This window comes from Ricinus communis, chromosome 10 (assembly GCF_019578655.1).
Source record: "Ricinus communis isolate WT05 ecotype wild-type chromosome 10, ASM1957865v1, whole genome shotgun sequence".
Lineage (NCBI taxonomy): Eukaryota > Viridiplantae > Streptophyta > Magnoliopsida > Malpighiales > Euphorbiaceae > Ricinus > Ricinus communis.
The window spans coordinates 18,644,215-18,714,403 of record NC_063265.1 but is presented as its reverse complement, the minus strand read 5'-3'; the positions used below and the strand labels follow the sequence as shown (position 1 = coordinate 18,714,403).

The following is a 70,189-nucleotide window of genomic DNA, read 5'->3' as shown; positions in this document are numbered from 1 at the left end:
AGTGAGGAAACCCTAACTATTTTTCACCTAGAAGTCTGTCCTACGGTGAAAGGGGGGGAAAGGTCTCCTTTTTAATTGTATTTAACGAGAAGGCCTTCTCTTACCATGACGAGAAGGCATTCTTTTCAGTTGTAAAGAACCTTGGCGAGCTTTTGACTGGCCTATGAGAGAAATGAACTTACGTACCGATTTTGCATACTTAAGAGAAGGAAAATGACACCACTCCATTGATAGAAAATGTGTAAAACCATTAAAACAGCAAAATTGAATTTCACTTGCACTCAACAACAGCTTCAGCAGCTCGCCTGGGCTTGTTTTTCCGCCTGCTCCCAATTTGTCGGAATCCAGTACTCATTGTTGAATTACTAGTACTCAATTTTGTTCCAACACCATTATCCTCTTTGACTGAATTTGTATTTTCTTTGGTATGTCCAGGCCTCTTCCTTTTCCGTCCATTCTCAGTGGGAGACTGACTTTTCACATCTTTACTAGGGATGGTATCTTTTGCATCCTTCCCATCTTCATTTAGCTCTGAAGCTGCTTCTTCTTCTTGTCCATTATCATCATCCACTGGTTTCATTGGCCTTCCTCTTCTTCTATAAGCAGGAACTTTTTCTTCTTTGTCACTGCCAGGGCCTTCATGTGAAGCAATAACAGCCTGCTTCTTCCCTTTACCTCTGCCTCTCACCATGATCTGAAGTTTGCTTGATGCAAATCTTAAACAACTAAAGGGTCCTGCAAATATGAGCAGAAAAGGCCTCACTAAACAATGTATTTAAACTCATAGTTCTAAGATCAAAAAAAAAAAACAAAAAGGAACAGCAAAGGTAGCCACGACCACAGAGAATAAGAAGATCAATATAGTAAGATCTATCCACCGATCACCTGAACCACTATGATCAGCTCTGATTGACGGCACATATTCCTCAACTTTGATGAATAAGAAGGTAGAAAAAATCATTACCCGTATTCCAATTTCATCTATTAAAGACACAACTTATACATTCAAAGAAAAGTTATCCAGTGTTTAATCAATTCAAAATTATTCTTCATAAAACCCCTGACTAGTCAAAATTATAAAAAATTTAATTCTTTCTCCTACCTTCTTCTTCCTTGGTAAGAGAATAAAATCTTTACTCAAAATTCTTCCTGAAAATACAAACCATAATGAGATATTAGAAAGAAGTTGTCTAAAATACTTGATAGGAGAAAAAAATAATTGAGCTTCACATCCCAGATCAGTCTAGCACTAAAATCCTAACCAAAATCATACTCAAACCATGGAACCAGAGAACAAAAAATCCTTGATGACTTCGCTTCAGATAATATTATGGGACTAAAATCAAGACTCGCAATTCCATGATAGGTTGTTAAAAAAAAAATCCTATTTAAAGGGAAAAAGCAAGCTTTGCATCTCTCATATGCTAAACATAGACAAACCTAACAAGATTCAAATGAAATACATATCAATTTTGCTACTTCATTTCAGCAACAAAGACAGCAAAAAACCACCACAAGAGTAAGAAGAATATACATTTCCATCAAGCATCACAGTTATATAGAGAAAAGAAAGAATCAAAGCTGACCTCATTACATATACCCAAGTGCTTAAATCATTACACTGAACCCGATTAGTATAAACTAATTTTTCCAATCAAGAAGCTACCAAAAATCCCAATAAGCAAATGGATTTCTTCTCTATCAATATTCAATAGTTTTCTAAAGGAAGCAAGCAAAGAACAACGAATGATCTGAATGAGAGTATAAACAAAACCCAGATCAGAACTGATGTGATTAAAGAGAAGTAGCAGCAAAATGATTGAGACTTTATAGAGTTCAATTTGGGAGCTTAGATATAGATGAAGTGAAGGCTGAGACAATTGATACAAACTGCACAAGAGAATAAAAGACAGAAAGAACGGTAAAATAAACAAATAAAAATGCGTTTCATTTTCTTTATCTTTTCATTCTTTTAGAAAAATTAAAAAAGTTAGTATATAAATTTGTTAAGATATGATAATAAAATATTTAAATTTTAAAAAATTATAATTTAGTGTATAAAATTAAAAATTATTATATTTAAATATAAAAGAAACTCCTCTCTCTAAAAAAAACATATTTGGTCATCTATATAAAAAAATTTAAATAATTAAAAAAATAATACATAAATTTATTAAAATTTAACAGTTATGTGTTTAAATTTTTTTAAATTATAACTCATTATGCGAACTTAGCAAATACTTGCAATTTAGTCAACCTATCACTATATAGAAACATCTAAAATAAATTGGTTATTATTTAAAATGATAGTCTTGACTATAATCTTAATTACTAATACATTTACTTATAATATATATAGTATTTATCTATCTTTATTATTTCTATTGTTTAAATGAAAGAGCTATCCTCCACGTAAATATTATTTTTTACTATGAAAATATAATAGAATTTGATTTGTTTACATCAGATTTTTTATATATATAAAGTGACTAGTATTATATACTCAAATATTAATATTTTATAAATTTACAAATTTAATTATAACTTTAAAGAATTTAAACACTTAATTATTAAATTTTAACAAGTTGGTATACTATTTTATAATTATCTTTAAAATAAGTTAATATAGATAATATTTAACATGTTGTTGACATGCTATATATACTAAATTGTAAGAATTTACTAGATTTATACACCAAATTGTAACTCTCAAAAGTTTTAGCACTTAATTATTAAATCTTACCAAGTTTAAGCACTATTTTTATAATTAATTTTTCTTAACTTTATAAAAAATTAAGTTGTATTAATAAAATATAATAAAATATTTAAAATATATTTAGATTATAAAATAAATTTTAATACGTATTAAATTATTATATTTATTCATTAAGAGTGGTCTTCATTCTTATTGTAAGAATTTTTTTAAAAGTCAAAATTGTCTTTTTTTCTTTTTTCCCTAATAATGACGAAAGGGTGATATATTAACTTAATTTTGTAAAATATTTTTCAAGAATTTAGCACCTGAGTTATATCTGTTTGAGAAATTTTACTTTTTCAATTTTTTTTATAAGATTATATTTGAAATGATAAGTCATTTCTATTATTTCTTAAATAAAACATGTTGTTTTAAAATTAACATAAAACATATTAAACAAAACAATTAACAATCACTAAATTCTTATTTTATTAATATCTTTAAATAAAAAGTTAACTTTAAATTTCTATAATTTAATAATATTAATAACAAATTATATTTATATTATTAAAATGAACTTTTTAAAAGTATTTATATCTTCAGCTAATTGAAAAATAATATTTAGGAATTAGAATTTATGATTTATATTTTTTATTAATAAAATATTTTTAACGTTGTGAGTAATAGTTCTGATTACTCTCCGCTCAAGAATTCTTGTTTAGATAAATTTCTGCTTATTTATGTGATAATATGAGACAAAAATTTAAAAAAATTATATAAAAAAAGACAAATAAAAGAAAATACAAAACATATTAATAAAAGTTTAAAATTTTAAAATAAAAATATCTAAAATTTTAAAATTATTATAAAAATATCATTTTATATGTCTTATTATTATTATTATTATTATTATTATTATTATTGATGAGAAGAAGAAAAAGAAATACATTAAAAAAACTAAACTTCTTGAGAGATTAAAGAATAAACAGTTTAGAGGAACATCGTCAACTAAAAAACAAACCGACAATGTTTCAAAACCTACGAGTACAATTTGCATCTATAGTAATTTTTGTATTTTGAAAATATAAAAATAAAAAGTAGAATTTGCCCCTAGTTATAAAGTAGCTTTGATTTTTCCATTTAGAAAAACCTCTTTTCTTTCTTTTATGAAAGTTCAATTTTATAAAACTAGAAGATTTTAACTTTTCCTTTGAACATAAAATTTCATGAAATATATAATTATTATGTAGAATCAAATATATTAGAATGTCTAAAAAAATCAAGGAATAACTGTTATCCGATATATTTTATTTTATTTTTTTAAGAAAAAGGTACTATTCTAACTCGAATTCGGAGAGTCAAATCTCCAAAAGGACCATAGAGAGGCTACACCCCCACTGAACCCTATTTAAATAGCAGATAACATGGAGAATTTAGAGGAGAATCGTGAATCCTTGGGTGAAAAAGTGGTCAGTTGTTGTCAAGATATGACTTCTTTGAGGAAAGTAGTTTTCGCTCCACTTACATGTGCTATCCTGTGTCACTAATTGGGAATGATCATCTTGAGCATGGTGATCAGATCACAATGCCCCAATCTGTTTTGGATCGTCTCTTGGATTTGCATGTCGACTTCCCAATGCTATTCGAAATCTGCAATGACTCCAAGGTATGTGTTTCACATTGCGGAGTGCATGAGTTCACTGCCAAAAGGGTTCGGTATTCTTGCCGAATTGGATGATGAAGAACTTGCACCTGCAGGAAGGTGAGCTCGTTGTCCTGAATAGTATCAGACTGGAAAAGGAACTTACGTAAAACTACAACCTCATTCTATGGATTTCATGGGAATTCTCAACCCCAAAGCTGCCCTGGTTTTGAGTTCCAAGTTATTTTGCCTTACCACTGGAGATACTATTATGATCAATCATAACTGTAAGGATTTTGTTATTGATATAGTCGAGACCAGGCCATCTTCTGCTGTTTGTGTTCTTGATACGGACTGTGAGGTTGATTTTGCACCTCCTCTGGATTATAAAGAGCCTGTAAAACCAGCTAAACAGATTAAAGAAAGGAAGAGGAGGAAGAGCCAAGGGAGGGAGAGGAACCGAAATCATTCCATTTACAGGAGTAGCTAGACATTTGGATGAGAAGCCTGGGGCAGAGTTGGCTTCATCTTCTGTTCAGAAAAATAAGCAAACTGTTGATACAGATACAAGCATGGCAACTGAGTCCCAGTTCAGATCAAGGAAACGTCCAGGAAAGGTGGTGTTTGGTTCCTCTGATGCTGAAAGCAAATCTAAAGAGCCAAAGAACAAGATTGCCAAAACTGAAACTCCAAAGAGAAAACAGTTTCAGCCATTTACAGGGAAGAAACATTCATTGGCAGGATGACTTTTTCATGTTTATTTGTGTCCTGAGACTTGTTATCGTAAAAGCATTAAGCAAATATTTATGCCACTGTTCAAGTGTCTAGTTATTATGGTGCATTAGCAAATGAACTTGCAACAATATTTAATTTTTAAAGCCCTCTAGCCTTCCATTAATTGCTTTATATTGTGTTCCTTAGATTATTTCCCCTTGCATGGTTCCAGTCCGACATACCCTCACCAGAAGGCTGCATAACTAGAACCGATTTACAAATACTGAGTGCCGAGTGCGAGTGCTGAGTGCTGAGTTGTTGCGTGATTGATAAGCTTGCATAAAAACAAAACACTGATATGTATGTCCAATAAATTAGGTAGACTTACCTGATTCATTAATCATAACTAATGATTATACTTGGATAAAAAGTGAGCCCCAAAAGCATAAAATCAAATCAGTACAGAACTGAGATCCAAACTTCCAAATAGAGAAATAGCGCAAGCTATTACCATAACATAATAAGAAATTAATTACTCAACTACCCCATGTACATAGAGAAGAGACATTCTACAGACTGGGGGAAAGTTCGATCCAGGTCCCATAAATGACAGAAAAATTATTAACATACTCTTGGATTGTAGCACAATGTAAGATATACTGGAGGTCTGACATGATACCTAGTTCTTTCTTAAACTAGGCACTTGCCTTCACTTAATTCCAACTCTAAAGCAATACAGGCCATGCAGAATTCACAGTGCCTTTTTTCGCAACACGGGTAATCATTAATGAACCAATTTTATTACTAATCTTACAAATATCCCCTTCTAGAAAAGAGAAATTAGAAACTGCAGTCATGTTTAATCATTCAATACCACTATATTCTTTTCATTGCAAGCAAGCTTGCCATCAAGCTAAAGCATTTGAGAAGTCTAATTGGAATAACACCCGTATCAAGTGACATAACAGGAAAATTAAATCATGAAAAGCAAAATCATGGCATACCTTACTCATCACTTAGCCATTACAGAACTATAGTACAAATATACAAGCACAGGATATAAAGCTGGCAACACCTGGAATAAAACCACAAGTAAAGAATTGGGCTATCATACTCAAACCGTCTACACTACTTTTAACACCCTCATCTAATGATACAAGAATACCTTCAATATGATTGCAAACTTTCAAGCAAGCCATCAAAAAGGAGAACACACCATCTGGAAAAGAATAGAATAACACAGATATCAGTGACTGACGAAAAAGAAAACTGAAGCAATATGATGAAATGTGGTAAAAGGAAGTTGAAGATCTTCAAGTACCTAAAATTAACGAATGAAATACAAATAAGTTGTCCAGATGTCAGCAATGAACTGCACAATTGTTCAGTCACATGGCGGTGAGCAATTAGTCAAGTTGAAGCTGTCTTTACATGCCTTGAATTGCAAATTTACTTTGAACTTCTAAATCCTATTTATTAGGACACAACCGACTATAAAACTCGGTGAAGTCAAGACGAAATAGGAGGAATTTCAAATCAACATGTTGCTGCACTGGCAACTGAGATAAGAATCCTTTAAGCAATGTTGTATATTCCTTTGCTACAGTATCCAGTTCATGCCCCATATTTTGAAGAAATTCCCCTGCACGTTGAGTTAAGGCCTTCCGGCCATCACTAATCCATGATCCAGGTTCTGAAGATTTATCAGTTGCCTGCCTTCTTGATTTTTTCTTGTCCTGAGAAGGTAAAGTGCTTGCCATGGTTCTGGAAAAGGCAGAGAGCAGGTGTGATTCAGAATATGCTCATTGAATTAAAATATTTACAACTAAACGATAAACGAGAAAGAGCAGCACAGTCCATAAAGATGAATGCTGATAACACAGTACAGTCTTCACCTTGCTTGCAATTCATGAATGCCTTCATATAGTCGATCTGCATGACTTCTGAAACGTAATATAAGGTCAAACAAGACAAAGAGCGACTTGTAAAGAAGCTGAGAACGTTCACCAAGAAGAGATTTCTCCACAATTGAATGAAGGTACTTCTCATGGGCTGCAAGTAAATCATCAAGATCTCTTGCAACTTCCATGTCATTTGAAAAATCAGACCATGATACCTCCAAGACTTCAAACATGATATAATATTGCAAGTTCGTAATAAAATGATTCATTTCATCCCAAAGAACCTGGCATCGCCTTAATGTTGAGAGCAACTGCAACTTGACTGCACCCTGCAGCTTAATAAATGCATGAGAAGTAATGCAATTTGGTTTCATTGTCTTCCAAGCACCAATAAGTGCATGCTCTACTCGTCTCAGCTTCCACAAAAAATTAAAAATTCTTAAATACCTTGCCATAACAGACTTTGTAAATACTGTATCTAATGGAACTCTAGCATCATATTCCAAAGAGAACACATCCCAGCCCCTATCTCCAGTGCCATGTGGCATCATCTTGACCCTCAACCTATCTAATATGTCAGGGTCATCATACTGAGCATTAGATGATCGAATTGCACTCTCCAGCAATCCAGCTAGCTTGAATGAGCTAATAGTATTAGCAGGCTCAGAAAGTTCAGGCCCGACAATATCCATCAGATACTGAACAAAATCACCTTGGCCCAGTAATAAATAACGCTTGATTGCAAGGCAATGCTCTTTGAACTTATACGTTTTATACATGACATCTAAGAGATGCTTATCTGTTCTCTTTGCTGCCTCAACAACCAGGGTTTCAAGTGCATCAGTTTCACCATATCCAAGACTTCCTCTTCTAGTTGTGGTTCCAGCAGCAGTAGCAGCCTCAGTTGCAGTATCAGCCCAGCCACGATCATCACAACAAACACGAAGAAAATTTATTGACTTTCCAGTCCTTAAGATACGCTGAGCAAGAGACGGTGAAATGAATGAAGGAAGCATCCCAGCATGAAGCCGATAACCCTCCCTCCAAAGTGACTCGGCTTTCACAGGCTGACCCACCACAAAAAACTCAGCAAAAAGGTCCTCCAACTCCCCTTCCAAAACCCAGCTCCTAACCATTTCAAAAAGTGGGGAACAAACGCGCTGAAGTAAATTCCTCATAAACTCATGAACAAGTGGATCACCATGCTGCGCATGCAAATGTATAGCCCCAGCCATTGCCCCACCCCTCAAAACTCTACACTTGTCAACCAGAACAGCCATTAACCTCATTTTCACCATTGGCTCTGCAAACCAAACCGACAATCTCCTCAATGAAAGATAATTACTTGAACTAGCCATCTCTGAGATCAACGGAATTGGATTCATAGACTGCGCTTCAAGCACAGCCAACAACTTATAATACTCTGAGAGCTCATCTTGCAATGCAGCACAAAATGCTTGCCCTACAGTGCCCACATCTTCAGCTGGAAACCGATCCATACTCTCTGAGATATACCCTTTAACCTTCCTAAACAACCACCCCAACTCACATAACTTCCTAACCATAAGCCTAGTAGCTGTAGGAACCTTAACATTATCCATTAAAACATAACCATCAATATTTGCATCAAACTTAACATATCTCCCATCAATACCTTGACAAGCATACAACACATCTCTCACCAAAACCTCCTCAGTCACTTCACTTTCTTCTTTAACTAAATTAACATACTCCTTAAAGGCAAACTCACGCAAATTCTCAGGATCTTTTGCGACCAATAAAACTCCATTATTCCAATCCTTATCTCCTCTCTTCAAATTACAATTAACCCGCGAATCATTACTCGAGTCGGGGCTATTTAGAGCTAAATAAGGCAATAAATGAGTGGAGTTTGTGCCATTTTTAGCAAGTTTTTCATCTTCAGATATAATTTTAAGCAAATAAAGAACTGCCCATTTGTTATTGACGCTACCAGGACCATTTTTGGATGCGAATTTGTTATAAAGATCAGCGAAAGTAAGTGCCTGTGAGGATTTACCTTGAGTAGCGAGACGACGTTTGATAGATTCAGCAATTGCAGCAGAATCAGGTGAAATTGAAGGAGTTAATCTGCTGGAAAGGATACGAACTGCATAGCGAAGAGCATTCTGGAAATCAGTTGAGTTAGGGTTTGAATTAGGGGTTTTAAAGTTAGGGTTTTGAGAGAGCAAGCGATGCACTAGCTCTTTAACTAGATCTATGATTTTTTGCTGATCTTCTTCTTCCATTTTCTTTTCCCTCTTTTTGGAGAGATAGTGAAAAGTGGGACAGAGAAAGAGAGAGAAAGTAAGTATGAGGGTTTTGATTAGAGAGAGAGAGAGAGAGAGAGAGGGGGATGGATAGAAAGGTTTTTGATTTTATATGGGCGGGGAAATGGAAACTTCTTTTTTTCTTTTTCAAATTGGGTTTGTTGAAGAGGAAATCGGAGTTCTTATAAGGTTTTTTCTGAAAAAGAAAAATATGAAATACATTGATTTTCAATAAATGGGTACAAAATCAGCAGTAGAGAGGTCCATCTAAATTCAGCGATTTTGTTCCTTGATGGAGTTATTTACATAAAGACAGTATTGTGATTCAAGTGGAGTTGCTAATCTTTTCTGCTGTTATTTTACTTTTTTTAATGTGCTTTTGATATTTTATAAATGAAATCAAAAGTAAACATGGTCAAAATTCATCATTCTACTCCATTGTTAGACTATACTAATTAATAAAAATTAGAGATAAAGTATAATAAAAAAAATATGATATATTTTTAGTATTGTAAAATGTATATGGTTTTAAATTATGATAAAAAAAATTTCATTATTAAAAAGCATCGATTTATGAGGATTTAACACATTCATTCTAATTTACTTTCATTATTTTATTATTCATATTTAATAACATGAGTTTGGAGCTTAATAGTTCTTAATTATATTATCTGACTATTAATTCACGGAAAAAAGTTATTGATTCGATGAGATCGATTAAGTTCTAAACTCTTATTATTAAATAATGTAAATATGATAACGATGCTTGATGATATTAAAGATAACTAATTTTTTGCCAATTAATATATTTTAATGTTAAAATATTTTTTGTTATAATTTTTAATAACATATTACTTTTTGTCTCAACATAATTACATCCTAAAAGTTGTCAAAAAATAAAACTAAATAGTACCTTTTTTGTACTATTTTTAAAAACTATACTAAGTATGACCGCAATTGATTAAATAGTTTTAAATGCGATATATATATTTTAGGATAAATCTTTTAAACTAAAAGTAGAAAACATGCATAAGTTTATTAATATTTAGCAAAAATATAATTAAAATTTTAAAAATTATAAGAGTATAATTATATTTCTAAAATTAAAAAAATTATATCCTTGATTTTTGTACAATTAAAAATTATGATTTTTTTTATTAGAGAATTTATGGCCTTGTTTGATATAAATAGTCTATTATTTAGGAAGTATATTTCTCAAAAAAAAAATATATATATATATATATATATATATATATATTTTATTTATCTAATCTCCTGAGTAAGTTATTCTTCTATTTCACTTTCATAAAATTTGTTTGATCATATAACTCAAACAAAATTAAGTGCTATTTTTTTTTTTTTTTTACTTCTCTCATACGTATATCTCCTTGTGATTGTGCTATTACATATTTAATTTTATAGTTTACATAAGTTCTAATTGAAACTGATCGATTCACAATTCTCTAATCTTCATAGTAATTGTTGGGAAACTGTTACCTATTGGTTAGGCAAAATAATAATAATAATAATAGAGGCGATTTAATAAAGAATGTGTTAAATCGAGAGTGTTATTATAATTAAAAAAAAATCTGAAAACTTATATTGTTTTGTTTATTATTTAAGATTACATTTTTTTCTAATTTTTAATTTTTATAGTGTTAAAGTAAAGAGTACAATTTAATTATTTTTTTCTCATATTTACGATCTTAATTGATTTTTGTTATTTTTTTGCTGAAAATAACCATGAAACAACTAGAAAATAACAACATTGTAAGTTAGGAAAATAAAATAAAAAAAATCCTATACCATGTAATTATAGGATAATAAGCCTGTAACAGATAAACACTAGAAAACTTTCTAAAAAAAAAGAATCAATTTAGGAGAACATTAGTTAGAAAAAGCCTAAAATGGTTGAACCCTTTAGACTTTATAGGCCCATGTAAATGAAATCCAAAACTCTACAGAGGCCCATATATAGAAGCATCAACAGCCCACCTTTTCTGTTATTTTTCTTTTTACGAAATTACATAAAATACAATATTTTTCTAAAAGTATTATTTTTATTTATAAAATATTTTAATTATACTGTCTTTTATTTTTATTATATAATTTTTACTGTATTTATTTTCTGTAGGTTATATATGACTGAGGTTTTTTTTTTTTTCTTTTTTTAACTCTTTTTCGTCGTAATTTTTCTTCTAATTCTATTCACGACTACTATTTCTTTTTTTTGCTCATTGTTATCTAATTATGTCAATCCATATTACATTTCACTATTTATGAACTCTCATTGGAAGTTTCATCTCCGTTCATTATCACTACTCTCATGGAATTTCCTGCTCTTCATTATTTGTTCATTTTTAAATTTTATAATAAAAGAATTAGGAGATCATATATCATCTTTCTCATTTTTTATTATTATAAATTTATTTGTATTTATTTGTTGTTAATTAAGAATTTGTGCTTTTTTTCATACGGAACTTGAATTTACAGCCTGAATTCTTAGGATACTACCTTGCTGAACTAAGCTTATTGGATTACAACTGTGTTAAGTTTTTACCTTACTTCATCTGTCATATTTCTTGCACGATTCATGATTTAACCAAAGATACATCCTGGGTAAGTGTCAAATTTCAGATGGCATTAGTTTGTTCATATTGGTGCTTGTCAATTTGAATTGTTGGGGATTTGTTACTGTCAACTTGAATGGAGTTTGGTAATACAAGTAGCAGCCAACTGTGCTTTAGATATCTTCTTTTACAATTATCCTGAACCTACAATGACTATCATAAATTGAAGCTTAAATTACTTGATGCATGTTGCTGAATTATTCTTGTGATATATTGCTCTTTCATGTCTTAAGAAGAGATGAGTTCTTGAATCACTTGGTGCACTGGAACCTAAAAAGAGCATCTTGGAAGATGATTTTAAGGAGCAAGAAGAGAATGTTCGAATTGATGTTCTTGACAATGGGGTTGATCGATGATGGAAAGTACTACTGCCATGGAAGAAGTCCCACAAGGAAAAAGGATAGGGATAAAAGATGTGATAGCCATAGATACATGAGTCGGGACTACAATAATTGCAATGGACATTAATCTTGAAAAAGAAAATAATTTTCTTTTTTCTTAAAGAATTGGAAAAATTCCTTGAGCATAAAATATATATTTTTATTTATTTTGTTAAATACAATCTAATAACATTTACTAATTAAATTATATTAAAATAATATAAAATAATATTATTAGATTAATTAAATATATTAAAATAAATATCAAAATTATATAAAGTAAATATAATAAATTAAATTAATGAAATACCATACACAAATAAATATATAAAAGGTATACTAAATATATACTAACTGGATACCAGTGTACTAACATATATTATTTTTTTATTGTACATTTAAAAACACAATTAACATATATATAAAATAAATCATATATCAATTATATATTAAATATATAAAAAAAATATACAAAAATTTATAGAATATATACTATATATGTAATTTTTGTTTTTATATTTTTAAGGATATAAAATTAATAAGTATATTATATAAAAAATAAGTTAATTTTTCTTTGCTATTAATGGGTATTTCTTAGTTCTTTCCTAGTCGGGTTATATTTTAATACAATTGATATATATTAAATTATTATACAAAAACTACTTGCAAATCACATTACAGTTAATTTTTCTTCTAAAGTGAGTAATTTGGTTGCTGACTGCCTACCTAAACTTGGACACTGTTTTCCAAAATGTAACTTGGCTAAAGGACGGTCCTAATTGCATCCAATCTACTGTGGTGGTCCAGGTTGTAATTTTATTTTCTTGGAATGAAGTCCAGTTTATTAAAAATATAACTACTTGTATTTAGAGAACATAAATTACTATCTAAATTAATTAATTATATAGTAATGTTTTACAAGGAAATTTATTATTGTTTTTTAAAGCAAACAATTTAGGATTTTTCAAGCATCTCAATTTTGGATTTTGCTAAAATATTTTTTCGACGTATAATTTATATATTTTATGTTTTCTTATTAATATAAATTGTCAATGAATTTAAATATAAGTAAAATTTATAGGAGATAAAATTTTATGGATGAATTTTATAATTATCAAATATCACTAATTAAATTTTAAAAATATCTAATATATAAAAATAATATATTTAATTAATTAATAATTAAATATTATATATAATTGAAAGAATTTAATATTTAATTATATTAATAAATTATTAAAATTAAATTAATACGAAATTTTATAGAGGGTGGAACCTCTTCAAGCCAAATATGCTCCGTGTCCACATGTTGAGCATAGTGAGCTAAGCATGTGCCACAGAATTTGCCCACTGTCCACAGTTCCTTCCATAGCCCACCATAAAGCCAAGGCTTCTGCAACAGTCACGCTAACACTCATACTCACCCTTTTAGCTCCCGCCAGAAGAACCTGTCCAAGATCGTCTCGGACAATGAAGCTAAAGCCCACAGTACCATCTCGATACAATGTTGCGTCTATCCCCGCAAACAAACCAAGCCGAAGTGAATTTTAACAAATTCGGATAGATTTAATCTGGCCAAAACTCGAGCTCAGGCTATTTCAAAATTATTAAACTCGCAAGTAGTTAAAACTTAGATTCATAAATAGCTCATTTATTATATTAAACAAACTAAATTTGAATTCAGTTTGTTAAATAGTCATATAATAAAAAAGTCCAAACTTATTAAGTATTTTGAATATTGATTATAGTTATAATTATTAAATAATTATTATAATTATTATTATTATATATAAATATAAATGTATATTATATAGATAGTTATATATTTATATTATATATATAAAATTTTAAATTTAAAAATAAAATTATTTTGAACTCGAATTCGAGTCCTTAAATTAGTCTATAGACGAGCTTACTCATGGGTCCCATCACAAATTTATTTGTGAGTTTCCTAAACAAACCAAGCTCGAGCTCATGAGTAAGCTCGCGATGATTCAAGTCTATAAACAAGCTTGTAAACGAATATGCTTATGAGCTAGATCACGAGCTTATTTACAAGCTTCCTAAACGATCAAAGCTCGAGTTCAAGCTCATGAGTAGACTCGCGAGCCAATGAACGAATAGGTTTGCGACCTAACGAACCAAATTCTATTAAGTTCAAGTTCGGTTCGATAAAGTTATCGAGTTTGAAACTAAATTTGAGTTCAGATGGATTAACTTAACGAATAATCTCGAATGAGCTCGTTATCGAGCTGAGCTCTGATTAACTCGTGAAACGTTTAGTTCATTTACAGTCATATGTATATATGTATTGAGTTTATAAGTATCTCATTGTGGCACTTGCCATGCAGTTAAATGTTGTTCCACCAAGTTAGGTTCCTAATGATTATAATTTATTAATATTTAGTTATTAGTGTATAAAATATAGTGTAAATTGAGATTATTAATATTAAAGAAGAATCATTGTCACCTTTTTTTCTCATGTTTTTTTTCTTTATTAAAGTTTTATCTTTTGGCCCACCATTGATTACTTTTAAATCGACGATGGTTCTTTTTTCTTCTTATTTTATATTAGTTTAAATAAATATTAGTGTTTGTTTGAAGAGTTTTGTAGTTCTCTATTATGGGTGTATTAGTTCTCATTTTATAGGAGTTTTACAACTTTCTATTGTGGCAATATTAAATTCATCCTCTATAAAAGAGAAAAAAAAGTTCAATTCAATACTTAAACAATTAGGTTCGTTAAAAAATACTTATAGACTTAAGACCACTAAATGGAGCGTTCTTTCTGCATAATTATAATCTATTGCTTCGTCAACATGATTAATAATTATTAGGAGTAATTTTCTTTACATATATTTCTTAATTTTTTTTAATTTTTATCTTTTATATGAAGGTGTACTTATTAATCTTCATTAATAGAATATACAAAAAAAATAATAATTATTAAGAAATGTAAGAAATAAATTTTCCAAATAAAAATTTATCTTGATATCATAAAATGATCAACTGTCATGTATAACTCTAAGGTCGATTAAATCACATATAAATTGTTAAATTAAAATTTATAAATTTACAACTAGAAAATCCACTAAAATTCACCTCTCAAAACCATTTAAATTTATTGATAGATAATAAAACACTCAAATTTCAGATTCCAAAGTTTGTGACATAGTCTCAATGTATGTATATATAGTTGAGAAATAAGAGGGTGAATTAGGTTGCAACAATTATAATGTTTAGTTGATATCTTATTGGGTAAGAATCGGTCCACTTTGCTGCCGGCAACATTATTCCTTTCTTTGCTACTTCCCACTACTCAGTTTTTGTTGATGAACCAATCATGTCTATAAAGTGTAGGAAGGGCTTTACAGATTCTTTGAGTTTACAAAAGGAGACAAAATCTACAAACCAAACCCTCTCCCCCCACAAAAAAGAAAAAAACTAAAATTTTAATATTTACATATTTTATGTCCAATCAGAGACTAAAATTTTAATTTTTGCTGTTATATAAAATTTAAGAATTATAAATATTTGATTTTGAATTCTAGTTGATTTATTTATTTATAAATTATTTTTGAGAACATTTCAAGTCCAGTAATTACTTGTTTTAGGAAGTGTGGGGTGGACCGACAGAGTATGGTAAGCGGTGGCTTTCAATTGCTAACCGACTCATTGTTCACACAATAATTGATATCTTTCGTCAAAGTATTTTGGGATAAGATTATTATGTTATTGTTTTTTAGTCTATAAACACTTATTAAGTTTGTTTTATAATATATTTATATTTCTTTAAACTAGTTTACTCATAAATAATTGGGGCATAATTTTACTTTATGATTCTTATTTATTTTGAAAATAATTACATAGCTAATTTTGAATCTGACACTTAATGATTATTTATTTATTTTTTTTTTAATATAAGAGAAATAAAATTAGAAAACAGACGTGGCAAATTATATTATGGACCCAGATACGCATAGCAGCGTGTATCTAGACTATTTAACACATGCGGTGAAATTGGCAAGTTTTATTTTGTAACATTTTTTTTTTTTGATTTAAGACCAACGCATGTACATAGTGAAGGATAATCTTTTAAATATTTTTTATTTGTTTGCTTTCTGAATTGTATTTAGTTTTATTTTTTATTTTTTTAGTATTATATAATTTTATGAACAATAAAATAATCATGTCCCAAGCTAGTTAATTATGAATTTCATAATATAGTTTTACATTTGATATTTAGAAAATTAATAATTTTATTAAGCATTAATCTTTAAAATTGAATTTATTTTACATTAAATATTAATTATATATTATTTGAAAAATTAAAAATTTTAATAATATTTAATAGATTTTAATTTCTTATTATTTATTATAAAATACAACATTAAAAATAAAAAATGCTTATATATAATTTTTTTTTTCTAATAATTGTCATTTTTAGCAATAAATCTACTTTTCAAGTTATGAATGTATTAGATTCTATGAACCTCAAATGTATATTTAATGAATTTATAGTTTGTTGATGACGAACCTGTTATTATTTAACTTGTATTAATTTATTTTTTACACAAGCAGAATATTTATTATTTATAAAGTGTATATTCATCTATTATTAATGTCGAGTTCAATAAACATAAACTTCATATTCATTATTTATAAAGTGTATATTCATCTGTTATTAGTTCAGGTTCATTAAATGTAAACTTCAAATTTATTACTTATAAAGTATTTATTCATCTATTATTAGCATTAGATTTATAAAACACAACTTTTAGGTTCATGTATATTCATCTATTATTAGCGATAGATTTATTAAACATAAACTTCAGATTCATTACCTATAAAGTATATTTTCATCTATTATTAATTCAGGTTCATTAAACATAAACTTCTGATTCATTGTTTACAAAGTGTATATTCATATATTAGTGTCAGATTTATTAAACTAAATTTTAGGTTCATTACATATAAAGTGTATATTCATTTGTTATCAGTATCAGATTCATTAAACATAAATTAAATATTTATTAATTTTTACTAATGAATCTATCTTAACATATGAATATATTTTTATTTAATTTATGAATTTCTAGACTATTATCTATACATCTCTGGTACACATATGATGAACCTATAATTTATAACATAGGAATCTCTAAGTCATTTTATAAATTTAAATTATAATAGTGATGTTTGAATTAAATTAAGAAATGACAAAAATGATAAAAATAAAATGATTTATATTATTAGAAATATAAAATCACTTTTCTCTATATTTATTTTTAATTAGGTTGATTAAAATTCTTTTAATTTTAATATATAGTATTCTTATACTAGTATATTATTAAAAAATAAATTTATGTGAAAAAAACTATAAAATATAATAAAATATAAAAATTGAAATAAAAAAATAATAATACAATTATTAGTAGTATTCAATATAAAATAAGAAGTTAAAATGTAGTAGAAGAGTTATTTTAGAATATAACAATTTATGCTTCTTGCAATAAATTTAAATTTGTGGTGTTAATTTGTTTATATCCTTTAATTAATTAGACATTTAATCATATTACAAGCCTAACTTTATACTTACAAAAATGTTTAACTTAATTGATTATTAACACAAATATGTGTTTGGTTTTGAATTCGTGATGCATCATGTGCCAGATCCAGAATGTAACAATCCGAATGAAGTAAAGTAGTTAATTTACCTTGTAATGTTAAGTAGTGTATGTTTGGTAGCTCAACCTATTTATGATTTTCATCCCTTTAAAATATTTATAAAAGTGAAAAATTGCTTATTTTTTATTTTCCATTTATTAAACTTAATTATTAATTCAAGGATATAAATGGTGCATCACTCAAGAGTTTAAACCCTTTTATAATTTCATTTTCCTAGAAAGGAAATATTTCGAAATAATAATTTAAATCTTTCTCAATATGCCTACCTTGTTTTGTGGGTAGAGGACACATCTAGTATCTAAGAATAAGACAAAAATGATTTGACTATTATTATATGCAACAATTAGGTTGAATATGGATAATGGATAGGCAAAAACAACTTTCATTTATATTATATAGAAGATATCAAAATAATACCTACTTATACAATTTTAATTTCGCCTACTTCATAACGACCAATTTTGAAAATCCAATGTCTAATTTATAGGATATGAAGAATTAAATATTAATCATAAGTTATTTATATGTAGTTAATAAATAATAAACAAAATGAAATGGTCATGGAGGTGGTCCATGCAAATATGATTGGTGCAAGTGCAATGGACTATTGTTTCTCAAATCATTCATTCACCTAAACTTCACCATATTTTATGATCCAAGAAATTAGATTGAACAACCCACTCAATCGCCATTGTAATAGAAATGTTATGATTATGGGCTTTCAGAGATAATCAAATTCAAGCACCAAGACTTTTCATAGTTTAGACATCAACATTTTATGGTCATATTTCAATGAATTTTTTAATCTTCATGCCTAAGTTTATGGTTTTCATAATTTATTCTCATCCCTATCTTTTCTCTCTTGTAATGGAAGATCAATGTTCAAAGTATTTCAAATCAAACTCAATGTTATAATGGTTCTAATTTTTTTGTTAAAGTACTAATCAAGTTTGAACTTGATGAGTCATGTCATCGATTTAAATGAATTATCTTTAATTCTTTGACTCTTCCTAATTTTGACCAAGTTAGCTAATTGTTATTTTTTGCCAGTACCGATGACTTGAAATAATCTGAACCATTTCTTATGTTCAAGATTAGATTATATGTTTTTGTTCTTAATCCTAAAAGGCCGTAATAATAAATACATAAGATTCTAATTTTGTATTTTTTTTATTTGCATATTAAAATAAAATATTGAAGATTATATATAGATTAATTAAAATTTCAAATTGTAATATCAGATAGCGAATATATTAAAAAAATTTAAATTATATTTTATATTTTGTAACAAAATTATTCAATCTTTAATGTTATGATCTATTTTTCTTGATGAATATATATATAAATAGACTGGTATAACCATTTTTTTTTCTCAATTTAGTCTACTCAATCGATTTAATCACATCTAATTATATCTTTTAATCTTATAAAATATTTATATAAATGAAAATTTAATTATCTTTTTATTTTAAAATTAAATTAGTAGTTCAGGGATATAAATGGTGCATCACTTGGAAGTTTTAAACCCTTGTATTACTTCATTTGACTAGAATACATTCGGAATAATAATTTAAATCTTTCTCAAATCAAGTTTCAACTTGATGAGTCATGTCACCAATTTAATAAATTATATAATTATTTGACTGTTGCTAATTTTGACTAAGTTAGCTAATTGATATTTTGCTAGTATAAATTTTGACCACCGATGACTTGAAGTAAATTTCTCAAATTTGAGATTAGATTGATATATTTTTGATTCTGAAAGCATGCAGTTACATCACATTAATATGATCATAAATACATATACATATGTTAATTTGAATAAATATTTTATTTTAAATCTCTTTTATTTGTACATTCAAAAAACCAACCATCAAATAATTGCCATCTATTACTAAAATATAATTTCGCCTCTTATAAACAAAATTTAAAATTTGAATTTGTTAAGTACTTACATATTAAAATCCATTTAAAACTTGAAAATGATGGAATTGAAATAAATTTTACGCCCGTAATTAACTCCAAATTTTATTATTATTTTGAGTTTATTTATTTTAAATTTGTAATAAAAATTAATTTGTCATTTAAAAACTTTAATATGCTTATATTAATAATATTTCCAAAATTGAAGAGATGAATGAACCGATCAAGTAATATTTACCGGGTCAACCGGTTGGACTGCTAGTCATATCAAAATCTGTTTAACAAAAATTGATTATATTTTATCTAAAAATACAATAAAAATTAATTAAATACTAATGGTCATTATAGTATACTAATAGCAATAATCAAATTTTAATGGCATCTAAACGAGTCCAAACACTAAAACTCAAATAACAAATCTAAGTAAATGTATATTAATAAAATTGTTATTTTTTTAATTATCATTTCTACAAGTAAACAATAATTAACAAAATAAATAACTTCTAACAAAATAAACTATAAATAACAAATTTAAAAGAGTTATTACTTTTGTTTTAAATGTAAGTTGTGATAGACAAATCCAAGACCATCCAATCTTTAGTGTTATGTATCTTTTTAATAATTTTTTCTATAAATATATATAATTTTTCAATTTAATTAGTTCCTATTAATTTTTATTACATATTAACTTTTGGTTAAATTGAGTAATGGCATATAAAAGACGTTAAATCTCAATTAAATTGGATGTGAATGTGTCTACTTGATTTCCAAATCAAATGAAAGAACTAAACTATATATTTTAAAAATAAAGAAAAAGAAAAATATAAAGTTAACATGAGCCAGCAATCACTGAAGACAAGACCCAGATCACCGTAATCACTTGGACATTTTGAAACAATTTATAATTATACTCTTGTTGAAAATTAAATGAATTAAATGCAACATGATTCTTATGGTTATTTTAATCATTCATATTTTTTAAGAATAAAATTATATTTTATATTTTATTCTTTAACATTTTGAATGAATAAATTTTAGTTATTCATTTATTAACCTTTACGATTAAAAAGTTAACTTTAAGAATTTAAAGAACGAAAATAGAAATTAAAATATATATTATTTTGATAAAAACTAAAGTGTGTTGAAAACAAAATAGTAAAGGACAAATTCGTTCAATTGTCAGATGAAACGGACGTAAGTGTTAATTATGTGAAAAATCAGGGACGTTTTTGTAATAGTTTGCTATTAGAAAAAAAGGAAATTCAAACGTTGCGTGCGGGCAGAGGTACTGGTCCACTTAGTTACAAGAACCAAACCCATACCATTTATCTTTTCCTAATAAACGACAACGAAAGTGATATGTTTATTTTATCTATTTATATAATTCTTCACTTTCATTATTTTCAAAATATAGAAAACCCAAACCAAAACCCATTTTTCTGGATTGTGAAGTAGCGTATTGAGAGAAACACACAGCAAAATTAACACCACCGTTACCTTTTTCTCCTCGATTTCCATTTCCGGGTAATGTGGAGTTTGTCTTTCAATTTATTTTTTAATTATTATTATAATTTTTTTTTTATTGTTTCCTTTTGTTAGTATTTGAATTTAACTGTCGTCGTTGGATTTGATTGTTTTGATTGATTTCCATGTGAAGACATAACCTGCTTTGATAATCTCGAACTGTGTATTTTTTTTTTTTTGTGTTTTGTTTCCTTCATTGGTTTTATCTATGGGTTTTGTTTTAAATTGTTAATGTCGCTTGTTTTTCTGATTGGATTGCTTTGGTGATTACCGAGTCGATTGTGGAAAAGGTTTGAAATTTTAAGAACTTGCTTTACGTATGCAAGATGGGCTTGTTTTGTTGCCCTGTTTTGTTGTCTTATATTACAGTTGCTTTTGTTGGACATTGTGAATTCTAAAGGTTGTTTTGGCACAATCCAAGTTTAAATTTCTCCCATATAATATTGTTGCTTAGATGAAATTTGAATATGGATTTTGTTTCCTTCTGTCATCCTTGTCTCATATTTTGATTCTATTGCTATCTAGTACAAATTTTTTTAGCATAAAGTTAGAAATTTCAAGTGCTTCTGTTTTTCTTTTTTCGAAGAAAATCTCATGTGCTTCTTTTCTTTTTTAAACCTTGTTTGCTTTATTGGTTTCTGCATATGGTGAAAGTGATTTCCTGCTAACTAATTGATTTTTGTCATTTTCAATTGCTCAAGGATAGATATGGTTATATGAGTGAATATGGGCTCACTTTGTTGCAGAAATTTTCATCTGATGTTTTTGCATATATATTGTTGTCATCTGAATTATTGTGCATATATTGCTTTTATCTTCTGCATGAACAGTTCCATTCGTTATGTTCTTTTCCTTCTGTAGTTCATTTAATTTATCCATAAATGTTTGGTAATATGTTATCTAATAGGCACTGCTGACATAAAAAATATTGCTCCATTGAAGTCTTTAGTTTAGAAAATGGAGATGGCGCTCAGCATGTTGTGCTTAGTGATTTCCTCCACCAACTGAAGCCCATTGTGTTCACATGTCAACGAACTGTTGATCTTCCGGAATTAGTGCCAGCTGTGAATACAGTCATTGAAGTAGACTTATTGCCCAATTTGGGGTAGCAATGGCTCCTGGGGGTAGTGCTTGCAAAGAGGTTCTTGAATCTCATCCAGCAATTTCAGATTATGAAATTGGAACAGCAAAAACAGAGAATAGTAGTACAGTAACAAAAGGTTTAGGTGGAAAGCAAGGACTTTATTCGAACAACGGTGTGCATGAGCTCCTTGAGTGCCCTGTCTGCACAAATTTAATGTATCCTCCAATTCACCAGGTCTGTTCTTAATTTCATTACTTTACTCGTCAAGGCAGGTTCATTTTTAAAATTTGCTTTCTTGGAAAATAGTGGACTGATATATGCCTGACTTGGCTACTCTGTTTAATAGTATTATTGTCTGTTCAGGAATCGGGATAATTAACCTCTTTCGCTGTCCATAAACCTAGCTACTTGCTACTGCTTACTTTAGTTAATAAGATCTAATTCAATTTACCATCTCAAACCTAGAAACTTAAGTTTTTTTTTTCCTTTATTTTTCTATATATATTTTAAGCATTGTTGAATATATAAATCAAATGCACTAACACTCCCTTATTACTGTTGGACTTTGTTTATTATAGTGCCCAAATGGACATACATTATGCTCAAACTGCAAGAGTAGAGTGCATAATTGTTGCCCTACTTGTCGCTATGATCTCGGAAATATAAGGTGTTTAGCTTTGGAGAAAGTTGCAGAATCACTAGAACTGCCCTGTAAGTACCAGGACTTGGGATGTCATGATATTTTCCCATATTACAGCAAACTCAAGCATGAGCAACACTGTCGGTTCCGTCCATACAGTTGCCCTTATGCTGGCTCTGAGTGCTCCATCACAGGTGACATCCCAACACTAGTTGCCCATCTCAAGGATGACCACAAGGTTGACATGCATGATGGGTGTACCTTCAATCATCGCTATGTCAAATCAAATCCACATGAAGTTGAAAATGCCACATGGATGCTAACTGTAAGTCCTCTTGTAATTCGATAGATAGTAGAATTGGTTTATAAAAGGATGTTACCTTGCATAAGTATGCTCTCATTTGTAGATGGGCATACATCCATAAGTACACAAACAGAGACTCGAGCATAACTTTATAGATGCTCGGCTTATTTTAATTGCATCGCATGATGCATGGTCATGCTGGAGGTTGTGGAGGGTGGGGCGTTTAATAATGGACTAAATTCGGGCATGTAAGTTTTTACACTAGATTTTAATAGATTTCAAATGTTCCTTGCTGGGCTTTTTAATTCTTTTCTGTGGTTCTTGTGCTTTCAGTTTTATAATGTTAGAATTCTGGTGTTATGGATGCTTTTAAAAGTTTAAGCGCACTGTTGTAAGAACTGCATCGACACCATTACTTTAAATAGTTGCATGATAAACTTTAATACTGTAGTAAGCTTTTCTTGCTTTTCTGGGAATCTATTTCCAAGTTCCAATTGGCTGAGCTTTATACCTTTGCTATTTGTGCTGGGCGATTTATTACCTTTGTATCTAAACTTTTGAATCGTGTGGTCCTGTATAGGTTTTCAACTGTTTTGGAAGACAGTTCTGCTTGCATTTTGAGGCTTTCCAGATAGGTATGGCACCAGTGTATATGGCCTTCTTACGTTTTATGGGTGATGATAATGAAGCAAAGAAATTTAGCTACAGCTTAGAAGTTGGTGGGAATGGCCGCAAGCTAATATGGCAGGGAATTCCCAGGAGCATTCGTGACAGTCACAGGAAAGTTCGTGATAGCCAGGATGGGCTGATTATTCAGAGGAGTTTGGCTCTTTATTTTTCTGGCGGGGATAGGCAAGAGCTTAAATTGAGGATTACAGGCCGTATATGGAAAGAAGAATGAGATGTGGATTGGTGATGTCCAGTTCATTGTACAGTTTGCAAAATTTATGAAATGCAGGAGTTTCTCCATGTAGCAGGATGAAGCTCCCAGCTATCCTGATTGGTTTTGCTGTTCGGTTTACATGGTGTTTATGATTGGGCTAGGTTCTTCTTCAGTCTATTGTGAGCTCAGAACTCCATGGAGCAGATTCCAGTCGGGAGTGTAGGAATTGGAAATCCAGTGTTAATTCAATGGCTGGGAAATCCAAACATACAGCAAAATGAATGTGCTGTTAATCATCTTGTTGAACCTATTGATGTTCTCTTACTGTTTCTGTTTTATGTACCATATGCCCTGATTGAATTGAGAAGAAATAAAGATCAAGTCTCTCTGTGCACGCCTATCTGCTAGCATTTGCATTGACATCACTCATTATGTTAGAAAGTCAGCATCCATTCTCAACTGTTGTTTTTCCTTCTTTTTTTCCTCCTTGCTCTTTCTTACCAAACTGACTTGTGGTCATGTTTTCCTGTGAGGCTGCAGCTATGGGGCAGATCTAAGTATGTAACGGAGTTAACCAGAAATGTTATCTGGGTAGGTTTCATTTTTAAAAAGATCAACATGATCATTAGCAACGTAATGACAAAAGGATCAACTACTTCAAAGTTTCTTTTTAACATTCGTACATTAATGTTAAAAGTTTCCCTCTCTAGGCAGATGCTGTTTTGGTTAGGTTATTGAGATGCTAATCCCTTTGGTTAGGCCGCATAATATGCCAGCTTATAATGATCCATTTTGACAATCTAGGCATCATCTGGTGAAATTAGACTTGTAACAGTGAATTCTTTATCAGAATTTCTGGGTGTTTTGTCATATCTGTGGATCTACACCCGGTAAACTGGGGACCTACTATATCAATCAAACAGGTGTGGAGTAGGTGTTTTTCGAAAATGATAATATGACAATCAACTAATCAAAACCAAAAAAAAGTCAACAATCAAAATCAACTGGTCAAGTGATTTTTAAATATTAATATTTTAAATTTAAGTACTCACCTTGAAAGGCTATAAATAGGAAAGTTACTGTATGCAATACAAATAATCAAAGATGCTATTCTATAAACAAACTCTCTCTCAAATTCATGAATATATATAATACAGAAGGAAAATTCTGTGGGTATATATATATATATATATATAAAATCTTATCGACCATACTTTTTAACGGTTGGATGATATTTACGAGTCAATTTTTATGTATATATTAGGCCAGAAGTCTATGATCTAATATTTATAGTTAAATCACCATGCATTATGATTGAAATCCATGGACCATCCAATTAACCAACAGCATGACCTTTGATTCTAGCTTGATCAAATAAAATGTACACCGTTTGCTGTAAATAAATGATTAAAAAAGTGAGAGTGCATGGGACGTGATGCAGAAGGCAAACGTGAAAGCACGTATAAGTAGGTTAGTTTTAGCGGTTAAACTCTTCTAAACCGATTTTCCCGCTAACAAAGAAAACATCTGCCTCTGTTCCTAAACAGAGAAACTTAATTCAGACGATAACAACACCAACAAACCCTCTTTCTTCCTCTGTTTCTTGCCTCCTTTTATATATCTCCTATGTTATCATTTTCCTGCTCTTTTCTGTTCCCACATTTTTCGCCATCATTTGAATCTGCCAATTCAATATTTCTGTCATTTCCTCTATTGGGTTGGTCAGATCTCAAAGCTTTTAGGTAAGTATGTGTATATGTGTGTGTGTATATATATATATTTCACTTCTTTAATGGTTAGCAGATCAACAATGTTTTGGCTCATGGGTTTCTTGAAATGTAACTGACAATTTATTTTCTTTACCAAAATTCAGGGAATGATAATGATAAGCATGTATGCGGTTCTGATTATGAAAGGAAAAATTTAAGAGTCTTATCAGAATATTTTGCTTGATAGATTTGTTCATTATATGGCTTGGTTTTTGGATTGCAGGACATTTTCAAGTCAAATATACCATTTTGACAGATTGATCAAGAGCTGATATGTTGTGTTGTGGAGGTGCAGAGGAGGAACTTGACGGCCCGCCTGCTAATCAATATACAGCTCCACCTAAAGGAGGCAATAACTATGCTGGCGGTAAGCGAGTTTTTTCTCTATTCTTTCTTTCGTTTTCAATTCTGTTACAATGTTCTTAATTTCTCGGAATCTATTAACGTTTATGAAACTGCTTATAATAGAGGACTCTATCCACCAGGGAAATCATTTTAAGATGACAGAATTTTCAAAAGTTGGAACGTTCATTTGTGCTGAAATTAGGAGATGCACCTATTGTCAGGCTAGGTCTGCCAGAGAGACTGCATGTGCAAAATATATATTGCCTATACCAAAAGTTGCTTAAGTTTCTTTTGCGTGTTATAGGCGGCGAGAGAGCAGAGCCAAGGAGTAATAATCCTGCCAAAAGTGGAACTCCGCAAAAGGTCTTACCAATAGAAGTTCCAGCATTATCATTGGACGAGTTAAACAGATTAACAGGTAACTTTGGCACCAAGGCTTTGATTGGAGAAGGTTCATATGGTCGTGTTTTCTATGCCAAGTTAAATAACGGTGAGGAGGCTGCAATAAAGAAGCTAGATACCAGCACTTCACAGGAACCAGATTCTGATTTTGCAGCTCAGGTTAGAAATTTGGCACAACAAATTCTTTCCCATAATCCAATATGTTTGTGCTCAAAAGTATACAATTCCTCATTGTTGCTGTGCTCTGTGCAGTTATCAGTGGTTTCTAGGCTTAAGCACGAGCACTTTGTGGAGTTGATCGGATATTGTTTGGAGGCAAACAATCGAATCCTAATTTATCAGTTTGCAACAATGGGTTCTTTGCACGATGTACTGCATGGTAATCTTGTTAAAAATGCTGTTCTCTAATTGCAATGATAAAGGAGGCAGCCTCCCACATTGAGTCACTTTATATTTTCTGATGCAGGAAGGAAAGGAGTGCAAGGGGCTGAACCAGGCCCTGCACTTAGCTGGAACCAAAGAGTTATAGTTGCCTATGGTGCAGCGAAAGGGCTCGAGTATCTGCACGAAAAAGTTCAGCCTTCAGTAGTTCATCGCGATGTTAGATCGAGCAATGTACTACTTTTTGATGATTTCACGTCTAAAATCGCAGATTTTAACTTGTCAAGTGCGTCTTCTGATACTGCAGCTAGGCTGCATTCAACAAGAGTCTTAGGAACATTTGGCTATCATGCTCCAGAGTAAGCCTTATGTCTCTATCTAATACTGCAATAGATCCTCTCCTTTAGGATGTTTGGAAAGTCTAAAAATGCAATAATTCAATTCAACTGAATTCTCCAACTCTCATGTTTGGAAAGCTCATGATAGAATTCAAGTCCTTCTGTTAAAGAAAAGGGTATTCCGAAATAATGAAATTATGTAAAGAAATGAAATGATTTCGCAAGAATTCAATTCACACGAGTTCTTGCAATAGGATCTATTCCAAAAAATGGTTGTCTTCTTTTAGTTTCTTGTTGTCTAATTTGTTTTCCAATTCTCGGTTTCTTTACAGGTATGCCATGACAGGACAGATAACTCAGAAAAGTGATGTATACAGTTTTGGAGTGGTTCTTCTAGAGCTCTTGACAGGAAGAAAGCCAGTAGACCATACAATGCCTAAGGGACAACAAAGTCTTGTTACTTGGGTGCGTTTTCTTTGTCCTTTCTTTAGCCTTGATTGCCTTCTTTTATATTCATTTTATGCATCTAACATTAGTGTTATTGATTACTACAGGCAACTCCAAGATTGAGTGAGGACAAGGTGAAGCAATGTGTGGATCCTAAACTAAACAATGACTACCCACCAAAGGCAGTTGCCAAGGTTCTTACCCTGACCTTTCTTTCATTTTCTTAGGCCTAGTTTGACACAGCTGTGCACATATTCCAAGAAGCAAAAACTATAGCAATTCAGAATAGCCTTTTCTTTTTTTATTCCCCTAACTTTCTCAATGAATTGCCATTTTGTTGTGTCAGTTTTTATAACCTTGTAGGAGAGATTGTTGATGTACCATGAACATTTCATAAATCTTAGTTGAAAGCAGTTTAATTCTTGTTCTTATTTCTGTGTTGTTAATCGAATGTATCAGTTAGCAGCAGTGGCAGCACTCTGTGTTCAATATGAGGCAGATTTCAGGCCAAACATGACAATTGTTGTAAAGGCACTGCAGCCACTTCTCAACTCAAAACCAGCAGGGCCAGAGTCTCACACATAATTCAACATAGATTTCAGACTCATTGTAATATGCAGCTTTCTCCGTGACCATTTTCAGTCCCCCTTTTCATCCTTCTGCAACAGCATCTGTCAAGGTCTCAGGATACTAATCAGAGAAGAACCATAATCATATCTACCTTTATACAGAAACTCAGGAACTACACTGTTAGTATGCTTGATAGATTGTATATTAGCTGTTTGGAAAACAAGAATATGCCTTGTGTATCACTTCAAAACTGTAGTCTTTTGTTTGTTCTTGTCTTTAAGCATGTGAGAAATGTTATGGGGATGTCTGTTGCTCGTGCAGGTTGTGTTGCAGTATAATTCTTCCGCTCGTCCTCTCCAACCCCAATTTCATTTATTTGTTTCTGAACGTTTCTTTAGGAAAATCGTTGTTCGGATTAGACATTCCGATTGTTGATATAAAAATGCTATATAATATTTTGAACATTTCTTGAATGAATAACTCAAAAGAAAATCACAAGTAGAATTTCTTTTTTGTTACAATCACAAGTAGTATTTAATCTAACATCAATTCACAATAGATATTACTACTAAACGCATTATATGATTCAAAACCCAAATTCTTGTATATTAATCACAATTATAGAGAGAGATTCTCTTCTTCCTTGTATATTGTGTATTCTATAGAAGGGGAAATAAACTTTATTTACTAATCATATTATGTCCATGTATTGGTAACTGCATTACACTAGATATTGAAGAAGTTTGTAGTGCAAGTATCCAAGTATATAATCATATACTTGGAGATTGGGAGTGGTATATGGACACTGATTCAGTTCCTTTCTTCACAAACCAGAAACCCATACCCAAAGGCAAAACAGGAGTGTCAATTTCATGTCGGCCAATGCTCTCTGTGCAATTGGATCAATCATCACAATCCATCCTCACTTCCCTAAAAACAACTACCACTCCCTCGCTTTGAACTGCCTCTTGAATTCCTGTTCCTCCCTTTCCCACCTTAAACTTACCCATGCTCTAAGTATTACAACTGGGTTTCACAACAGCCTCCTCCTCTCCACAAAGCTTATAACTTCGGCTTCCGCTTTATCATCATCGATGGACTATGCTCGAAAGCTGTTCGACAAAATGCCCCAGAGAGATGTCTTTCTTTGGAATACTTTAATTAGGGGATATGCTGATCTGGGTCCTTATCAGGAGGCTGTAATGCTTTATAAAACCATGCATCACGATGGGTTCTTACCAGATAATTATACTTTCCCTTTCGTGGTTCGATCCTGCGCAGTGATATCGGCTTTAAAGGAGGGGAAAGAAGTGTATTGTAATGTTATTAAAAATGGGTTTGATTTGGATGTGTTTGCACAGTGCTTTAGTCTCTACGTATGCTCAAGGTGGGGAGACTTTGAGAAAGGAGATTGTTTTGGTGAAGTGGTTGTAAGGAATATTGTTTCTTGGACTGCAGTTACTGCAGGTTACGTGCAAAATGGGCTTTTCAAGTAGGGGTTGACGATTTTTAGAGATATGGTGAGATCAGGAACTCAACCAAATGCAATTACATTAGTGAGCGTCCTTCCTGCATGTAATGGTTTGGACTTCCTAAATTTAGGGAAATTGATTCATGCCTATGGGACTAAGGTTGGAGTAGATTCTGATGTCTCATTAAGGAACTCTTTTATTGCATTATATGGGAAATGTGGGGATCTTAACACAGTTATTTAATGAGATGGCTTAAGAGCTTGGCCTCATGGAATGCAATGATGGCAGCATATGAAGGGAACAATGCCAGAAGAGATGCGATAAAGCTCTTCCTTAGAATGCTTTGTAAGAAGGTGGAATATGAGTATATAACAATAGTTAGTGTTATTTCAGCTTGTATTAGTTTAGGTGCACTTGATACTGGAAAATGGTTGCTTGAGCTTATCGCACAAAAAGGCATTGAAACCAGTGTTCCCATTATGAATGCTCTTATTAACATGTATTTAAAATGTGGATGCATAGAATTGGCCAAGGATATTTTTGAGAGGTTACCTCATAGAACCAGGATCCAAGAAGGCAAAACGGCTGTAGTTTCCAATTATTGCAGTCAATCAGGATCTAAAGAAGTTCTAGAAGCTGTCATTGCTGGAACAAATGAGGTGGCAGGAAAGAAGGAAGAATTATCCAAGGGAAAAGATTCCTTTTCCATAGCAGAATTAGTTATTTACTATAGCTGTATTTTGTCTTCTAGCTTAACAAATTAGTAGTTGTTTTATTGTCCTTTAGCTTGCTTTCTAGAAGTATTCCCTAAATGATTAGGCTAATATATAGCCAATGATTGTATGAATGGAATTCTCATGACAATATTGAAATCAATACAATTTTCTCTCGATTTTCTGTTCTGTTATCTTGTCTTACTCTCACTCCCTCTCCTATTCTTCTTCTTCCTGATCACAACATACATTGCTGCTTCCTTCTTCTTACTCTTAATTCTTCACTTCTCAATCCTTAATTCCTCTATGTGTTTGTTTAATCCTTCCATCTAAATCCCGAAACCTTGTCATTCTAGCTCATCACCCTGGATCCTGACAGTCTTGGACTTTAATGATTGAGGCTTGTGCATACCATGGTAATATAGATGATGCTCTCAAGCTACTCTGGAAGATGAAAGGAGAGGGAATTAAACCAAATAGTGTCTCACTTTCACCACTGTTTTGACTGCTTGCGGGCATTCTGGTCTAGTTGAAGAAGGGAGAAAGCTCTTTGAGAGCATGACAAAAAATTACTCAATTGTGCCTTGTGTAGAATAATGTGCTTGCATGGTAGATCTCCTTGGTATAGCTGGTTGCTTGATAGAGGCATATGAATTCTTTCAAAACATGCCAATTGCACCAGATTCAGGCATTTGGGGAGCTTTGCTTGGGGCTTGTAGAATACATAGCAATGTTGAACTAGCTGAACTTGTAACAAAGGAGTTGCTTCAGTTGGATCCTCAATCTGTAATTCCTGTGGCCTCATGTCGTATATATATGCGGAAGTTGGTAGACGGCTAGGTTAAGAAACTTGATGGAGGAAAGAGAGTTGAAAAAACTTCCTGGCTAAAGCTTGGTTGAGGCTAATCAAAGATTTCATACATTTCTAGCAGGTTTGAGATCCAAACCCTCTCGGGCTTCTCAATGAACAGATTTTATATTCACTTTGAGTAAGGACCGCCTTTGCAAGGTAATTTTTTCCTTGTACCCTAAGCATGCAACACTTCCGGGCAATTATTATGATACTTACAGAGCAGTTGAGTATGCCTTCATTCTTATTTGATATTCCATAACTTGATGATGTGTGAAATATGCAGCTGTGGAATCGGACTACCTACTGTGTTGGAAATATGCATGGTATTTTAGGGAATGGAAAAAGAATGAAATGAGGGTCGAATTGTTGATTGAATACGAGAGATGGAATGACTGTGATGCACTACAATCTGAGTGTACTCATGCCAGCATATACGGGCACATATAAGAACTAAATTCTAATCAGTCAGGTTTCAGTTGATTCAGAAGCGAAACATCTCCACTTCCACTTTATGAGCACAGAATTGGCATGTTCATCACCATATGAAGTATTTACGCCTTTCTTGTAGACATGTTGATTTTATTTCTCGGGAATTGAAAGAATAATTTAGCACTTGATGAAGTGTACGATACTGCAGATATTCTGTAATAGTTACTATCACACGGATTGTGTAAAATGAAAGTTATCTGAGATGGTTTCCAGAAAAATTCATATCAACTTTAGGCAGCACTAACACTCCAACGGACTTCAAACACCTGTTACAACTAAATTATGCAGTCTGAATGCTCTGAGTTTTTTCTTTGTTTGATCCCTTATTCTTGATTGGATGAAGCTCAAGAATCACGTTTTCCTTTAAGACTGAAAAGCGTACTTTGCATCACTTCCTAATGCAGCACCACATTTCACTTTAATTATGCAGAACAATGCCTTGCTGAAGCTAGGTCACGAGTTCAAGGAGTGGAAATGAAAAAGCCACACTGCAAAAATTGCAAGGGGGAAGCTACATGCATAAGCACATGTCCTCTCCTTGTTCCGCACTATCCAGATAGCACTTTCTTTATCCAGAATAGTGCTTTGGCGCAAACATGACCTGTTTTTCAAAATTTTAGATTTCAGTTATTGCCAGTGCACTTGAACCCTGAGAAACTCACTGAAGGAGATGAAAGTTCCAAATTTCAAGCCAGCGAAGATGGAGATTCCATTAGGACATTGTAGTTTAGAAAAATAAAAAATAAAAAGCCAACTCGCTAAGGATGTGTATCAGTAATTTTCACAAGCTCGTTAATATTTGTATTATGCCTACTGAAATATATCCAAATTCTTGTTTCAAAATGAACATTCGGATGAATAGATTATTAGTCATAAATTACTAATGGAAGATCATGTCACGCTAATCGGCCTTGTTAATGATAAACAACTAATGAGAAAGCAAAAATAAAAAATAAAGAGAAAATGTAGCCGTAATGAAAAATAATTTAATTGTAATATGAAAGGGACAAAAATATAACGTCGCCTGAGAGATTCGAACTCTCGCGGGGAAACCCCATGTACTTAGCAGGCACACGCCTTAACCACTCGGCCAAAGCGACGATTTTGTCTAATTATCAAACGTTTTTATACAACTTTCAGTGCTTCCACAGGAAATGAGTCCTGCCCCATTCCCAAAATATAACTATATAATCATGTAAAAGATATTAGACATGGCATGCTTTGATTTAAGAAAAAAAAGGAAAAGAAAGAAGTTTACTGCAGAATATTACCAAATAATTACTATCAAATTTAACCAGATTATATTCATCTTTTTTTTCTTTTACATCTTTCCTGCATAGAACCCTTTACAAATTCATTTGGAAATTAACAGGCTTAGAGCAAGTATTTTATAAAATTAAAACATGACTATAATAATACATATATATCATATAAATTTTTGTATCATTTCTCTTACTTCTTCAACCACAAGCCAGCCCTTATGCCCTCCAACTATTTCTGCTTTCATCTCTCCATCTTTCCATAGCTGCAACACAAATTACAATTCAGTTCACATTTTTTCTGTTCCTTCAATCATTTCTATTATCGTTTCAACCAGATACTTGGGAGGGCCAAAATACCTGAATTGTGGGCATTTTCTGGAGAAGGAAGAGACCAAAGAAAGAAATCATCAGAAAAAAAATTAATGATCATAACAAGGGAGTGACTAAAAGAGGGTAAAGAATCAAACATACTGATATGTTTCCACGCTTGACTAGAGATTGAGATACCTTGTTCACATCCACACTGTAAATCTTGATCCTACATGCATTTTGCAAGGAAAAGAAAGAAAGAAGGGTTTAATAATATACATTATTGTTTAATCTTTGCTCTAATGTAAAAGAATATCAGTACCTAGAACAAGGATCAGCATAAAAGAAATTTAATTACTAATTAAGTTGTTGAATTTATATTTTTCATAATTTTATTTAATTATTTTAAAATTTTAAAATAAATACCTATAATTTTAATTTATTTTAAAACTAATTTTCGTTAATATTTTTTACAATTTTTCAATGACAAAAATGATGGTACTAATATAAAAATTAGGAAATCGGTAAAAATATATTAAGTTTAGATATAAAATGTGTGAACACATGGACATATATGGAATTTTTAATAGTTATATTATTAAATTTAAAATAAATAATTTATATTAATTTATAATTATTATTATTTTAGTGAGTATATTAGACTTTTTTTACATCATTTTATTTCAAATTATTTTAAGAAATTATCGGAAAATATTATTAAAAATATAAGTAACGATTTTAAAATTTAAAATAATTAAATAAAATTACTAAAAAAATATAAAATATAAGATTTAATTAATAGTTAAGCCTAAAAATATAACGAAAATAATTTTTAGGTGATGTGAACAGTAAAAATCTTAAGATATTTTTAGTTAGATATTTTGATGAGACCAAAGCTACTACTTGTTAACCCCACCAACGTACATGCAAGCAAAAAAAGGTCAAAGAAAAAAGAAAAAAGAAAAAAGAAAAAGCTTTGTCAAAGAAAAGGAAAAGGAAAAGGAAGAGAGAGGGAGAGCGAGAGAGGGAAGGGTTACTTGGTATCAAATTCAGAAGCCAATTTCTCCAACTTGGGCTTCAAGTAGATACATTTCCGGCACCAAGCAGCCATCCTATCAATAACACAGAAACCCATGAAAATTCAGATCATCATTTTGTTAGTTAATTAGTTTACCAGAGAACAGATGTTAAAAAGAAGAAGAAGAACAAGAAGAAGAAAGGGTTTTGCCATAAGCATATATATAAATTTGTTACCAGTCAATGAGAACAGGTTGAGAGAGCTCTTGAGCTTTGAGAAGAATCTGATCAAGCTGATCAGAATCATTGATGGGTTCCATCTCAATGGAAGTGGGTCTTGTCATATCTGGCCAAAAAGCTTCTACTCTCAAATCTCTCTTTGAAATCTTTTTGAAGCTTCTAGTCTTTTTACAATCAAACAAATTGTAACACCCTGAATTTCTTTGTTGCAATAGCAAGCAACAGCTGCCACTACTACTCCATAACTGATGCTGCTGCTGCTGGTCTCTTTGGTTATACACTTCTCTGTACAATATGTGAGAGTTTGCTGCCAAACTTGACATTCTTGACTTGTACAAGGAGTAAAGAAATCAAGAAATCGAAAGGACTGAAAATCTTTAGGTTGTTAAATAAGAGGAGGGGTATCCAAGAAAATCATGCTTTGATTGATAAACACTAATGGATTTGACAACTTTCAAGATATGAACATTTTTTTGTCGAGCAAATTTTAAGTTTTGGGATAAGAAGGTGAAGGCTGTGTTGCATCCTTTTTGTTTCCATATCCATAAGTTCCCCCCTAACTTTAACCCTTATGCTATTAAGCTCCTTAAGTGAAGCTATATGCTATTAAGCCCCTAAAATATTCAAAATTGTTATTCTAGGTCCTTTTAAATAGATTTTTTTCAGGAATCTTTTAAATAGACTTAACTACACTTATGTTAAACGCATATGTATTTTTGGACAAGAAAAGATATACATAATAAAATAAAGGCTAACAAAATCCATATTAAAAAGGTAGCATGATAACTTTTTATTAAGTAGGTAAAGTTCAAAAAAACTACTTTGTCTTTTGAAGCTTTTTTATTTGAGAAATGGAGATATTTTTTTGTATCAAATGAGTATCATGTTTTTTATTTTCTTAGCATTTTTAGGTACATATTTATATTTTTATTACTATTTACATAATCTTGCATGTATTTAATATGAATTATTACTAAATTATGATTTTATAAGCAATGCATCAAAAAATTTAAAAATATTTTAAAATTTTATTTTTAAAGATTATTTCTTAAAATTGATCAAAATTAAAAATATATATATGTTTTAACAATTTTTATGATCATAAAATATCTAATTAGATACTAAATTAATTACAATATGTTTATTTTATCAAATATTTATATTTTTATTAATATTTACAATCTAAAAAAATGAAAAAAAATATTGAATGTACCTAAAAAATACTAAAGAAATGAAACACATATTACTCTTTTGATATGAAAAATACATTTATCATTCAAGTGTAAAAGTGTCAAATCACATGATTATTTTTTGAACTTTACCTAAAAAAAAGTAACACCACTTCACTAAAATGAAACTTTATGGCATATGCATCTAGCCATTGACACATAAAATTAAAGATCCAAACAAAATTGTATCACAAACTAAAATGTTTATTATAACTACAAAATAGCATAATAGTCAGTCTTGGGTTCTCAATTTTCTTTCTTTTGGTGAAATTAAGAACTTATTCCTTTTGGTAGTGATTTGTTTACATTTGAGAAAATTTAATGAATAATTCATATATATTTTAAATTTTTGATTAATCAAGTTTAGTATTCGGTTGGTTAATAATTGGAAAAATCTTCAGAAATTCCTGATGTTTATATATTTGCTTAGTTGCATTGCATGATGGTTTAATTAAGAGTTAATAGCACTAAATCATATACTTTAGGAGTTGAATAATATAGACTTTCATTTGAGGGACTCAGATAGCACAAAGTAGCAAAATTTAGGGGTGGGGGGCAGTTTGACTTATTAGTTTAACTTATCATTTTTTTATTTAATTAAAATGAAAGGTATTGTTGGCTGCCAAGGAATGGAGGGGAAAAGAAAGCTTATCCGGAAGGTGAGTTGGGAAATGCAAGGAAGAATGGTAGGCGGGGACCACTAACACTTGTGCTGTATGTTGGAAGTTTTAGGCTCTAAATTTACCAAAAAGAGAGAAGGGCTCCTGTCTTTGCTCTCTGGATCAACCAAAATTATTAATGCAACACTCACAAACTCGTTTACTATGAGTTTTCTTTTTATTGTTTTTCTTTCTTTACTATCTCGATTATGAGTTATTAAATGACACTACAAAAATAGCTGAAAATTAATATAATTAGTCAGATACTTCCAATTATATATATGTGTTATATGCAAAAGAAGACTATGGACAACTCAGCCTAAAATGGTCCAAAACTATGACAAGGTTTTATGCTACTCCGCATTGCAAATTGCCCATGGCAAGTGGAAGTTTTTGTCAACATGAAACAAAAGAAACAAAAAGAAAAAGCCTGGAGCCTTGCCATCAAAGAAAACCAGAAAAGGTGGTATGTACATTTTATAGACATTTCTGAGTTTGACGTTTGCTAGGTAACCAACCAAATATATACATGCCAAGCCAAGCTTCATTTCAGAACTGAAAAAGGAAACAAAAAGCAAAGCCAGAAAGTAGAAACCTTCTCTTCTTTTCTTCAAGTGTTATACCCCCAGAATGTCAGTACTAGTAGTAGTAGTAGTCCCTAGCTGAAAATCAGTCTATTTAACTATATTTGTATATTTCCATTAGCATTAGCAAGCAAAGGCATTGTTCGGCTGAGTATACTGCTTATCCTCCTTATCCTTGTTTTCTTCTTACCAACTCCACAACCTTTTCTACCATAACACTCGTCAGATTCCCCAATGAATGCATTTGGTGATGCAGATGGATGTTTTCCGCCTCTGATTGGGTCGTCACACCAGCCAGACCCTTTAACTTTCTGATTTCTTTTGCATCTCCATCCCAACCCATTTCTCCCGCTACACCTCAAAGAACCCATTTTCATTTCATCATCAACCTCATTATATTTATATTCTCTCTCTTTTTCATGCTTGATCTTGCTTGCGCTCCTTCTGAATATAGCCTTTGTCTTGGCCTTCTTGTTTTTGTGTTCGGATTCTTGGGTTATGAATCTTTCCAGGCTTAGTCTTCTTTTCTTTACAGGAAACGCTTTCTCTTCCTCGCACCACCGTCCTATTATAGAAAATAGGTACATCGCAGGCCGCCATTATGGTAAGTTTCACGCCAAACCATATACATATATGCATTAAACAATATTATCAGTGTACAAACCATGGCGAGATAAGGAAGAGGAAGCGGAGCTCGCAGCTGATGTTTTCGTACTGATAGAGCTACTGCATTTGTCGCCATGCAGACTAGTACTATTACCAGTACAAAAATCAATTAGAAGCAACCCCAAGAAAACAGCATCAAACCCAATTTTGAACATGAAAAAAGGCTTGTGTTAATAAATTTCAAAGAATAAACAGAAAAACAGAAACCTCTTTTCTTCCGTGCTACTCCCAGTCCCTTCTTCTGAGCTGGCGATAACTGTGTTCTAATAATTAAAATCATCCAAGAAAAAACGACCCAGTAATATCAGCTGCTAATCTCGAGAAATGTTTCAAGAAACCAATTAAAGGAAAACGTGTATGCACCTGGTTAGAGCAAACAGAAACATTGACTCTGCTGATCATGATGGGTGGCGAGTGTTGCAAGATCTGAAGCCATGGAGGAGGTGATTGAGCCGCTGATGAAACATCAGTCGGTGCTGCTAGTGAATGATTATCGCAGTGAGCTTTAGTATTGCTCCACACTTTTCTTATCCTCATTCCACTTTTCTTTATAGTTTCTTACAAGATCGGATAGCTAAATAAAACCCTGAATCCGCCACCTCTATAATATTCTCTCCACTTTCTTGCTCTGGCAGCGCAATGGCGTCCGCTGTTTGTGTTTTGTGTGAGCGGTGGGTTGTGGCTAATTTTTGTCTTGGGTCAGTGCTGGCACCACAAGTACGGTGACACGAGCCACAATGGGCACAAAGGGCGCGTGTACGGTTTTTTTCTTTTTTCTTTTTCCTTTTTCCTTTTGTGCGTATAGAACATAAAGCACGCTGAATAAGACGCGTGATATTGACACCCCATTTGCATTGGCTATCTTTCTTGGCACAAAAGTTTGCTCTGTACGTAATACCCAAACTAGCGGCGGTTTCTTTTTGCCACGGCTACCATAAGAGCGGAAGAAAAAGAAAAGGAAAAGAGGTATTTTATTGATGTAGATAATGCTTAGGATAGCGCTCCATAACGGTACCATACTGAACTCAGGCTGGCAGTGAGATGGAAGAGTGAGTGACATGCAAAAAGCAAAAGCTCAGCCCAATGTTTCACTAAAAAAAAATGTCCCATTTGAGGTCCCGATTAGATTCTATTCTTCCGGTCTTCCCACACCCAACCAAATAATCTGGGCTTGAAATTCAATGGTTTCTCCATATGGGATTTTTCCGATCTAGGCCGATGCCTATTGACCCTGGACGGGCTTTTTCTTAGGTCTATAGCATCAATCGATTACCATGTTGGGCTTTACACAAATGCCTAAAAATTTTATCTCACAACTCTAAAATATAACAAAATTACACTGAAACCAAGAATATTTACTTTTATAATTTGAAGTTAAAGAAACGGGTTTCTCTTTCTCGTTAATTCAAATTCATCCAAAAATTACAATATACAACTCTTATGCTAAAGATAGGATTAAAATTCACTTTGGCGTCCGGTCTTTATGGTCATATTCAGTTCAGTAGGTCTGTTTGTTTGTTATTTTTTAGGCCAATTTTAGCTTAAAACCTTACTTCTTTTTGGCTCAAATCAACGAGTGAGTCTCACCCTCTATAAATTAGTTGCTAAAAAACAATAAATGAATAACTTTGAAATATTTATATAAAAAGATAAAATTATTTATCTAAAATATATTTTAGTTATTAAGTTGAATTAGAAAAATAGTTATTGTTTAAAATTACTTTTTAAGTTATTTCTAAATCATAAAATAGTTTTTTTTTTAAGAATTAGTAAATTACTTTTTATCTCATTTGAATTTATTTTCTAAAATTTTTCAAGAAAAAGTGGATCTTATCCTATGATATAATGACTAAACTGAGTTAAAATAGTAAAATTCTAGACTAAACTGGTCCAAAAGGTTTAAAATGGCCAAGTTAAGTATGAGCTTAAAGTTTGGGAGCCGAATTGCACCTTCTTTCCTAAAGATATTGTCCACAACTTCATTAATACGACAGATTGAAAGGATTATATATATATATATATATATTGCTAAACATGATTGGAGAAGAAGCAACTTCATTACCAGACGTATTAAGACTGTCAAAATTGCTCTTCACCGGGAAACATGCTTTAATCAATTGTGTTAAAGCAACGTCTTCGACTAATTATTAGTAATTAATAATTTCATTTTCTTTTCAACTTTTGTACTGATGGATTCTAGTATCAATTAATAAATCAAAATATTGTATGCTATTTTTCTTTTGTAAAGAAAAATAATTGGATTAATACACTAAATTATTAAATATTTGACATACATTTATTACTTTTAAATAATATCATGTGTAAATCGTTCAATGTTATAGTATAAAAAATTAATATAATTGTTATTTTTTGCTAAAAAATAATAATCCAGTTATGAGCTGGCAATATAATTTTTGTAACTTGTGGTATGTATATTTTTTTAGACATATTTTTATATAATGGCTCAAAATTGATTTGTCATTCCATAATGTTAAATAACAATTTTACTATATAATTCTTCATGAATTACTAAAGTCACCATATGAAATTAAGTTGTTTAAAAAGCTCATGCTATCTTTTATTTATTTATTTTGGTTTTCTTTTTTTCTTTTTTAATCTTTTTATCTTCCGAAAGACTTAATGCCCCTGATTCGCATGCTAATTGTCACGGGCTTGGTATCTCTACCAATAAACCGTGCAGCACTAGCTACTTTATCACACAGATAAGTAAGCTAATAAGCCTTACTCATTGAATACTAGGCAAAATGCTAGCTAAGATTGCAAGAAGAACAATAGAGAATTAAAGACAACTTTAAGAGCTTTTGTCAAGAGAGCTTGCTTCCTCTTTTACTTTATGTTTTTATTTGATGATTATAAATAAAATCTCTAACCTATATATAGGCCTCCACTTCCTCAATGGACGGTGAGGATTCATTTGATCTAATGGCTAAAATTAAGTATCTATAATGTTCTATATAATTCCATACTTATCTACATATTCTATATGCTTCCATATTATTCTAGATAATTCTAGAATGTTTTAGAATCCTTTCTTTCTTTCTTTTTTAGAGACTTCTTGGACCTTTGAACTTTAATGTAAAAAGGAAAAACTTACGAGCTCAAACACATTGCATACAAATGTAGGTGACTATTATGCAATGAATTGAAATACTACTTTAGTTTCTTAACAAAGCTAATAGCCAAGAGATACCCACGCTTACCCATCCTTATGATTTAGTTGGCCATACAAAGAACCAAAATTATAAATATTGTTCGGTATGGGAAAAGCATGAGGGAAATTATTTCATGATCCAATAAATTATTAACTGCAACTAGTACCTTATAAATATTATTTGTATGTGTTGTAAAGATCATTATCCAATAAATAATATTATAATTGATATTACTTAATTTCCCTAGTCTTTTCTCTCTCGTGATTTCTTCAACTCTTCTACTTATCTCTCTTTCCTCTTACTTTCTCTTCTATTTTCTCGCTATCCAAACATTAATTATGATCCAAGACCCAATTAATATTTTTTGAGAAATAGATGGTTTAGATGTGTTTGATTTATATCATGAAAATAAATCTCAAAACGTTATATTCTCTATGATAAGTAATTCTATATGTAAAAAAAAAAAAAAAAAAAGGAGAGGCCCCATTTAGGCAAGTACTTCCTCAGGAACATTCAGTCATGGTTGCTTTTACAATTTATAACTTTTCCTATGCAGGCCGGTGCTTTTTCTCTCTTTCAGAGCATCCAAAAGGTATTATCATAACCATTCTCTACTGTTGGTTTATTTATAGATGGCTTGCAGTGGCATCTCTTTTATGTTTACTATTCTTAACAAACAAAATTGTGTATTAAATATTTAATATTTTTAGTCATTGGTATATAATCCGGTTCAAAAAGAAAATATCTTGCATTTGAACTTATAGGATTAGCCTAACTGATGATAAACTGATCTTTGTTGAGCCAGGCTCATGCCTAATGGCTGGACCACTTGTGTCCCTAAATGGGTCTCGAATCTTTCTCTCTACAAATTGTAGTTTTTAAAAAGAAAAAAAAATAAAAATCCCTTCCTCAATGAACTGACAGTTCTAAGCCTGGAAAGAATGATCATGTGACCCTTGTATTCTTTTGATCATGTGACCCATCTGTTCTTCAAGTCCATAATAAAAGCTGGAGTGGACTTATAATAGATCAACAATACATGGAATCAGGCCTACCCTTAAACAGAGAAGATTATTTGATTAAATGACGCACATGAAAACTACTGTAATGTCAAAAAGAAAAAAGGAGAAAAATTAATAAATAAAGTTAACTATTAACAGATTGGATATTTAAGTCTAATTGAATAGCTCAACTCCATTGGTACTGTTTGACTTGATACAAGCTGCTAATTAATCAACAATTAAGATGTAACCTTTTCCAATTAAGGAAATGCAAATTGATTCTTCCTTGCACGTTTGTAAATTCTTGGTCATTGTATATACAAGAGAATACAGTGAAGATGAGCACTGAATTCTTAAATAGCCTCTATAAGAATCTAATTGGGAGTTTTTAATCTTAATGGTTTCAAATTAAGAAGGAGTGAATTTTAATTGAGCCACTAACGTTGTTATCCGGGATCAGTTCAGTTTTTTTCTAAATTTATAAATTTTTTAATCTAAAATTTTATATATCTAGTACGAATTAATTCTATAAAAAATTAATTAAAATTTTATAATAATTTATAAAAATTATTTTATAATTTTATTATAATTAATATAATTAAAAATAAATAATTATTACCACTATTATTTTTACTGAAATTGTTGTTACTTCTAATGCCTTGAGCACCACCACAATTGTCTTTTTCATCATCATTATTAAAAGAAAAATAATAAAAATACTAAAAAATAGTAATATTTATTTTTTATTGTATTTTATTTAAATATCTATTATATCTTTTAATTTAAATAATTTAATTTAATATAATTTTTTTTATTTATCTACTCTCTTTTTAGAGAGTATATAACTTACTCTCTCATTTCAATTATAATATCTGTAGATTTAAAAATAATTAAATTGAATCCAAGTAATAAACTCTGATTATATTGAGCTAAAATTCTATTATCTATCTTTTATTTATCTTTGAAAATTTGTTGATGTGCATAAAGTTAGCTTTAATTCATATATAAAGTAATTTAAATGTAGACCTACTCTATTGGTTCAAAAGTAACTTACCAATTAATATATTAAATATATTTATAAGAAAAATAACAAAAAAAAAAGTATTTTTAATTAACAACCAACAAGATATCCTCTTTAAAGGAAATTTATTTTCTTTTTTTTTAGACAGGAAAATGATCAAAGATGACATGATGAAAAAAGGAAAAGAACTTATGGGCATAAATAGGTGCAAGTTGTATTGTAGCTGTAGTTGTAGTTGTAGCAAGGCCAATAGTTTTGAATAAAACAATGGTGTGTGGGCCTTAGTTACGTGTCACACTGTGAAGTTTAAATTCAAAATTTTTTGCTAATGCGAAATTTTCCGAAACAAAACTAACGTCACATACGGCATTGTCGGTGGACAGAAATGGTTGCTATATTGAGTTGGATGGGACTTTTTAAATGGACCTCACTCGTCTGTTTTCCCTCATAATGCATGGAAACTCAACTTTTCGACCAAATAATTATCAACCTTTCTGACAATTATCATTTGCAATGGAATGTTAAACGATTTTTTATAATTTAATTAAAACTAAATTTAAATTTTAAATATTCAGTTGTATTAAAATTTTTAAAATTATATTTATTTATAAAAAATATATATTTAATGCGTTCTAAATTGTTTAAATTATAGAAAATTTTAAATTTATTTCATAAGGTGCTATCGATATCATTATAATAAAAAAAATTAAATAAATATGACAGATTCAAAAACCTATCTCAAATTTTGATAGAGACTACAAAGAAAACAAACATAATTTTATAAATGTAGACCTACTCTATTTGTGCAGCTAATAACTCGAAAATAAAACAAATAATTATTTTAGGTTTAGACTCTGTGGTTCAAATGCTATTAGACGTTAAACTACTATTTTTTGTTTATTTCTTTTTCTCATCACGTTTTGATTTGAAATTAAGTAAAAATAAATAAAAATATTGTTAAAACCACAAATAGAAAACATGAAATACTTATTAGTTTTTTAATAAGTAACAAAGCAAAGCAAAGTAAAGTGTCACTGAATCGATTCTTATACTATGTTTGGTTTAAATACATAAAAGAATTCATTTTATTTATAAAAAAAATATGAGAGAAGATAAAATAAGAATAATAAAGTTGAAAAAGATATTTCGGTGTTATGAAATATATTGACTTATTAAAATATTATTATTTAAGTACATAAAATTATTTTTTTTATTTTAAAAATTTATTAATATTATATGTTTAAAGGATAATATTTATACAATAGTGAGAATGTTCATTCGGTCCTTTCTTTCTTTTTTCTGTTATGATAGTTCATATTATGCCAATAGTTTTAATTGATAATTTCAAATTGGAATTAATATTAAAATTAAAAATAAAAAAAATAAATACTAGATTTAATAACAGAATGTAAAATATAAAAAAGAATTAATTATTAGTTTATATAAAAAGGATGAGTATATTTTATTTCTTTTAGCTATTTTAAACAGCTAAATAAAAATATTAATAAATTTAAATATAGGTTTTTCTTTTCAAAATCTGAAAGTGATTACCACAGCAAATTTAAAACCAACTAAATGAAAAAAAGAATCCAATACCCTAAGACATATTAATAGACTGAAAATTGTGGTTCTTTTACAAAATATTAATCTTTTTACTGTCCCATTTGGGGATCCAATGAATTGAATTTTAAATCAGGAATCTATCACTGTCCAATGAATTAAAAGAAATTACGTGACTAATTACGCACCGACACTAAAATTGTAGGCTTCTGAAGTTGACGCGTCTTCGACATTAGTCCAGCCAAGTCCACACTGATGCGTACGGATCCTAATCCTTCTTATTATTTTAATTACTTCCTAAACATATATTTAGTAATAAACAATTCGTATTAATATTATTATATATGTAATTTGGATAAACATCAGATCAGATTTTGTATTAATTTTATTTCTATATCATCAAAACGTTCTGTCGTCAAGGACGTAATCTGATTTCCATTCAAAATGGTCCTTCCATCACAAAAGATTAAAATCACCCAAAAAAAGAGTCACAATCTTAAAAATGAAATCGATTTCTTGCATTTTAGTAAAATTTGTCTTCGACCACTATATTCTTTATTTTTATTTTTTTAAGTTTTCATGGTAATTTTGGGCTGTTTTATTTATCTGTTTCGTTTACCATACATGTGATCCTTCCTTTCTCAAATTACTATAATTTTCTTCTTTTTTCTTTTCTTGTGGATTTATGTTCCACTATCATTTATTTCTTGATATACTCATTAGAGATAAATACTTTAATCTCAATTTGTAATATAATTTACATACTCTTCACCTATTTTTACCTATTATTTGAGATTTACTTTTATAATTTTAATATGTATTAGCTGATTCTTAAATTTTGACATATATAATTTGTTATGTACTGTTAATTTATTTTCATTATATATCAAATACTTTTAAAATAAATTTATAAAATTTTAAATTCAAGTAAAAAGATATCTTTATTTAAATTGAAATAAAAAATTATTGTTATTTATTTACTTATTTTAAATTTACTTATAATAGTAAATAATTTATTTTATAATTATACAATAATTTTTATTCTATATTTATCATAATATTGTCTACTATGTTTTTATTAAAATTAAGAGATTTTTTTTTTTTTTGAGAATTTAAGAGATTGCTTTAGTATTGATTATATAATCAAATAAATATACTAATTATTTAAATAATATTATCTTATAGGTACAATTAGTAAATATTTGACATAAACTTGTGTGTATATATAGCAGAAAAGAGCATGTTTATGTAAAATAAAGAAAGAAATATAAATTATGAACTTTTAATGGTTGAAAAAAATCTTACAGTTAGAAAATAAAAAAATTACAAAATTAAACTATAATGATGAATTTAAACACATATTTCTAATAATAGAATTTTTAAAAATATTAAAATATTATTATATAACAAGAATTGAATTATATAAAAAAATATACAAAATAAGAATACACATGAAGCAGAAATGTCAAACGTCCCATTCGTTCATAAATCGGCTCTTGCCAATTCTCAATTCTGCTGCCATATGTTTCACACTTGATAACCGGTATCAATAGAAATTCGTACAAACTATACAATCACTAGCTATTTAAAAAAGAGAATTATAATAAAGTAATTACTAGCTAATTAGAAATATATAATATATATATATATATATATATATATTTGATTATTTCTAAAATCATAGCTTTGCCCCTGTATTCGAAGATTATATATCTATATATCATAGCTTATTAAGAGTGTACGCGCTTTGTGCTTTTTAAGTTTATTGCAACTTTTTATAAATATTTTAAAATTAATAAAAAATATTATTTTTAATGTATAATTTTTTTTTAAATATTATTTTATAATTATTTTTAAAAATGTAGTATAATAATCTTTTAGTTATTTTTCAATTTTTTTATTATTCTAAAAAAATTAAAATACTAAAATCATATTTTAAAATTGAACAGTAAATATTTTTGTTATCACTTTTTATTTATATATGTGTAATTTGAAAACTTTGTATTATGTTCAGATGTCTGACTTGATTAATGCTAATTCTCTTACTATTCATTAAAATGATAACAGAAATAAATAATTAGGAAGATCAATTATAAAATAATATAATTAATATTCTCGTTCATAACAGTTTAAATATTTGAAGTTTAAATTTGTTTATTTATTATCTGAGTTGCAGTCCCAAGTAAATGGTAAAAGAAAAAACAGCTTATTTTAAAATTTTCACATTCCGTTACGCATCAAACCACATGGGACATATAAACCGTTTCGCTCAACCCTAACTAGATGCCGCAAATAAAATAATTTCACCCAAGAAGACAAAAACGACAAAAACACTTAACTAAAACAGCAAACGACAAAGGAAGAAAATTCGGACAAATGGCTGTGAGAAACAAAGCATTAACGTCAGTGGTTGGATTGGAGTCTCCGCTCCCTGCCGATTACTATTTGTCTGTGAAGCTTTTTCCAATGGATCAAATTCAAAACCCACCGTCAAGTCATGGTACGGTTAAGGAGTTGGTTCTCTTTAGATCACGACCGTAGCTGCTGTCGGATTATTCTGAATCTGATGTCTAAACATTTGACACGTACGGAGTTTAATGTACGGTAACTGCATTTTCTAAAAAAAATAAAATAAACAAATTTTTGTGTGTATTATTACTTACTTATATGCATAGGGCTCCACGCGTAAAGACTTAATGCGAATTTGGTTGGAAGTGGAGTTTTAAGGGTATTCTTAATTAAGCAGCTGGGGTGATATTTACGCCTTCTGCCACAAACTCGAAGAAAAATGAAAAAGAAAAGTTAATAATAATAAAACTTCATTTATTATTTATTAATTATTTCCTTTTTAATTATATTATTTTATTTGGTAAATCATCATTTCTTGCCATCCGTTAGAATTTTGGTTTTCATTCTTTGTCTGTACTTTGGCTTAGCTACCGGCAAATATTCTTCCAAAAACAAGAAAAAAGTTAATGGCAAATATTGGTTGGGTAAACTATCTCTTTTATTTCTTCTAAACAAAATATTGCTTGTTTTCTTTCATTTTCCATTATGTTTTTAGAGAAATTTAGACATTAACAATTAAACGCTAAATTTTAATTTTTAATAATTTTATATAATAATTTTGAAAATATAAATATGTATACTTTTTTTAGGAGTACTTTTTAATGATAAATTCTATAATAAAATAACAATGTGCTAAGTCAATTTTGTTTATTAAAAAAAAATTAATAAGCAAATAATAAAATTTACTATATTCTTATATAAAATATAAAAGAATGTATATATGAGACTTTTAGTAATCATATAATCAAATATAGAATAAATTTTTCCTCCTTATTCATAATTATTATTTTTTAGAAAACGTGATCGATTTGCCACGTTATTTTTTTATTATAAAATTTTAAAGTTTGATATTAAAGTTAATTTAAAATAAATAAATATGTATATTTATCTTAAAATTTTTAAAAAATAATAATAATATCAAATAGTAAAAATTTAAAATTTTATTAACAATTATATCAAATATTGATTCAATTCTCTATTTATAATTCTTTTATATTAACATCTTTTATATTACTTCTATGATTAAAAGTGCAAAAGAATTATACAAATAAATGTATGTTTTTTTGTGTATATTTCTAATTTGAAAAATATTTTTATTCTACTAGAGAGTGACTCTTAGAATTCTGAAAATAAATTAAATAAAATTACTAAAAATTTAAAATTTAAAATTTAAGTAGTAATTGTATCAAAAAATTTGTAAATTTTTTTTTTAAATTAAATTATGTTATCTTTTTATTTTACTCTTGTGACTTAAATTGTAAACAAATCACACAAATGAATTATATTATTAATTTAAGAATTCATTATTGTTTATGTTTATAGCTTGAAATATGTTTATATTTTATTAGAGCATGATTCTTAACATATTTTTATCATCAAAAGAATAATATTGTAAAACTTTTAGTGAATGTATTTCGTTTTAAAAAGAATTTAGAAATCATTTGAATTGAGAAGTCTTATAAAATTTATGGATTTAATTTAAATTCATTGATTGAAAAGTAAAAATATAATCTAAATCTATTGATTTTAAAAATTTCTTTATTTTCCAAAATCCATCATTTCTTAAAGTTTTAATTTATCACTTAGGAGGTAGGAACAAGGTTATTGATTCCATTTTGTTTCACCCAGAATGGCCGAAATGTCCTATTTTATTAAAAAAAATAGAATGAAATCTCTTTTGTTTTATATCGATCAAAATCTCGGCCATTTCAGACTGAAAAGATCGAAATTAAATTGAAATTATCATTCCGGCAAGCCAAGATTAATGAAATAGGCTAAAATAAAGAAACTTTATAGAAAAAAAATATATCATTAAATTGAGTTAAGTAGTTTGGTAATACTTAACCCTAACATAATAATTTTTTTTTATCTATCAATAAAAATAAATTGAAATCTAAAACTTTAAATAATCATCTCTTTATCTTTATCTACCTCATCTTGCACTCTATAGTTCAACTATATTTTTTTCACTAATTAATAATTTTTTATGATCTAATATAATATTATTTAATAATAACAAGTTAAAATTTATATAACTTGATTTTTATAAATTTATCCTATAATATAATATTTTATAATTTAATAAGTCATATTATAGAAAGAGATTTTATTATTACAGTTCTATAATAATAAAAAGTTGAGTATATATATATATTTATTGCTTTCCAATATGTTATTTAACTAGATTATGGGTAATAATTTAATGACTTAAAATTAAATTATATATATAATCCAGAACAGTCTGAAATGGGACACTGAAATACTCCGGTACCGAAATATTTCGTTACAGTGACAAATCCGGAACGACAGCCGAAATGAAATTCATAACTTTGAGTAGAAAAGTCTAAAATTCATAATTTAAAAAGGATAATGGATTGTCATACTACTTTTTTTATTTTAATATAGTCTCTAATAAATTTATTTTAAAAAATATCATTAATTTTAAATAAAAATTTATTATTTTTATGTTTAATTCAAACAATAAAATTTTAAAAAACTGTAAATTTTAAATTTAGTAATTTCAAATCAATACATTTTATTATAAATTTCAAAAATCTCTCGATCCAAATAAACACTACAAAATTTATATCATATGATAGGCTTCATTTTTTAAGAAATTAATAACCCTTTTATTTAGTATAATAATTTTGTACTTGGTTGCTTTAAAATTTTCGATATGAAAAAGAATAAAATTAATTAATTATTATTTACATGTATATTAAAAAAGATCGACCGTGAATTATCCAGTAATAAATACTCTTTGAGAATAGTAATAAATCTTGAATAAGCAGTAAGAAACTAAATGATATATTCTAAGAAAAAACAAAACAAAATGGTTAATATCGCTAATATTAAATTATCTGACCAATTTAAGAAGATAAAGCTTTCCTAAAACTGCCGAAGCTACTGTTATCACCCACCCCTGTTCAAATTTCAAAAAGGAAAAGACAAAAACAAACAAACCAAAAAAGAAGAAGGGAAGATGATAATCATAATGATATATTGATATAGCATTAGCAATGGCACTTGTGGGATTTTCCTTCAAAACAATGACCATTTTCTCATATCAGTATTTAACAATTCTGGATCTTCTCTCATGTTTTTACTTTCCTTTGACATCTATCGTCTTCGTCCCCCCAATCTTACCAATAAATTCCCTCACTTTTTCTCTCTCCTTTCTCTCTCTACTGACTGTAGCATACAGAAGAGCACTCTTTTTTAGACTTCTATCACCACAAAACACACCCTTCTCTCTCTCTCTCTCTCTCACAAAACAAGAAAATAACGCTACCCATTTCTTGTTCTCACAGAAAAGAGACTACCCAGTACGTTTCAATTCAATTCTCTAAAGAGAAAGAGAATAATAGAAACTTTTAAGTAATATCTTCAATGGCTGATGCAGCAGCCTCAAAGCAGCAGCACCTCTCAATCCATGGAGGAAATGTTATATCAGATTTGAAGAGTTTATTTTCTATTGTTAAGACTAGGAGAACAGTTGCTTTTGCTTATGGGTTTATGTTTGCTTTTGTTGCTTTTACTGTTTTTTTAGCTTTCAATCCTTCTCCAAATACATCCGCTCCTTGGTTCACTAATATCTTCACTACTAGCACTAGTACTTCTTCTTCTGATTCTTATAGATCCATTTTCTCTTACTTGTTGCCTAACAGCACTACATCTGCCACACAACAAAACAATACCAGATCTAAAGACCCATCTACTGTACAAAATCAAACTCAAATTGCAGCTGATTCTGTTAAACCTGCTGTTTTGCATGCAAATCAGTCTACAAATGCTTCAACCGTAAATACAGTACCACTAGGCTCAAGTAATCTTACCCAAAATACAGGGAATTTAAGTAAAGATCAAGCCTTGAAGCCAAATCACACATCAATTCAAGCACCCATTAGTCCTGTTACAGCAAATCAGAATGCAAATTCATCTCCAAACTCTGCTCCGCCGTCACCGACAAACCAGAAAGCAAATTCGTCTACAAATTCTGTTTCACCGACACCAACAAATCAAGGTGTAAATACATCTATAAACTCTGTCTCTTCGGGGAAAGGAGATTTCGGGAAGCAAGAAGGAAGAGTAGCAGCGAAGGAGGCATCAAATTACACAGCTTCACTGTCAAAGAAACAGAGCAGTGGAATGGATGATTTGGTTAAGAGCATGTTGAGTTGTGATTTGTTTGATGGAGAATGGGTGAAGGATGATTCATATCCACTGTACAAGCCTGGTTCTTGTTCACTGATTGATGAGCAGTTTAATTGTATTCTTAATGGTAGACCTGATAAAGATTACCAGAAGTATAAATGGAAGCCTAAGGGCTGCACTATACCAAGGTATGAAGCCAAGTGGTTTAATTTTACTTCTTTTTTTCTTTTTCTTTTTTCTGGGTCATGGTCAATCCTTACTTTTTTTATCTCTTTCAATTGATTAATGTTGTTTATTATTTTTGTTTGCATTCGCGATCCATCAGTTTCTCTTCTACTTAATTTGTATCAGCTAGTTTATTTATAATTCAACATATCCAGCTACCTAATTTGTATCACATTTTAATTTGATTTGATCTATTGATTTCTACAACACCTTTTAAGATTGATTTTGATGAGTTGTTGTTCTATACAGGTTAAATCCTGCCAATATGTTGGATATGTTGAAAGGAAAGCGACTTGTTTTTGTGGGTGATTCCCTCAATAGGAATATGTGGGAATCTCTAGTTTGTATGCTAAAGGGTTCAGTGAAAGATAAGAGTAAGGTTTTTGAAGCCAATGGAAGACATCATTTTAGAGGGGAAGCTTCATACTCTTTCATATTCAAAGTAAGTTATTAAATCATTCATCTTTATATTTCTAATTATCGCCTGGCATGTTCATAATTCAGTGATATTTTTCTTTGGGGGAATTATGTGTAGGATTATAACTTCACCGTAGAGTTCTTTGTATCTCCATTCTTAGTTCAAGAATGGGAAGTGGCTGATAAAAATGGAAAGAAAAAGGAGACTCTTCGGCTTGATTTAGTAGGGAGTTTGTCCGATCAATATAAAGGTGCAGATATCATCGTCTTCAACACAGGACACTGGTGGACTCATGAGAAAACTTCTAAAGGGTGAGCTTCTAATTACTTGGGTTGTTTCGGTGGTTGATTGTTGAATTGTCAAGAAGTTTTCCCATTTTGTAAAGCTAAACGATCACTTTATGTCTTACAGGAAATCTTATTACCAAGAAGGGACTCATGTATATGATGAACTGAATGTTCTTGAGGCATTTCGAAAAGCCTTAACTACTTGGGCCAGGTGGGTTGATTCCCATGTAAACCCAGCGAAGTCTCTGGTCTTCTTCAGAGGATATTCTGCTTCCCATTTCAGGTGAAAAAAAATGCATTGAAAAGTAATAATATTTGTTAATGATGTTCCTTTACTTTTGACTAGTAACATTCTGATCTCGTTACCTCCAAAGAGTATTGGTCAAGCAATCTGTAATTATGTTTTTCTAAGGATTTTGTTGGTTATTTATTTGACATTTGCTTTTTAAATTGCAAGTCATGCAAGGATTTCTAAGATGCATCAATGAATCAGTCTTATTTTCCTCCATGATTTATTGAAGTTTGAGCACCTTTTTATTTTTCCAACCAAGTAAACTAATCTTATTGTTTCATCTTTGTTCAGTGGTGGGCAATGGAATTCTGGTGGGGCGTGTGATAATGAAGTTGAGCCGATCCAGAACTCCACATATCTACAGGAGTATCCGTCCAAGATGGTGGTGCTGGAGAAGGTGCTTAGAGGCATGAAGACCCATGTCACGTACCTAAATGTCACCCAGATGACAGATTACCGGAAAGATGGTCATCCTTCAATTTATAGGAAGCAGAACGTTCCAGCTGAGGAAAGAAAATCACCGCTACGATACCAAGACTGCAGCCACTGGTGTCTTCCGGGCGTGCCGGATGCCTGGAATGAAATTCTTTACGCCGAGCTCTTAATAAATGAGTACCAAAAGCGACAAGTGCAGAAAAGACACAGGTAAATATGAGGCCATGCCAAATTTTAGATGGTGCAGGTGAAATATTAAAGCTGAAATCAAACGTGAATAGGCATTAGATTCTATTTTTTTTTTTCTTCTATCTTTCAATTTTGGGTTACTATAGAAAAAAACAAACAACACGGGGAAGATCCAAGAAATAGTGCCTCTCTAAACTCTATCTAGAGCAGCAACAAGAAAGATGAATATCTGTGTTATAGTAATAATGACATCTTATTTATTATCACATCTACGGAAGAAGAAAAGAAAAGATTAAAAAAGAAGAAGAATAAGAGTGGAGCCTTTCCCTCTGCCTCTCTCTCTGTGTTTCTTTATATATTCTTTGAGCCTCAAATTATGGCTTTTTGAGTAATGTAAATCCATAATTGTTTAGTTTGTTTCTTGAATAAAAAAAGGAAGAAAGTGGGCTGTAATTATTTGTTCTCATGCTTCTTGATCCGTGACCATTGGGTATTTAATCTTTTGATTTGTTTAAATATGTGAAAGTGAAGCTTTCGAAGAAGGAATAGGGACATGAGAGTGTGACTGTGATTATAATAATAATAATAATTTTGGTGATTTGTATGTAGTTTTGCATTTGTGTTGATCAGAGCATCCGGCAAAATTCCACCTTAAAGATGACCGACTGTTTACTAACTTTGAAGACTTTTTATTAATATAATAAAATTATTCAAAGTTCTTTTTTATGATTTTTAATTGCACTTTAGTCTTTCTCTCACATTGTCACATGGGATGTTTTGTTTTTCTTTTTTTTGACTATAAATAATTATTAAGTTGGGCTGCCGATAATTTTGATTAAAAAAATGGCGTGTCGGTGTTAGTCATCCTGTAGCTAACCGGCGGTAGACATGATAACTTTTCTATTTTTCAGATTTTCTTCTTCTTTTTCTTTTTTCCGCTGATGTCGGCAGACAGCAGAATGTGTTATTAAATTTCAAAATTAAACATTTCTTTTTATTATAAGTAACTAAAAATACAAGAAGAATTTTCAATTTAATTAAGTGCAAAAATATGAACTCAATAAAATAAAATAAAAATTAAGAAAATTCAGAGACGTAACATCATGTTCAGGTACAAGGAACACTTGCAAACAGCAGTAGCCCTAAAATTAGGTTGGCGGGTAGAACATTGTGAAGGCGGGTAGATCATAATGGAAACTCAGATCAAGTACCTGCTGAATATATTGAACATTAACTCACAAATTAAAGACAACATTTCATGCTAAAAAAGCTTCTCATTTATCTATAAAAATTACTCTAAAAAGAAAATAGAATTGCATGTCATAGAAAATTATTGTAAAACAACCAAAGAAAAATAAAAAAAAAGCAACAGAAAAAACAACTGCACCATATTTTTGAAAAGAAATAATATTTTTTAGAAACATTCCCTTTTAATTGTTATCATTACTTTCTAGGAGTTTGGATTATCAGGACCGAATGTTTGTTGAGGCCCAATTCATATAATATGGTGGCATTGAAGTCTACGATGGGCTTTTGGTCCAACTTCAGTGAAGCCTTTCAGGGTCAGCAAATGGCATTTTTTAGAAAAGTATTGAGGAAGCCCACTCTTGTACACAGTTATTATCTATGGTGCAAAATGACCCATCCTACTACAAAACTTGAACTGGGTTAAACCAAAAGCAAGCTAATTCTTAAATGAATTTACTAGATTAACTATCTTAATGATTAGGTTTTGGTTTTAAAAGTCTCTTAATTCTTCTTCTTCTTCCTTTTGTTTTGGTTAATTGAGAGATAATATCGATAGGGGATTGCTGATGCTACATCTATGTGCCAGCGTCCACAAAAAGAATGATTTCTCATGTATATGTTCAGAACTGAAGATGGGTTTTGTAATATGTTGTAAATTTACATCTGTGGTTGGTAGTTACGTGGTTATATCCATTGTCTTAGTTGAAGTTTTTCTTTGATTTTGGTGAAAAGTTGTACAATTACTGAATAGATTATTTTACAGTAACTAAGTTTCTGCACTATTTGTTTATAAAGATAAAATAAAAAACTAACATTAATAATTGCCATACATTTGTATATCAAAATGGCATAAAATGTCATGTCAAGATCTCTCTCAATTGCTCGTAGTGCAGTTTTGCTCCTTTTTGTTCAGATAATACACAAAACATATGGTCCCAAAAATATTTTTTGGTCCCGCTCTATAACAAGAGCTAAATTTCAAAATATGAAAATAAAATCATTGGCAGCTCAAGTTTTCATCTAATTCAAAATCCCTTGGATCGGATAGTAACCTGTCATCTCTCAGATTGTGCAGAATGAAGTGTTTTGAACACCATATATATTGTATTTTGCCTTTGGTTCTTTGTGTTGTGGCAGCAAAGTAATATTATCCATTGCCCACTTACTTGCTACTTTCTTCTTGAATTAATTGTATGAAACAATATCATATAATTGCTTGTACTACATGTGCAAATCATTGTCCTTCTTATTCTGATTGTTGGGACTTTGATATCTGATGGAGGGACCATCCCCAATTATACCATTCCAGAAATTAATTAGACTAACTTTGATTTTCGTTTATAATCTATTATAAATTTTAAATTGGCGCGGTTAACATTTTGATTTTTTTATATTTTAAAGCTCAATATAAGATAGCATTTTAATATAGTAAATTTATGCTATGAACCAATCCACAATCAATTTGGTCATTATGAGGGGATAATTCTTTCAATTCCATGACTAATTTCTGACATAAGTCTCCAAGAACATTATAAAATTTGAAGCTATTGAATTGTCAACATCCCTTCTTCTTTTTCTCCTTATAATTAATATCATATATATATATCATATGCTTTTCTATATACCCATTTGTTTGCAATGCATATATTGTTCTCATTTTCTGTCAAGATAGCATGGGACTTGATGGTTGATGATTGATGGGGGAGGGGACCATCTCATATTTACAGTTTCTGGTCCCATAAACAATAATTTTTGGTCCCCCTTTTATATTTATATATATAACATAGAAACGAGTTAAATTCTATAGCGTATTGGCAGCTCTAAATTATTATTTCAACAAATTATTATTGTCAAGCAGTACGCTTTCGTCGCACAGATTATTGAACTAGAGGCTGTGGGTACGTAAGAATTAGAGTTTTGAAGCTGACAAATAAATGTTCTTGTTTTGCTCTAAGCATTATTCATGTGCACACACATTTTTATTGCCTGCACATTATTAGTCTGATAATTCATGTTGGGACAATGCTCCATCCATGGCACAAATTGAGCATCATATTGTTGTCTTGTAATATATGATTAATTCTAGTCTAATCCTATTTTAATTCTATCAGAATTCTTACCCTTCATATGTTTATTCAATTTTTATTATTACATGTTTTAAAGATCCTGTAATGGGTCTTAAATGATTCCTTTTTTTTTTTTTATTTTGAGAATAGGGTCTTAAATGATTCTTAAGTTTAAACTTAAGAGGAAAAGTTTCATGGTTTGGCTCTGGAAATGGAAACCACTACTTACTAATATCCTTTTTCTAATTCCGCCTGGGTACCAGAATCTTTGTGTTGGACACCAAGAAAGTGTTGCAGGAGGATGCAAGAAAAGAAGAAACGTTAACAATGGGAAAGTCTGAAATTCTTTTTGTTCTTCAATTCATAAAATAAGTTAAATTAATAAAAAATAGTTATATAATTAATTTCTCAAGACGGGAAACCAGATTTTATGACTCATAAAAACTATAAAGAGTGATATTCCTTTTTCAGGTTTTCTCAGTCTATGTTTAAAAAAATAAATAATTTGAATTTAAAAAGAACAAAAATTAAAAACAAGGAAATAAAAAATGATATTAAAAAAAAATCAGTTTCCTTCTCATTTTTGCAAATCCCCATATGTTCTTTGCAACTGTTGTAGAGTTTGTTTAATGAATAGGAAATGGGAGAGATCAAAGTTTGAAATTTAAAGCTGTAAGACCATAATAATATATGAGGTAAACAGTGAATAAAGCTACTAGAAGCAAGCAATCAAGTGTGGAACTACTAGTCTAAAGGGGCACTGTACTATATCATGTTAATGCTATTAGGTCAAGTGGGTAGGGATTCAGAATTGATGAGTTTTTAAAATTGTTGGGTACAATTTCACGAGTATGAACATTACACTTTGTTGTCATCTATCTACCATGGAAAGAGTCCACAAAACTTTCAAAACAGATATTAATGGGTATGGAAATTTGATTGTTGGCATCTGGAAAATGACAGATGAAAAATCATAGGATGACATGTGAAGTGGTTGTTAAACAATCATTTTACCAGCATAAGGAAAGACTAATAACCCAAAATTTTATTTCTATTTTTTTTATATAAAAAAGAAAGAAAGAAAAGAAAATCAAACGGGTAGACCATTTCAATTTCCTCCTTTGAAATAAAAGGTGATTGCTAAGGAAGTTCATGATTAGCACCACCTAATCATTAATTTTTGCTTATCAAATGATTTGCATGTATCTATGACTTTTCCATAGCTAAGCATTTCCCTTCCCCGGCGTATGTAATGTGGCTAACATAAATTTCGCCATTCTTGACAATGGTGGTTTGGTTACCAAGTAAAAGCAATCTAATTTTCTTCTCTGGTATTGTTGGCTGGTAAAGATGCCTAAACCCGAAATTCAGCATATTTTTCTGGCAAGTGGATGGACACATTATTATTATTATTATTATTATACTCTTGATCGAGCACAAGGCATTTATATAGTAGCTCAATTTTGCAAGTGGGAGTCATAGATTCGATATGTATATCGTTAAGAATCATCCATGGCAAAAGGCAAAATGGATAATGTAAGGAATAAATGATAATGGCAATCAATTAATGAACAAACTTCTTCAAACTATATATTTCAATATAACATTCAATTAATTACATTAGATAGTAAACTTTAACTACTTAATTCCCACAAAATTTGAGATCTTTCTAACAAAATCTCTAATATACTACTAATCATCATCAACCACTCTTGAAATTCTCTATTTCCCTAATCAACTACATAAAATTAAATAAAAATAAATAAATAGAAATAAAAGAAATTCTCCAAGCCATAATAATATTTACAAAAATGGATGAAGGAAGTAGAGATATCCACTTTTCTTTTAATTTCATTTGTTTGTTTTTGCTGTTGTTTTTTTTTTTTTTTTTCCTTTTGGCAGTAATTACACCTTGGTAATGAGTCACGAAGCAGCTTTGTGAGATTGAGCTTGAGGCAACTGAGTTTGAGAGTGAGAGCTGAAAGGGTATAACTTGGGCTTATTAGCTAGTGACAATGCTGTAGAACTTGGGGTGGTAGCTGCGGTGGTGGCAACTGGGTTATTGTTCTTGCTGCTGCCGTTGTTGTTGTTGGTGGTGGTTGTGGTGGTGCCGGAAGAGGAAGTAGTAGTGGTGGCCACGCGCTCACAGGAAGGGCACATGGTGAGAGTGGTGGCAGGAAGTTGCATGTAGAAAGGTTGCGAAGTTTTCAAGGCTCTTAATTCTTGCAATTCCTTTTGCAACCTCCTGTTCTCTTCTGTCAGCATCTCACAGCATCTCTTTAAATACTCACAATCTACCTCCGTCTGCTTCAACTTTGTCCTATTTATATTGTAAAAAGAGAAAAACATAACAAAAACTTTAATATCTTTTTTCAATCAATACCCAAGAAATGAAAATCAAGAAAATTGTTGAACTCTACAAACCTTGCTCTTCTGTTTTGAAACCACACTTCTACTTGGCGAGGACGAAGATTCAATTGCTTTGCCAAAGCTAGCTTTTGTTTCTGTACATAAAAAATACAATCTGTATCACTAAATAGAACTGTATATGCTACCTAAATCAAGAGAAATAATAAATGGTTAGAGATTTGTGTTGTGTGTTTGTGTTGGCTTGACTTACAGGATTAAGGGTATTGTGTTCTTTGAAGCTTTCTTCAAGAAAAGCTGATTGCTCTTTGGAGAGTCTAAGTTTCTTGCGAGTCAATCCATTTTCGTCATCATCACTTGCTCTTGAACTACCTCTCTCAGCTTCAAAACACTCCATATCTCTTTTATTTCCTCGACCAATTCCGCTGCTTCTAATCCCAAAATCCATCTGAAACGACGACGCAGCACTATTTGGTGACGACAGTGTCGCTCCTTCTTCTGCCTCTTCCACTGACAACCTGTTCACATCAAACCCTCTATCTCCTCCTGATCCATCTGTTGAACCCGGTTCAGACACCACTGATTATAGAAAAAAAAAAAAAAAAAAGCCATATTATATAAGCGAATCATGCAAAACCCAGATCTTTAAGTGCCCATAAAAGGTAAATAAAAGGAAAGAAAATAACAAAAACATTGTTTTGCGTTCTTGGAGAGAAGGAGAAAAAAACAAAGAGAGGTGCTTTTTCTTTTTCTTGAATCTTTCATAAGAAAAAAACAGAATATTGATAAAAGAAAGAACAAAGGATAGACATATTACTGTTATCTGAAAGCCAAGGAAAAGGGATTTGTCTCCGAGCTGGATGCACAGGAGAGAAAGGTAAAAGATCAAGCTGAACAGGACGATCTGAGGAGAGAACCCTTCTCCGATCACCATCATCATCATCGCCTTCATGGCTATGATCATGAGTTTTATCTTGAGACCTTGGAGCAAAACCAGAAGTAGCTAAGCCCATGCAAAACCCTAGATCTTTATTGGGTATCATCTTGTTATTCTTAGGAGTAGTATTATCAAGAAACTTGAAAGGCTTAGAAGCATCACCTAAGCTCAATGCGAGCTCCATAGTTTTCAAGAAAGAGAGAAAGAAAGAAGGGTATTTTTATTGGATGATAATGAGAAAAGGAGAAGAAACCTGAGAGAGACTATATAAAGGAAAAAGAAAACAAAAACCCTATCCAGAATTTATAAATGTGATCACACAAAACACAAATCTTTCTTCTTGACAAGTCAAGAAAGCACAATCCCCCCCTTTTCTTTTTCTTTTCTTTTATAATTTCTATATATGTTTTTTTTTTCTTTTTTCTTTTTAATTTTGCCTTGTGTTGTGAGAGAGAGTAAAGATTTGACCGACAAATCCAGGTTGACAAACACACGTGAATCTATATTAATATACACAACGGTCCGCACGAAACACAGAGAGAGAGAGAGAGATACTGCCTGAGCTATCTATCAGGCTACCAAATTTTGGCTAAAATATAGGAAAATAATTACACCTCTTAGAGTATGTCATCCACTTACTATACTCTAATCTTCATTAGTTTCATATATTTATCACCCCAAAATATCTAACACTTTAATATAAATTACTTAATATTAAAATTTTCCTGTCTTCACATAGAAAAAATATATATATTGAACTGTTTATTTATATATAATTATATATTGGCTTATAACTTATTTAATAACAGAAAATAACAGTTCTACTGTATAATTTTTTTATTTAAAGCTTATTTTGATAAGTAATAATATTTCTATTAAATTTTGGTTAATGTGTTTAGCATTTCAACTTTTTCTAATATGTATTTTTTTTTTGGTTTTTGATGAATTTTAGATTTTGAAAGAAAAATAGTGTCAATTCGAATCTCTTAATTGTCTTATGAGATGTGCAGTAAATCATCAATTTATTAGTTCATAAATTTAAGTTTATCTATAATCACTTAATATATAATGTATGATATTAAATTTCTCCTTTTCTTTTAAAAGAAAAAAAAAGAAAGAAACTTCACAACTAATTTTCTCATATATATATATATATATATATAACGTTATTGTAAAGAAAAAAAAGAGTTAAGGGTGCCAAATAATTGAAAGTGAGAATTATAGTCTTAATTAATGCAATTATTATTACCTCAGAATCATTAAAATTATTGTGTTCTCACCAAACAAGAGTGAAGGGCCATAGCACCAAAACAATAATATGGGGGAAATGATAACTACTCGTAATCCCAAGGGCGCTGCTGCTGCGACCATGTTGCTGCATTTGACTTTTCTCTTTTACTTATTTATTTTCTATTTCATATGACTAATAAATTATTTGCATAGTTATCGTGATCAACATCATCATTATTATCAAAGCATGATTAATGTGTCGTTACCAAACACAATTATATGTTTAGATAGATGGCAAGATCAAGCACTGTTTTTTTTTTTCTTTTTTATTTGTTTTTGTTTGTTTCGAAAATGATAATTATTATTAGTCTAACCCATTAAACCATAGTCCTTTTCTCGTTTCCAAGTTAGTTAATTAATTAATTATCTCATTTAAATTCTCTCAAACTCCTTTTGATTAATGTGAAAAATGGTGGCTTTTAGACCGCTGACTCACCAACCAAAACAATGTATGTGGCGAGCAACCATTGGATGAGATAAACAAAGCTGTCTTTTTAAGAGAACTTAAGGCGTGATGTATGAACAGATTAAAAAAGAAAGAAAAACATTGGGAAGAAGAGATTTGACCCATAAAAACATTGGCTCTACTTTTCTTACTATATATATTAGTATATATTATAATGTGTTTTACTTAGGCAGACAAAGAGACCAATCTTTTATTTCTCCTAGAAAAGTTTCTTGCATAAATTTATAAGGGGGGCCAAGCCAGTGTTCTTTTTTGTCTTTCGAAATAAGGGTGTGTTTGTTAATGGGGATAAAAGGGTGAAAACTGTAATCGGTTAACTTTTCACCCTTTTATCCCTTGTTTGGTTGAGAGGAAAGGGTGGAGAGAGTTGAGTTAACAACATTCCGAATTTCCAAAAACCCAAAAGGAGCAAAGCTAACACTCTTGGGAGCGGGTTGCAAATTCAGGGGAACCATAAAAGGCTTTTATGAGTCTCTCCACTTTTTAGCTTTCTTTTAATTTCATGGGAAAGATTACGACTGCAACTAATCGAGTCGCTGCCTCGATTACTATACTCGGCAAGAGCTTTTCTTTTTTATCTATTAGTAAATTATTTTTAAAAATAATGAGGAGTCTTATTTAATAAATTAGCTAAATCCGACTAAAGGTATGTTCAGCTTATTTAAGCTCCACAAATTAATTGCTTAGACTCTACCATTAGCATATCATATGTCACATGTAATTTGTATTTTAAATTTTAGAGTAACAAAATAAAGTTCATCAATATAGATAGATATATTAAATGTTTTTCTTATGGAGTAACTCTTTGTCTGACGTTAACATTTAAGTGTTTTTTTCTATAAATATATATATATATATATATATATATATATATATATATATATTAATTTTTAAAATATAAATTTTTTGATATATATATATATATTTAATTTTGACACATAATTTTTATTTTAATATGTGTATTTATTTTTTATTTTCATATATGTATTTATTTTTGACACATGAATTCAAGTTGGTGTGTAATTTTATAGTTTTTTCTATTAATTTTTTAATTATTAAGTTACATTTTTAATTAAATACTGACTTTAATCCTAAGAAATAATATATTAATTATATTTTAATATTAAATTAAATAATAAATAGTTATCTGATCCAAATAGCGATACTAATTTCTATAATAAGAAATAATATATTAATTATATTTTAATATTATATTAACTAATAAATTAATTTTCTAATTGCATAATAATTCTAATTTTAAAAATAACTTCTTAATATATATTTTTTAATTCAATAATAGATTATTTTTTTAAATTATATAATAAATTTTTTATTTTTTAAAAAATAATATCAATTATATTGATAGTATTAATTCATATAATACTAAAATTAATTAATAAGTATTTTAAAATAGTATTTATATTATTGCATTAATAAAATTTTAAAATTTTAAACAATCTAAGGATATTTAAAAATAATTCATTTGTTTTTATTTTTAAAAAGTATTAATTAATATTAAATATTAAATATTTATTAAATTTTATCAATCAACTTGATTTTATATTCAAAATAATAATAACAGTCATTTAACACACGGATAAAAGAGGATTAATAATTTTTAATTGAAAATTTTGAAAAAAAATTTCACTTTCCAATTTATAGAAAAGAAACAGAACATATACAAATCAATATATATATTATATTAATTTCTGAGCCCTAAATTTTTTTTAATATATGTGATTAGCTTTTGACACATAGAATTTTTATTTTAATATATGTACTTATTTTGATATATGAGATTCAAGTTTATCTGTAATTTTGTAGCTTTTTTTTATTAATTTATTAATTAATAAGTTACATCTAATTAAATACTGATTCTAATCCTAATAAATAATATATAAATAAAAAGTTAATTTCTAATAATCTATTTTATGATTAGATAATGATTATTTTAAAAAATAGCATATTAATTATATTTTAATATTATATTAACTAATAATTTAGTTTTCCAATTAGATGACAATATTAATTATAGTAAGTAATTTTAAATATTATATTCACTAATAAATTAATTTTTAATTGTATAATAATTATTAATTCTAAAAATTAGTAATATCCATTATATTCATAGTATTAATTTATATGATATTAGAATTCATTAGTAAATATTTTTAAATAATTATTTATATTATTATGTTAATAAAATTTTGAAAATTTAAAAAAAAATTAAGGATATTTAAAAATAATTAATTTTTTATTACTTTTTAAATTATTATAAATTAATACTATATATTAAAAAATTTATTAAGTTATATCTATAAATTTAATTTTACAATTCAAATAATAATAACAATTATGCAACGCACGAATAAAACTAATTATTATGTAAATAAAAGAAAAGATTTCAATATATTATTGAAATATATTTAAGGACTGAATATATCTTCTCATCAAGCGGTATTTTATTTATAACAAACTAATAATATAACAAGCATTTATGCATATGGTATGCATTTTTCTAACTTATTTCTTTCAAATTAATTATTTATTATCTGATTTATCACTTTTCTATAGTGAAAAATTAAAATAAAGCCATTAAAAGAGAACAAAAAAAGAAATTATTATCAATAATATTTATAATATATTTAAAAGTATAAAATATTTTAAAGAACTAAACCGCTCATGACATGATACTTATATAACGTAAGAACCTTATTCCATAAGTAGGTCTTAATTTAAAACATCTTAACTTTTTTTTTTCTGAAAAATAAAACAGCTTAACTTTTAATCTAACGTTTTAATTTTGTAAGCAATCAATTAAAAATATTCAATGAATATTTAATTTAGAGGTTTTATATAGTATCTTAACGACTAAACTAAATTTATTTATTAAAATTTAAGAATCAAATATTAATAATTAATCTAATTTTAATCGGTTGTTAATTATATTTTTATTTTTATTTAATTATTAATTCTATTTGCTTTATTGTATAATTTTATTTTTATCTGATTTTATTATTTTATTTATTTTAGTAATTTTATTCGTATAAAAGATAATTAGTAATTACTTGGTTTATAAATAAATAAATACTTTCTCCATTCTAAAAATGATTAATATTGAGTTTGAAAATATAAGCTATTATATTCAATGAGGACATTTAATCTATCCAACTTTCTTTTCTCACTAGCAGTAGCAATTTGATTTTGATTATTTTATTTATTTTATATTCAATTTTTTTTTTATGTATTTATACAATTTAATTATAATCATATTAATATAAAATTTAAATTTTACTTTTATCTTTATGATATTTCTATTTATATTTTTATTAGTCTTTTATAAAAATCATATAATATAGTAAAATCTGATTTTTATAAAAGACTAATAAAAATATACTAAGGCAAATAAATATGAGAAATATGCAGCAAAATCTCTTTACAGTGATATACTTAGTACCAAATAAAATTTATCACTATGATGAGGTTATACCTTAATGAAGGTTTGAGTATTAAAATTTTTATTTGCACTTAATTATTAACCTTTATTAATGAGATGATGAAAAAGAAAGACAAAATATATTAATATGTTGTCATATTATATAAATAAAATTGAAGAGAAAAAATAATTTTATAATAAAACATAACATAACCTATATTTTTTTATAATTATATATATAAAAATATTGTTATATAAAAATATTTTTAAATTTTTTAAAAAAATCATAACTTATTAAAATAAATAATTTATTCATATACATAACTGGCCTAAATTGGAACCATAATTTTTTATTACTACATAGAAGTTATTCCTATATACAGTATTACTATACAAAGATTTTACTAAATATATTTATCAACTTTAGTTTTGTGTCTATTTTATTACATCAATATGCTTGAAAAATCATATTGTTAATATTATTACTATTTTTTATTATTACCTTTTAATATCGCATATATATATATATATATATTATAATTATTTTCTAATTGTTAAATTCGACCAATAAATTTTTAAATATTTTTAAATATTTTTCATAATTCAAATTTAAAATTTTTATTCTTTTACTATACTGTTATTATTATTATTATTTTATTTATATATATTATATTAATGTAAATATATATTTTATTAGAAAGATAATAAGATTTATTATTAATATATAATAGCTATGATAATTGTTATAATTGTTTTTAAGAACATAATAGTCTTATATTTAAATAAATCATATAGATTTTACCATATTTATCATTAGTATTTAAGATTATATTTAATCGTTTATAAATATTACAATTAATATTTTTATAAATATGCTATTTGTTATTTTTTTATTAGAAAACAATATGATATGCCTTCATAAAATTCTGTCATGTGGAGTTTCATGAAAAAATTGACATCTTTATATATATACTAGCAACTTACTCATGCTATTACATGATTATTTTATTTATTTTAAATTTTAAATTTTAATTTTTATGTATTATATATATAAATTATAATAATATTAGTATAAAATATAAATTTTACTTTATCTTTATGATATTTCTATCTACATCTAGATTAGTTATTTATAAAAATTTATAAAATATAGTCTTATAAATTTTTTTATATTTATTATATGGTAAGGTAAATAAATATGAAAAGTATATATATTTATCAATTTTAATTTTGTTTCTATTTTATTGCACTAGTAAGTTATCATACGTTCGTATAGTAATTATTTTTAAAAATATCATATTGTCAGAATTTTGTTATTCATTTATTTTCTATTAATTATTATTAGTAGTAATTCTTCACATCATATACATATAGATTAATTTTTTTAATTATTATATTTGACCAATAAGTTCTCAAACATATCACAAATTTCTTTTAACTGTTTTGTACGATAGAATTTTTATTCTTTACTATATTATTTATATATATGAGTATCAATAAATATATTATTAGAAAGATAATAAGACTTATTATTAATATGTATTAGCTATGATAACTGTTATATTTATTATAATTATTTTTTAAGAACATAATAGTTTTATATTTAAGTAAATTATAAATTTTTAAATATTCATTATTAGCATTTAATATCACATCTATTTTTTTATAAATATTATAATTAATAATTTTATAAATATGACATGTGTCATTTTTTCATTAAAAAATAACAAAACATAGCTTCATAAAATTCTATAACGCGAAATCTGGCGCGATAATATTATAGATTATAGATGCATTAGTATTTTTCAAGTTTATGCTGGGCGTACATTGATCACTATATTTTTCATTATTTCAGCATTTATAAGTTAATTATCTCATTAATATATTGCTTTGCACACGAAATATAATTAAAACAAATTCTTTTGTATAGAATTATTTTATTAGATTACATATATTATTTATTTTAGAATATAGTATTGCCTATTTCTAAATTATTTATTATTTTGGGTCTTACAATATATGAAAGAAGCTAGGCTATAAATAAAATGTGTTTGCTAAAATTAATATGTGATATGTGATGCTACTATAAATTATATAAATAAAATGACTATAGATATAACAGATTGATCACAAGTTTTATAATATATATAAAATGCTAGCGATGGGAACAAACTTCTTATTATAAAAGAATAACAATTGATAAGCGCGTGTTTTAAATATCAGTATAAAAATGACAATAAATTTTATATTTTAAACACTCAACCTGATTTAATTATTTTAATAATGTGTATTGCAAGTCTAGAAAGGTTTGAGAAATAAAAAAAGTATGAATAATTTATTAATATTATGATCAGAATATAAAATATGTTTTTATTTATATTCAAAAGTAATAAATAATTGATATATTAAATAAAAATAGATAATAGTGATATATAAAAAAATTATATTTATGTTAGTTATTATAAAATATATACATAAGTAAGAAAAATTGAGAGAAAAAGAAGGTTAGAAAGATAAATTTGATTGATAAATGAGAGAGTGGTCCCGTGCGCGTGGGGTGGATTTAAAAGAAAAGAACACATCTACAGGATGTGACCAGGTCAGATATGTCATGCTTTCGGGATCATTGCAATTATTGAAGTCATGCAGGCTTTAATCATCAGTTGTGGCTACCTACACACATATTATAATAAATAATAATACATTCCCTTTACTCCTCCTCCTCCTACTACTCAATTATTTGGCGGGCAAACCCCATTCCCTCTTCTTCTTAATCTTCATCTTTCCCCTCTCCTTAATTCCCTAATCATAAATCTTCCCATTTTCACAATCATAAGGTTTCTATTAAACTATCAACTGATTTGGTCAACACTCCACACACCGCAACCCATATCTAATTATCCTGGATAATTATGCAAACATGTCATTCTTCATTCTTAATATTATTCTAATTCCATACTAACATTAACATTTGTATATTCTCTTTTATTTATTTATTAATTATTGACGCGTCTCCTATAATTATTATTAAATTTTAAATTTATAATATTTTTGAAATATCTTTAAGTGTTTTTTATGAGTTTTTTACATTTTAAAGTTTTTATTGCAATAAATATTCTAAAAATATTAATTAATTAATTATATTTTATTAAACTATTTTTTAGAATTATAATTTAGAAGATAAACTACCTAAGAATATAATTAATATATATATACAATTACCATATATAACTTAGAGCATATGGAAACTTTTTTCCTCTAATTTAACTTCAAATCACCTAAAAGTCCTAGCAGACTACCTATCTCTCATACTTGTATTAATTGGACTTTCACATTTATAAATATATATATATTAAATTCTGAGATTTTAATCTTTTTAACTTGTGTGTTTAATTTTTGTACATAGAATTATTATTTTGACATATATATTTATTTTTGACATATAAAATTCAAGTTTATGTGTAATTTTTTAGTTTTATCTATTAATTTATTGATTAATAAGTTACATTCCTAACTAAATATTGACTCTAATTATAAAAATAATATATTAGTTATATTTTAAAATTATATTAACTAATAAATAGTTTTCTAATCAGATAATGATACTAATTATATTTTAATACTATATTAACTAAAAATTAGTTTTCTAATTAGATACCACTTCTAATTCTAGAAATTAATATCTTAATGTATATTTCTAATATTATATTTAATTACAAATCAATTCTTTTAATCATACAATAAATTTTTACTTTTAAAAAAATAGTAATGTTAATTATATTGATAGTATTAATTTATATAATATTATATTATATTTAATAAATAAATATTTTAAAAATATTAATACTATCAATAAATTATTTAAATTAACTATCAATGCAATAACATAAATAAAATTTTAAATGTAATAATAATACTATCAATGCAATAATATAAATAAAATCTTAAAAAATTAAAGACATTTAAAATAGTTAGTTTGCTATTATTTTAAAATTATTATAAATTAATATTAAATATTGAACAATTATTTAAATTTAATTTGTAAACTTGATTTTATAATCAAAATAATAATGGTTGTGTAACACAAGAATAAATGACTAGTATCTAATAATTATGGGAACACATATATCGTACACAAAGTATACTCGCAGAGGAGATGAATATTTATTGATATATATCATAAATGAATAATTATAACACTTTATTTATATGACTCGAATAATATCTCTCTAAAACTCTAAATTAATTTTGAGAAAAAGTTTCACATCAAGTAGAATTGAGAATCACTCATTTTATTTGAATAAATAACCTAATAGAATTATTTACTATAAATAGCCTATTGCTATAAAAAAACAATTATGGCAAATAAGAATGTATCCAGTTATTAATTGTTTGAGAGTTTGTATCCATCTATCCAGAGTAAAATCTTTCTATAGCCATACTCTATATAGGAATAATCTCTAGTGATAAAAAATTACGATCTTAATTTAAATTAATTATAAATATGAATAAATTCTCTATTGTAATAAATTATATATTTCTTAAGTCCCCTTTAAGAAAATATCCCTTTATATAGTAATATTTATAAATATTACATGTTATAATTTAAAAAATATATATTATATTTTATCTTACTATAGTATTGTTTCGTTTCATTAATTTTAATTATACAGTATGACAAGATATGTACATATCTTATGTTTGGTTTCTATCATTTCACCAATAATATTAAATATGAAGTCTAAAGAAAAAATTTAGTATTGAAATATCTATTAAGTTATAACATCATCATAGTTATAAATTTTATTTGATCCTAAATATATATATGTACAATATTTTATACTTCGGAAAAAAGATAAATTCAACCTAAAAATTTAAAATTTAACTTTAAGGCTTGCAAATAGGTTTTAATCTCTATTATTATTATTATTATTTTATCTAGTATTTATAATTATTTTAATTAATTGAAAGTGTGTCAGGATTTTTACAAATAGTAAAATAATATTTTAAAAAT

At 28.8% G+C, this 70,189-nt stretch overlaps 10 protein-coding genes, 1 non-coding gene and 1 pseudogene across 16 annotated transcripts; 6 read left to right on the top strand and 6 right to left on the bottom strand.

The window, feature by feature from the left end:
• Positions 1-205: 205 nt before the first annotated feature.
• Positions 206-1,904, bottom strand: LOC8277453 (RNA polymerase-associated protein LEO1). Of its 3 annotated transcripts, XM_015727311.3 has the most exons (4): positions 1,587-1,904; positions 1,103-1,149; positions 886-930; positions 206-735 (listed from the first exon to the last, which is right to left on the bottom strand). In XM_015727311.3, the coding sequence occupies exon 4, from the start codon at positions 689-691 to the stop codon at positions 272-274; it is 420 nt and encodes a 139-aa protein (XP_015582797.1). In that variant the 5' UTR covers positions 692-735; positions 886-930; positions 1,103-1,149; positions 1,587-1,904; the 3' UTR covers positions 206-271. The 3 variants fall into 3 exon arrangements, with proteins under 3 accessions (XP_015582797.1, XP_015582795.1, XP_002532344.1); XM_015727309.3 differs by lacking the exon at positions 886-930 and having other exon boundaries at positions 1,587-1,903; XM_002532298.4 differs by lacking the exons at positions 886-930; positions 1,103-1,149 and having other exon boundaries at positions 1,587-1,903.
• A 2,294-nt stretch (positions 1,905-4,198) lies between these two features.
• Positions 4,199-5,281, top strand: LOC8277454 (annotated as a pseudogene).
• Positions 5,282-6,024: 743 nt separating this feature from the next.
• On the bottom strand, positions 6,025-9,464 carry LOC8277455 (gamma-tubulin complex component 3). The gene is made up of 3 exons (XM_002532300.4): positions 6,947-9,464; positions 6,373-6,815; positions 6,025-6,270 (listed from the first exon to the last, which is right to left on the bottom strand). The coding sequence occupies exons 1-2, from the start codon at positions 9,217-9,219 to the stop codon at positions 6,521-6,523; spliced, it is 2,568 nt and encodes an 855-aa protein (XP_002532346.1). The 5' UTR covers positions 9,220-9,464; the 3' UTR covers positions 6,025-6,270; positions 6,373-6,520.
• An 11,763-nt stretch (positions 9,465-21,227) lies between these two features.
• Positions 21,228-24,696, top strand: LOC8260973 (E3 ubiquitin-protein ligase SINAT2). 2 transcript variants are annotated; one of them, XM_002534329.4, is made up of 4 exons: positions 21,228-21,385; positions 22,328-22,703; positions 23,048-23,434; positions 23,994-24,696. In XM_002534329.4, the coding sequence occupies exons 2-4, from the start codon at positions 22,497-22,499 to the stop codon at positions 24,312-24,314; spliced, it is 915 nt and encodes a 304-aa protein (XP_002534375.2). In that variant the 5' UTR covers positions 21,228-21,385; positions 22,328-22,496; the 3' UTR covers positions 24,315-24,696. The 2 variants fall into 2 exon arrangements, with proteins under 2 accessions (XP_002534375.2, XP_015583959.2); XM_015728473.3 differs by having other exon boundaries at positions 21,236-21,385; positions 22,293-22,703.
• Positions 24,697-25,734: 1,038 nt separating this feature from the next.
• LOC8260971 (probable protein kinase At2g41970) lies at positions 25,735-32,303 on the top strand. 2 transcript variants are annotated; one of them, XR_007214303.1, is made up of 9 exons: positions 25,735-26,038; positions 26,289-26,432; positions 26,715-26,971; positions 27,065-27,191; positions 27,279-27,552; positions 27,864-27,996; positions 28,086-28,172; positions 28,438-31,742; positions 31,870-32,303. XR_007214303.1 is itself a non-coding variant. In XM_002534328.4 (8 exons), exons 2-8 carry the CDS (start codon positions 26,339-26,341, stop codon positions 28,561-28,563), a joined length of 1,098 nt encoding a protein of 365 aa, XP_002534374.1. In that variant the 5' UTR covers positions 25,735-26,038; positions 26,289-26,338; the 3' UTR covers positions 28,564-32,303. The 2 variants fall into 2 exon arrangements, 1 of the variants encoding a protein (XP_002534374.1); XM_002534328.4 differs by having other exon boundaries at positions 28,438-32,303.
• Positions 29,421-30,044, top strand: LOC125371390 (pentatricopeptide repeat-containing protein At3g12770-like). The gene has a single exon (XM_048380372.1). It carries the CDS (start codon positions 29,421-29,423, stop codon positions 30,042-30,044), a length of 624 nt encoding a protein of 207 aa, XP_048236329.1.
• On the top strand, positions 30,302-32,801 carry LOC125371389 (pentatricopeptide repeat-containing protein At4g14820-like). Its single transcript, XM_048380371.1, has 3 exons — positions 30,302-30,755; positions 31,347-31,557; positions 32,696-32,801. The coding sequence occupies exons 1-3, from the start codon at positions 30,302-30,304 to the stop codon at positions 32,799-32,801; spliced, it is 771 nt and encodes a 256-aa protein (XP_048236328.1).
• A 292-nt stretch (positions 32,802-33,093) lies between these two features.
• Positions 33,094-33,175, bottom strand: TRNAS-GCU. Its single transcript has one exon. It is a non-coding gene; the product is annotated as a tRNA-Ser (tRNA).
• Positions 33,176-33,342: 167 nt separating this feature from the next.
• On the bottom strand, positions 33,343-35,449 carry LOC8260972 (thioredoxin-like 3-1, chloroplastic). Its single transcript, XM_015728471.3, has 5 exons — positions 34,901-35,449; positions 34,684-34,758; positions 33,809-33,875; positions 33,695-33,712; positions 33,343-33,600 (listed from the first exon to the last, which is right to left on the bottom strand). The coding sequence occupies exons 1-5, from the start codon at positions 35,224-35,226 to the stop codon at positions 33,502-33,504; spliced, it is 585 nt and encodes a 194-aa protein (XP_015583957.2). The 5' UTR covers positions 35,227-35,449; the 3' UTR covers positions 33,343-33,501.
• Positions 35,450-37,205: 1,756 nt separating this feature from the next.
• Positions 37,206-39,071, bottom strand: LOC8260975. 2 transcript variants are annotated; one of them, XM_015728470.3, is made up of 4 exons: positions 38,405-39,071; positions 38,249-38,304; positions 38,040-38,122; positions 37,206-37,940 (listed from the first exon to the last, which is right to left on the bottom strand). In XM_015728470.3, the coding sequence occupies exons 1-4, from the start codon at positions 38,576-38,578 to the stop codon at positions 37,474-37,476; spliced, it is 780 nt and encodes a 259-aa protein (XP_015583956.1). In that variant the 5' UTR covers positions 38,579-39,071; the 3' UTR covers positions 37,206-37,473. The 2 variants fall into 2 exon arrangements, with proteins under 2 accessions (XP_015583956.1, XP_002534370.1); XM_002534324.4 differs by having other exon boundaries at positions 38,040-38,128; positions 38,405-39,034.
• An 11,312-nt stretch (positions 39,072-50,383) lies between these two features.
• Positions 50,384-53,829, top strand: LOC8280801 (protein trichome birefringence). The gene is made up of 5 exons (XM_002534490.4): positions 50,384-51,707; positions 51,994-52,186; positions 52,280-52,473; positions 52,574-52,732; positions 53,033-53,829. Exons 1-5 carry the CDS (start codon positions 50,755-50,757, stop codon positions 53,388-53,390), a joined length of 1,857 nt encoding a protein of 618 aa, XP_002534536.1. The 5' UTR covers positions 50,384-50,754; the 3' UTR covers positions 53,391-53,829.
• A 4,414-nt stretch (positions 53,830-58,243) lies between these two features.
• On the bottom strand, positions 58,244-60,608 carry LOC8280800 (homeobox-leucine zipper protein HOX11). The gene is made up of 4 exons (XM_002534491.4): positions 59,864-60,608; positions 59,300-59,625; positions 59,104-59,183; positions 58,244-58,999 (listed from the first exon to the last, which is right to left on the bottom strand). Exons 1-4 carry the CDS (start codon positions 60,165-60,167, stop codon positions 58,603-58,605), a joined length of 1,107 nt encoding a protein of 368 aa, XP_002534537.1. The 5' UTR covers positions 60,168-60,608; the 3' UTR covers positions 58,244-58,602.
• Between the last annotated feature and the right edge of the window lie 9,581 nt (positions 60,609-70,189).

Excerpts from the sequence above, each read along its gene's own strand:
- LOC8277453 (XM_015727311.3), bottom strand. The coding sequence starts at position 691 with ATGGTGAGAGGCAGAGGTAAAGGGAAGAAGCAGGCTGTTATTGCTTCA.
- LOC8277455 (XM_002532300.4), bottom strand. The coding sequence starts at position 9,219 with ATGGAAGAAGAAGATCAGCAAAAAATCATAGATCTAGTTAAAGAGCTA. Across the intron at positions 6,816-6,946 it reads ATTCATGAATTGCAAGCAAG|AACCATGGCAAGCACTTTAC; the intron begins GTGAAGACTGTA and ends TGCCTTTTCCAG.
- LOC8260973 (XM_002534329.4), top strand. The coding sequence starts at position 22,497 with ATGGCTCCTGGGGGTAGTGCTTGCAAAGAGGTTCTTGAATCTCATCCA. Across the intron at positions 22,704-23,047 it reads TGTATCCTCCAATTCACCAG|TGCCCAAATGGACATACATT; the intron begins GTCTGTTCTTAA and ends TGTTTATTATAG. Across the intron at positions 23,435-23,993 it reads ATGCCACATGGATGCTAACT|GTTTTCAACTGTTTTGGAAG; the intron begins GTAAGTCCTCTT and ends GGTCCTGTATAG.
- LOC8260971 (XM_002534328.4), top strand. The coding sequence starts at position 26,339 with ATGTTGTGTTGTGGAGGTGCAGAGGAGGAACTTGACGGCCCGCCTGCT. Across the intron at positions 26,433-26,714 it reads AGGCAATAACTATGCTGGCG|GCGGCGAGAGAGCAGAGCCA; the intron begins GTAAGCGAGTTT and ends TGCGTGTTATAG. Across the intron at positions 26,972-27,064 it reads ATTCTGATTTTGCAGCTCAG|TTATCAGTGGTTTCTAGGCT; the intron begins GTTAGAAATTTG and ends TGCTCTGTGCAG.
- LOC125371390 (XM_048380372.1), top strand. The coding sequence starts at position 29,421 with ATGTCGGCCAATGCTCTCTGTGCAATTGGATCAATCATCACAATCCAT.
- LOC125371389 (XM_048380371.1), top strand. The coding sequence starts at position 30,302 with ATGGCAGCATATGAAGGGAACAATGCCAGAAGAGATGCGATAAAGCTC. Across the intron at positions 30,756-31,346 it reads ATTAGTTATTTACTATAGCT|ATCTCCTTGGTATAGCTGGT; the intron begins GTATTTTGTCTT and ends CTTGCATGGTAG. Across the intron at positions 31,558-32,695 it reads TGTCGTATATATATGCGGAA|ATTTCAGTTATTGCCAGTGC; the intron begins GTTGGTAGACGG and ends TCAAAATTTTAG.
- LOC8260972 (XM_015728471.3), bottom strand. The coding sequence starts at position 35,226 with ATGTCAAGTTTGGCAGCAAACTCTCACATATTGTACAGAGAAGTGTAT. Across the intron at positions 34,759-34,900 it reads CAACCTGTTCTCATTGACTG|GATGGCTGCTTGGTGCCGGA; the intron begins GTAACAAATTTA and ends TGTTATTGATAG. Across the intron at positions 33,876-34,683 it reads GCTTCTGAATTTGATACCAA|GATCAAGATTTACAGTGTGG; the intron begins GTAACCCTTCCC and ends AAATGCATGTAG.
- LOC8260975 (XM_002534324.4), bottom strand. The coding sequence starts at position 38,578 with ATGAGGATAAGAAAAGTGTGGAGCAATACTAAAGCTCACTGCGATAAT. Across the intron at positions 38,305-38,404 it reads TTTCTGTTTGCTCTAACCAG|AACACAGTTATCGCCAGCTC; the intron begins GTGCATACACGT and ends TTTAATTATTAG. Across the intron at positions 37,941-38,039 it reads CTCTTCCTTATCTCGCCATG|GACGGTGGTGCGAGGAAGAG; the intron begins GTTTGTACACTG and ends TTTCTATAATAG.
- LOC8280801 (XM_002534490.4), top strand. The coding sequence starts at position 50,755 with ATGGCTGATGCAGCAGCCTCAAAGCAGCAGCACCTCTCAATCCATGGA. Across the intron at positions 52,474-52,573 it reads CATGAGAAAACTTCTAAAGG|GAAATCTTATTACCAAGAAG; the intron begins GTGAGCTTCTAA and ends TATGTCTTACAG. Across the intron at positions 52,733-53,032 it reads TATTCTGCTTCCCATTTCAG|TGGTGGGCAATGGAATTCTG; the intron begins GTGAAAAAAAAT and ends ATCTTTGTTCAG.
- LOC8280800 (XM_002534491.4), bottom strand. The coding sequence starts at position 60,167 with ATGGAGCTCGCATTGAGCTTAGGTGATGCTTCTAAGCCTTTCAAGTTT. Across the intron at positions 59,626-59,863 it reads TCCTTGGCTTTCAGATAACA|TGGTGTCTGAACCGGGTTCA; the intron begins GTAATATGTCTA and ends TTCTATAATCAG. Across the intron at positions 59,000-59,103 it reads TTTCAAAACAGAAGAGCAAG|GACAAAGTTGAAGCAGACGG; the intron begins GTTTGTAGAGTT and ends CAATATAAATAG.